The 70,080-nt window shown below is 42.2% G+C and overlaps 7 protein-coding genes across 20 annotated transcripts; 4 read left to right on the top strand and 3 right to left on the bottom strand.

The window, feature by feature from the left end:
• Nucleotides 1-2,725: 2,725 nt before the first annotated feature.
• Nucleotides 2,726-7,183, top strand: cabp5a (calcium binding protein 5a). Of its 2 annotated transcripts, none has more exons than XM_079492706.1 (7): nt 2,726-2,797; nt 3,348-3,397; nt 3,962-3,992; nt 4,717-4,860; nt 5,044-5,153; nt 6,117-6,264; nt 6,944-7,183. In XM_079492706.1, exons 1-7 carry the CDS (start codon nt 2,782-2,784, stop codon nt 6,967-6,969), a joined length of 525 nt encoding a protein of 174 aa, XP_079348832.1. In that variant the 5' UTR covers nt 2,726-2,781; the 3' UTR covers nt 6,970-7,183. The 2 variants fall into 2 exon arrangements, with proteins under 2 accessions (XP_079348832.1, XP_079348833.1); XM_079492707.1 differs by lacking the exons at nt 2,726-2,797; nt 3,348-3,397 and adding exons at nt 3,524-3,587; nt 3,688-3,752 and having other exon boundaries at nt 3,965-3,992.
• Nucleotides 7,184-14,894: 7,711 nt separating this feature from the next.
• nif3l1 (NIF3 NGG1 interacting factor 3-like 1) lies at nt 14,895-18,989 on the top strand. Of its 2 annotated transcripts, none has more exons than XM_079492705.1 (7): nt 14,895-15,028; nt 16,395-16,753; nt 16,957-17,113; nt 17,243-17,366; nt 17,667-17,805; nt 18,150-18,230; nt 18,387-18,988. In XM_079492705.1, the coding sequence occupies exons 2-7, from the start codon at nt 16,399-16,401 to the stop codon at nt 18,569-18,571; spliced, it is 1,041 nt and encodes a 346-aa protein (XP_079348831.1). In that variant the 5' UTR covers nt 14,895-15,028; nt 16,395-16,398; the 3' UTR covers nt 18,572-18,988. The 2 variants fall into 2 exon arrangements, with proteins under 2 accessions (XP_079348831.1, XP_079348830.1); XM_079492704.1 differs by having other exon boundaries at nt 14,899-15,028; nt 16,152-16,753; nt 18,387-18,989.
• A 3,298-nt stretch (nt 18,990-22,287) lies between these two features.
• Nucleotides 22,288-26,600, top strand: tbx6 (T-box transcription factor 6; the record flags this gene model as incomplete). Its single annotated transcript, XM_079492244.1, has 8 exons — nt 22,288-22,357; nt 22,962-23,172; nt 23,553-23,820; nt 23,951-24,094; nt 24,204-24,274; nt 24,523-24,581; nt 24,846-25,128; nt 25,253-26,600. 8 exons carry the CDS (start codon nt 22,288-22,290, stop codon nt 26,598-26,600), a joined length of 2,454 nt encoding a protein of 817 aa, XP_079348370.1.
• A 2,086-nt stretch (nt 26,601-28,686) lies between these two features.
• On the top strand, nt 28,687-33,372 carry prodh2 (proline dehydrogenase 2; the record flags this gene model as incomplete). Its single annotated transcript, XM_079492242.1, has 10 exons — nt 28,687-28,953; nt 29,899-30,089; nt 30,570-30,696; nt 30,998-31,069; nt 31,210-31,290; nt 31,426-31,569; nt 31,785-31,951; nt 32,514-32,624; nt 32,915-33,003; nt 33,191-33,372. 10 exons carry the CDS (start codon nt 28,687-28,689, stop codon nt 33,370-33,372), a joined length of 1,431 nt encoding a protein of 476 aa, XP_079348368.1.
• A 1,982-nt stretch (nt 33,373-35,354) lies between these two features.
• On the bottom strand, nt 35,355-53,459 carry eif3c (eukaryotic translation initiation factor 3, subunit C). Of its 4 annotated transcripts, XM_079493284.1 has the most exons (26): nt 53,260-53,458; nt 51,955-52,072; nt 51,809-51,874; nt 50,798-50,987; nt 49,960-50,085; nt 49,710-49,761; nt 48,967-49,094; nt 48,720-48,847; nt 48,031-48,175; nt 46,403-46,506; nt 46,051-46,192; nt 45,546-45,671; nt 45,367-45,460; nt 44,420-44,607; nt 43,488-43,712; nt 42,792-42,983; nt 41,885-42,056; nt 41,187-41,346; nt 39,182-39,247; nt 38,709-38,796; nt 38,359-38,524; nt 37,002-37,061; nt 36,583-36,627; nt 36,247-36,291; nt 35,882-35,967; nt 35,355-35,773 (listed from the first exon to the last, which is right to left on the bottom strand). In XM_079493284.1, exons 2-26 carry the CDS (start codon nt 52,050-52,052, stop codon nt 35,717-35,719), a joined length of 2,949 nt encoding a protein of 982 aa, XP_079349410.1. In that variant the 5' UTR covers nt 52,053-52,072; nt 53,260-53,458; the 3' UTR covers nt 35,355-35,716. The 4 variants fall into 4 exon arrangements, with proteins under 4 accessions (XP_079349410.1, XP_079349407.1, XP_079349408.1 ...); XM_079493281.1 differs by having other exon boundaries at nt 35,355-35,967; nt 36,217-36,291; nt 53,260-53,459; XM_079493282.1 differs by having other exon boundaries at nt 35,355-35,967; nt 53,260-53,459.
• Nucleotides 53,460-54,691: 1,232 nt separating this feature from the next.
• On the bottom strand, nt 54,692-59,529 carry LOC306914955 (uncharacterized protein). 7 transcript variants are annotated; one of them, XR_013788766.1, is made up of 7 exons: nt 59,421-59,529; nt 56,892-58,909; nt 56,730-56,784; nt 56,137-56,269; nt 55,927-56,013; nt 55,555-55,694; nt 54,692-54,867 (listed from the first exon to the last, which is right to left on the bottom strand). XR_013788766.1 is itself a non-coding variant. In XM_079492195.1 (7 exons), the coding sequence occupies exons 2-7, from the start codon at nt 58,713-58,715 to the stop codon at nt 54,818-54,820; spliced, it is 2,286 nt and encodes a 761-aa protein (XP_079348321.1). In that variant the 5' UTR covers nt 58,716-58,909; nt 59,421-59,529; the 3' UTR covers nt 54,692-54,817. The 7 variants fall into 7 exon arrangements, 5 of the variants coding, with proteins under 5 accessions (XP_079348321.1, XP_079348322.1, XP_079348320.1 ...); XR_013788767.1 differs by having other exon boundaries at nt 55,555-55,668; XM_079492195.1 differs by having other exon boundaries at nt 55,555-55,668; nt 56,114-56,269.
• Nucleotides 59,530-60,034: 505 nt separating this feature from the next.
• Nucleotides 60,035-69,001, bottom strand: LOC306915422 (uncharacterized protein). Of its 3 annotated transcripts, none has more exons than XM_079492746.1 (8): nt 62,083-69,001; nt 61,798-61,987; nt 61,588-61,664; nt 61,362-61,517; nt 61,076-61,274; nt 60,784-60,863; nt 60,598-60,692; nt 60,035-60,493 (listed from the first exon to the last, which is right to left on the bottom strand). In XM_079492746.1, the coding sequence occupies exons 1-8, from the start codon at nt 68,788-68,790 to the stop codon at nt 60,433-60,435; spliced, it is 7,566 nt and encodes a 2,521-aa protein (XP_079348872.1). In that variant the 5' UTR covers nt 68,791-69,001; the 3' UTR covers nt 60,035-60,432. The 3 variants fall into 3 exon arrangements, with proteins under 3 accessions (XP_079348872.1, XP_079348873.1, XP_079348874.1); XM_079492747.1 differs by having other exon boundaries at nt 61,362-61,493; XM_079492748.1 differs by lacking the exons at nt 61,362-61,517; nt 61,588-61,664; nt 61,798-61,987.
• Nucleotides 69,002-70,080: the final 1,079 nt, after the last annotated feature.

The raw sequence follows: 70,080 nt of genomic DNA, 5'->3' as shown, positions 1-70,080 counted from the left end.
TCCAACTTGTCCAATGTAATGCAGCTATAGGTTTCTATCAAGAACCATACAAAATTGCCACATTTCCCCTGTCCTTTCTTATTGTTTGTTTTTAAATCACTTAAACAGCCTTGCATCTGCTTACATTTCTGACCCTCTGACCCCTAACAAGCCTTCCTGTAATCTTAGATCTGCAGACAAGCTGTTACTCCTGGTCCCCAGCACAAGGCATGTAACTGAAGGAAATAGGGCATTTGCCATAAAGGCTCCACACTTGTGGAAGTAACTTCCACCGGAAATTAGACAGGCTATACCTCAGTGTTTAAACTCTTTAAAAAACATTTAATAAAATTGCTAAAAAAAAAATGGCTTTTAACTATAGAGGAATGGACAGCTAGACTTTGCTTTTATCCCTCTTTTTTGTATTATTGTCCCCACCCAATCACCTTTATCTGTAGCAATCTAACACATTGCTTTTGCCCTGTAGTCAACATCCTTTTATGACATGGACCTTACATAATGCTTCCCCCAGTGGAATCACGAAAAAAAAAATGTTTAATGAAAATTGGTATAAATTCCTGATGTTGGAGCAAAGCCCCTAGAGGATTATACTACTTATGCAAACAGATTTCTGGTCAATTTACATAACAGGGAGACTGGCAGAGGTGAAAGGGTCAAACGGGACGGAAATATTCTATCCAAACCTTGGCTTGATGTACTTTAGCTTAGCCAGTTAACACAAAACCTATAGTTATTATACCATGGTTTTAAGAAGGAAAGACTGACCGCATGAACCATAATCCCGGATGACATTGGCATATTTTAGAGAAGAATTAAGCCAGCAAATGTCATCAATACCCCATAGATTATTACACGTTAACTGTAATTGGTCACAGTCTGCCTACATCTAATTCTTTTTAATTGTCATTTGAATGAAAGAAATGGGTAGATAATCCAAATGGGCTTCTAATAAAGACGTTCAATGTCAAATTTATGATTCAAACAAAATGGTTGGAAGATGTCCTTCTAATCCTTTCTTTATTATTGTTTACACTGACTGTGATGCGTGACTGTTGGAGCAACATATTCCATTGATTGATTGATTGATTGAAAAATGTATTAACAGTTTGCAGAATTACAGTACATTTCAAGTACAAACTCAATACAAAGACTGTTAACTGTGAGTGGACGACCCAATTAAGCATTACACTTGGCAGAGGCAAGGAGGCAACCAGGTGCTCAGGAGGTGTGTAGGTATAAAAAATGTATAAAAATGGTAAAAAGGTGCTCCTGGGATCCATCGGGATAACAACACGATATAGAGAAAAGAGGAGATCCGGGCACACTTGATGTCAAAAGGAGGAAATATTTTATTGAACCGACATGTTTCGACCTATACGGTCTTCATCAGGGCTGCAAAGCATTACACTTGTTTCCAATAGGGTCCACCATGTTCAAATCATCATTTACATCTGTATGCTGAATAGACAACTAACAGTTTTCTTAGTTTTGGCTTAAAATTAAAGTGCATTGCATAGCATGTGATTAAAGTTTTAGCTATTTTAATACAGAACAGAGCAAAGGTGTGCAGATCAGCTTAAAAAAGAGGCTTATCAAAATGACCTGAAAATTGGAACACAAAACAAGCTCAAATATAATGCCTTTTTTGTGAGCGAGATCAAATTGACCGACCATGTTGGTCGTTGATTCGATCTCGCCTCTCCTATATATATTGTATATAAAGAAGGAAACATTTAAAGTCAAGCTTTCACTGTCATAAAAAGGGGTTAGGTTGGGTAAGGGTAATTGTGCAGATCTGACCTGAAAACCACAGAACTGAAAAAGAATACAAAAACAAAGCAAACAAGCAATTCTACCCTCCAAACTGTAAGTTGAGATCTGTAAGTATTCCGTTAATTTTCCTAGCAGGGGTATCGCGTGTACCTTCAAAAGAACCCCAGGCCCTCTCCCTTTAAATCATGCATGACCTGCGTCCTCACCTCCTGTCCCAGGGATTTACTCCTGATGTGGAAAAGGTAATCACATTTTGTACACAAGTAAAAGTATCAATACTGCAATGTAGAACTACTTCGTTACAAGTAAAAGTCCGGGAATGTACTTGAGTAAAAGTACAAAAGTATTGGCATCAAAATGTACTTGAAGTACCAAAGTACTCATCTTGCAGAATGTCCCATATTTCAAGTTTTCAAATGTATAAAAATCTTTTGAAAATAGCAGATCTACAAGCTCACAATGTGTCGCGATGTGACGCATTGTGAGCTTGTAGATCGGCTATTTTCAAATGGCCAAAATGTATAGGCCTAATAGGGCTGAAATGGTATGAAGTAGTAAAGTAAAAGTACAATATTTGCCCCTGAGATGTAGTGGAGTAGAAGTAAAACTGGAAATTGGAAATACTCAAGTAAAGTACTTAACTCGACATTGTACTTAAGTACAGAACTTAAGTAAATGTACTTACGGTAATTACTTTACACCACTGCCCAGGGATAACTCCTCCCTCCAGCAGCATACAGTACAACTCCACACACAGCCACCACACACCTCGCTCCATTCATTCAGCATCAGTGCATGCCAACAGGTCGGCCAGGCTGGCTCGCTACACACGCACAGGCAGGGCTGTCCTGTAGTGTAGAGGAGGCGCTCAACTGATACGGAGCAAGAAGAGGACTACCTCGCTCCACGGACAAAACCACCGGCCGCAGGACGTCATCCTCTACTTTTACACTACACTGCTGGGAAATAAATTAAGATAAGACTTTAAGCCTTTAGCAGCTGCAATATATGAACAGAGAGGACGGTGAGTGGAATACTTTTATTTCTATGAATTGTGTCTTGAAACGTTGGTAAAAATGTATAATTCATTCATTGTCATGTGTATGTAATGTGATATCATGTCATGACAGATTCAGGTTCAGTCAAAATCAAGTATCATTAAAATTATCAGAAGCACTGTGTGTTAAAGGTATATTTTTGGTTAAAACAAAATGCATTTTTTCTTTTTGTTAAAAAGTTAAAGTTAAAGTTCTAATAGTAACCATTGGTATAGACTCTATAACAATGGTTACTATTAGAACTCCAGCTTATAAATAAATAAATACAATTCCAGATGGGTTGCCAATTTCAGCCAGCCTGGAGAGAGTACCCATAGTGTATAGTAAAAATAATAATAATAAACACTCTACAGCAACGATTACTATCATAATATTGTTATTTAGCACTTAATCACTTACTTCACCTTTAAAACATAGTGCAAGGTCAAAGTCACCTATTTTGTCATTTTAAAGAGTGCCTAATTAATTGTAGCTTTTTATTCATAACTTACACTTGTTTATTATTACCTTGTACAGGTATGAGCCACGGAGCAGCATGCATTTTCCTGCGAGGAGGAAAGAATGTTGTAAGTATAAATAATAATACAAATAATTGTTTTTTGTATGTGAGGGAACTTGTAAAGTACTTGTATTTGTAACAGCTGCATAACAACAGGACAAAAGCCAGAGGTAAAGCTTATCATTTTATCATTCAGTTGAAGAGATAATGACAAAGGAGCATCCTGGGCAATCTGCTACGAACGTTTTTAAGTTAAGGTAACTGCACGCGTGTCACAGAACAACATGCATCTTCCAAACAATAAATGAAATAAAACAAATACATCAGCTAGTCAGTATTGTTGGGCGTGCTTTTCAGGTTCTCCACAGTTGAACAGCTCCATACAAAACATGGGTGTAATCTGCCCCGGATGCAAGAAGAAGGTGCTAATCTCTTCACAACAATGGCATTTCATTTTAAATGAAATGAAAAGTGTACAAAAGTACACTATGTGCAGTGTGGTGTATGCTAGATGCGTAGCTATCTCGCATGGAAGATTTTGAATTAACTATAACTACTGTACTTTTTCTTACCAACAGCTATTTGCTTTTAACTAAATGTAAATTGGCCAAATGTTTTTTCTTGTTTGCAGCAGAGAGAATTGGCTGAAGAAGAGATTGAGGGTAAATAAAACAACTATTCTCATTGTTTCCTCTTGTGTATAGTCATTGTTAAAAAATCACACCCATGTGAGGTGAGGGCAAGTGGGGAACTATCATCATACATCATATACATCACATTCCATGCTCAGCCAATCAAATCATCACAAATGCGATTCCGGGCCAATCACAATTTGCGTCTTCACCTCACTTTTGTCTTCAATGTTTCTGTTTACACACACACAGAAAGCTAGCACCCCTCAAACCTTCCATCTTTACATTGTGTTAATATATGACCTATTATATTATTTGCCCATTAATCGTGATCAATTGCTTTACATCAATTCTCAGTTAGATTTCAAGCTTCAATTAAAATGTATAGTTTCATCCGAAACGACATTAATTTCAATTGACATTCCATTTAAGGAAACGTTCTCTCACCAATAACCACGTGAACCAAATTCAGCGGGAAGTAGTTGATCTACAATGCAACTCGTTGTGAGCTCGTATCTGCAATTTTCTGTGAAGAGATTTAGTGTAGAAGAGAAAAAAGCCTGCTATAGACTCCTTGGTATTTGGGTATATAGGATATAACACTTAAATCTTATACCAGAATGTCCCAGGGGTCTACGTGGTTAATTAATGTGTTAATATTAATGAACCACTTAAACTTTAAGTGGTTAATGAATATTGCTATGTTAATTTGCTAGAAGATGCTATGCAACCTTTTTCTTTGTTGTAACTGCAGAACTAAGGGATGCGTTCAATGAGTTCGACAAGGACAAAGATGGGTTGATCTCCTGTAAGGACCTTGGTAACCTGATGAGGACCATGGGATACATGCCCACAGAGATGGAGTTAATTGAATTGAGCCAAAACATCAACATGAACCGTAAGTGGTAATGTATACGCCATTGTTCGGCAGACAGTGTCATTTGCCCAGAATAACTGATTTTGAAATCAGATGTCGTATTGCGGACAGTAAATTTGTCTTAACGAGTAGACACTGACCGATCATGATATATGGCTGTTTCCATGCAATGTGTCGTTCCTGACGGTCTCATCTTCTCTCCAGTTGGTGGCATGGTCGACTTTGAGGACTTCGCGGAGCTGATGACCCCCAAACTCCTGGCAGAAACTGCAGGAATGATTGGCATGAAAGAGCTGAAAGATGCATTCAAAGAGGTGAGAGAGAAATATCCGTCATTAATAAATACAAACCTTTTATAGTAGGATATTCACATACAGTATATTTGTATGTGAATTTATCCATTTGTAACTATGAGAGTTACAGGTCCATTTGCTACTCCATTTGTAGCAAAACTGTTGGACGGTCATTGTCAAATGACATTTTCCACAGCTGGACAGCTCATTACAAAACATGGTTGCGTTATTTAGAAGCCCCTCAATGTGTGATTCGAATTTGGGGCAGATTTCTTGCTTAAAAGGCTCCCTCCGGCATGTTTTGGAAGCAAATCGTAGCCAATCTGAATGAATATGAAGAATCTGACTGATAAATCTTGATCACATGATGACTCCAGAAATAATATTTACAGATGTGTGTGAGTTTTGGACAAAATCTATAGGGAGTAGTAGCAAAAAGTGAGTTTTTAAGAAAATGCTAAAGGGTGAAAAACAATCTGTGGCGTTCTGTGATGATCCAAGGAATACTGGGAACAGGTTTAACAATCTGTGGCGTTCTGTGATGATCCAAGGAATACTGGGAACAGGTTAAAACAATCTGTGGAGTGATGATCCAAGGAATACTGGGAACAGGTGTTTCGATTGTACGTACAGCCTATGGTTAAAACATGAAGCGGCCTGTTATAGCATCACCATGAGGCCGATTTGAAAAATCTGAGGTAGAGGTTCTTCCTTGGTCTACTGGAAGTACACACACACACACACACACACACACACACACACACACACACACACACACACACACACACACACACACACACACACACACACACACACACACACACACACACACACACACACACACACACACACACACACACACACACACACACACACACACGGATGGATGGACAGGGGCAAAAACATAATGTCCCACCCTCGGCCGTTCAGTGGAGATAATAATCAAACAATTGTGTTTGATATTAAACTGTTCCCCCTGGTTAGTTTGATGTAGATGGAGACGGATCAATCACAACAGAAGAGCTGCGGTCAGCCATGACTAAGCTGCTGGGAAAACAAGTTAACCACCAAGAGATTGAAGCCATAGTAAAAGAAGCAGATAACGATGGTGATGGCAGTGTAGACTTTGAAGGTAAGCATTCTAACTGTTTACCAAACATTAGCAACTGTCTAACAAATGTAAATAACTGTACAAGCAGGGTTTGATTTGTTGGGGGGAGGGTGGTCGTGGGGATATGATTTTATGGCCGATGGGGATATGTTTTATCCCTGCTTCTGGGCAGACTGAATTACATACATGCATTTCTAGTGTAGACTGTCTGATATGTTTGACATACCGGTAATTATTGTGATATATAATATCACAATTTAACCCCTTAAACCCTGCATACATAGAGTCCACACTCTCAACCAGAAATGACAAAATGGCGACGGGAGTACACTATACAGTTAAATCATGTTTATTTATCAATTTGTCATGCAGAGTGTACAAATGTAACCAAATGCCAAATGGAGTATAGTCTTGACTCCTTCCATGAGAACCAAAACCAATTAAGAACTCCATTTCTAAGATGGCTGATCATGTGGGGACATTATCAAAGTTGTTATTCATGTTCTTGACAACTTCCGGTCACTTGCAGACCATGAACTCTCTGCGTCTATACTGGTCAATAAGGTCATATATTTATACCCAGTCTCACTCATATATTCCATACGCTTGCGAGATATAAAAAGGAGGCAAACTAGGTCTATTACAATGTCATATTATCAAGCTGATTATACTGTTCTTTTCCTCGTTTCTCCTCCTACAGAGTTTGTCAAAATGATGTCCATCTGAGCCAAGGAAGATTTCACATCAGAAAATATAATATTCCTCTGCTGACAGTGTCACTTTCACTCAAATAGCGTACCGAGACAGACACACATGGACAACATATTTATGGTCACATCCAACAAATGTAATATAAATGGACACTCAAAACATATCAATTCACTCTCAACAAGAATATCAACAACTATGAAAAGACAATATTGTCCCCCTCTTCTTGCGAAATGTAAACATATTGTTTTGTTTTATTATATGATTTGTATGTTTGTAAAATGGGACATTTTGGAATGTTTTATTTTGAAAATGCATTTCTTGATGAATGTGTTTATTCTTCATTAAATGATTCTAAAAAAAATGCTGTTATTATAAATGGAAAATAATTATTACAACAAAAGTGAATGAGTCTGCAATAGACATTTAATATTTATATGAATGGAACAAAAAAATGTAACACAGATTATAGAAATGTTCAAACAAAAAACAGTTGTTTTCATTCAACAGATGGGCAGAGTAGATAACCCAGCAGTCTTCCAGAAGGGTTCTATGGAATAATGATAGGATTTTGTGCAATTGTTATTGCTAGGCTAGGCTAGGCTAGGTTGTGCGGAAGGAATTTACTGAAAATTAATCACTTTGGGTTTCAAATATTCCGCTGTGTTACTAACTAACAAGTAACAATATGACATCATTTAATCAAAGTCCTATAAACTACAACATGCAAACCTTTCATCCCAACACAAAAAACAACAATATAAATATATGCAGCAAATTCTGCACATCTTTATATAGTGCGATATAGTTTGCATAATAAATCTGCAATTAAGCCCTAGGATCTTTATTAGACATCTGGCGACAGGCGGACTTGGTTGATGGGGGAATTGTGTGACAGTGAGATTTGAATGAAGGATTGAGCAACAATATCTCCTAATGGAAGACAGTAACATTAAAAAGCAAATCTGTGACCAAAAATGGATGTGGGCCAGTGATTTAACAGAACTGCTCTCAGACAAGGTCATCTGAAAAAAGTTGACATAGAAACACAAGATTAAGAGCTATTTAATGCATTTATAAATGAGATAAAATTCCATCCCCTCTGCAACAAAGACTAGGCCTACCGCTGGGAACATTAAGGTGGTACCCCTTTCTGAATTTAGCATCTATTTTGTCTAAACACCATGGGAATGTGTTAACTATTTCTGCAAGGAGCTTTGGTCTCCCCTCATTTTGTTTGTCACACTCCACCAACACTAGACATACCAAACTTTAACAGTATACAATTTCACATGAAACGACATCACAAAAGGTCCAGAACAAGATCAGTGTGGGTTACTTTATACAAGTAAGACAAAATTGTGTCAGATGTTGAATAGTACTGTACCCACTATTACATCACATTATTATCCAGCCTTCATTGTCATCATTGTCTACCCTCATTGACAACAGGAACTTTGGTGCAAAGCAAGTACACTGGAAATGAAACTGGATTTGAGTCTAGCCACGCGAGGCTAACAAAGCATGTATTCTGCAGAGGTCACAGTCATGGCCAGGCAATCATTCGTTACTTCATGACAAAAAGCAGCCAGGAACTATTTCAAATAGACAGACAGCTGGCCAGTACACCAAGGCTTATAGTAGTACCATCAATTACCAAACATGAACCCAACCATACCCTAAACCCAGTAGCAGACCCAATAACTCACAGCTGTCAGATGGCACACTATGGATTGGATACGGCTGTTGCAAAGTGCACAGATGTAGTCAATACAACACCACATTTGAGCGTTATGTAACACATTGCATTGGTCTTTTTCCATACACAAAATATCTACATTGTTTGTCTCCTGGCCAATTAAAAAGCAGGAGGAATGAGCGAGAGGGACATAACAAGTAAAAAGAGATTTAACATTTTCTCTCTGCTTCTTGACTACACTGTCAATAAAAGGACAAACAATTATGAATGTGCCAGGACAACAATAATTCTTAAAAGAAACAGAGTGTGTGTGTGTGTGTGTGTGTGTGTGTGTGTGTGTGTGTGGTGTTAATTTAACTCTGGGAGTGTACTAATCTAGGGTCTATTTGGTTACATGTGTACACTGACTCTCTGAGTTACAAATTGATAAATTGGAGACAAAGGACACGTTTAAAATGATGTAATACTCTGCTCTGGCATGACCTTAGACACGAATCAGCCCTGATCCTTCTAATGTCCGGTGCATGCTTACTGTTCATTAATCCAAAATAATCTCTCTCTCTCCCTCTCTATCCCTTTGCACCACAGTGTAAAGCAGCTCATTGCAGTGCACTTTCGGGTGACTGCATGACGCATTAACAGTTTGCATATTCAACGCCCTGGCCTCTCCCTCTCGTTGTGCTTGTGTCCGGACCGGATTTCCCTGAAGTCTTCCTATTGTATTAAAGAGAAAATCCGTACTAATCCTTCTGGGAAGAGGACCATATATATCTGGGGCCGGTTGCATACTGGGTTAATGCTCATTAACCTTTCTATCGTTTCCTGTTCATCTCAACTCAGCACAACGTTATTTGTTTACACTTGTATAATGATGTGAGCATCCACACTTCTGAACGATAATGTTATGTGCATGTTGAGCAATATTGAACAAGATACCGTGTAGATTAGATTCTAATGGATTTTGATTGCCCGTCAGTGTTTCTATTGTTCATCAAACTGCGCTAAAATAAATGGTTTATCAATGTCATTGTGGTGTAGATTCCGCCATCCACTTAAAGATGGAATACCGTGATTTCTTCCCCCTAAAGCAAGATCCTCAGGTGCTACACCCAAGTATGCCTGGTTTTGCCTGGCCTTGGTCCCAGCCTTACTCATCTGCGAAGAGAAAAGCCTGGTCACAACCTAAGGCATAGAGTGCATAGCCATAGTGTCAGGGCCCTCGAACATCCGTCAGATGGATTTCCCCCGGATACGATATTTTTCGACCAATCACAACACTTGTTTCATACACGCACAATGTAAACAGATTTGTAAAGTGTCAACGTAATTTCCTTGATCGGTACTTCCACCAAAATCCCGCTACTTCCGCCAAATTCCAGCAATGCACTTAACTCTACAGCGTGGTCTTGCCCAGCGTGGGTTTTGCCAGGTGTCATGTGGGCGGTAGTCTCGCCTAGCCAGATAACTATTCCACAATCTCCGAACGCTATATAGTCTGGAACTACACCTCCGATCCAAGTAATCTGTTAAAAATATATTTTAAAATAACTTTAGAGCTTATTTTTTAATTTCCATTTCTGCAGCAAGCAGCAAGCTATATGCTTATTGCTTAGATGATTTCTATTCATATTGGAATAAATTTGCACGACTGTAAAGTACATATTATTTATAAAGCACCTTTCAAAACAAAGTTACAAAGTGGTGCAATTGAACAACAATACAAAACAATCAAGTTAAAACAAGGCACACAGGAGCAATAACACAACGAGAAATAAAAGCAAAACCATTGACAACATAGAAAAGGGTCAGATAAAAGTTTACAAGACAAAATGTATCCTAAATAAAAATGTTTTTAACAAGATCTTAAAACCGTCAACAGACTCAGCATTTTTAATTGACAAGGGTAGGGCATTCCACAGTGTGGGAGCAACCACTGCAAAGTAGGACCGGTCCAGCTTGGTTACGAGTTTGTTCGCAGGAATCTTCAGAAGGCCTTTGTCAGAGGACCTGAGAGATCTCACATTTGGCTTTGCCTCCAGTAAGTCCGAGATATAAAGTGGGGCTAGGCCATGTAATGCCTTAAACTTAAAGTCTGTTAAAATAATTTTAAAATCGATTCTAGATTTGATAGGCAGCCAGTGAAGTGCAGCCAGTACGGGCCCTTAAGTCAGACCTCCCGTTATTCCGACATGTGCTGCAGGTTACAAATCACCCGTGCTGCGGGTTATAAATCACCCGTGCAAATCACCCGTGGCTTCCTGTGAGGTTAGGGTTAGGGATAGTGTTAGTAATGGTTAGTAATGGTCGGACTAACTGGAGGTCGGACCAATGCCACAGTACCAGTCTTATATGTGCTCTGCGGTTTGTGTTGGTGAGAATTCTAGCAGCTGTATTCTGTACTAATTATAGTTTGAATAGAGGAAGAGCTAATGGGTAGTGTAGAGTCCATTGCAGTAGTCAAGACGGGACGAGACGAAAGCAGGAATGATTTTATCCAGGTCTTGGGAAGTGAAGATTGGTTTGATTTTTGCTATATTCTATAAGTGATAGAAACATGATTGGGAAACCTTCTTTACGTGGAACTCGAAGTTCATATGTTTATATCAAAAAAGCCGCCCAGAGTTTTTGCAGTGTCTGTTATGTTGGATGCCAGTGGGCCCAGGGAGAGCCGCATTGCGTTTGTGATACTTTCGCAAACCCAGAAGTAGAGGAGGCTCCACTTCAGCTTTATATTTTAATCATGATAGAGCTTCCGTTGCAACAGACTGTATGATGGAAGCATTTGAAAATTGCGAGAGGCAACAGTCTGGCAACGCTAGACTAGGTGGGCGGTGATCCACCTGCACTGAAGCTGCACCTACAGCCAGGCCTGGAATTTCATCCTTTTAGGGGCAAGGCCACTTGGCCTTTAGTGTGGTCAACTTTTTAAGGGCACAAGGCCAAGTGCCAGGGCATGAAGGCCATCAATTAAAAAATGATTTTCCGATGAACATTGGTTCAGAACAGTGCTTCTTAAATAAATAATCACAGCTTTAAATAACAAAATATAAGTAGCTACTGTTGTAAAATATTGTAAACATGTTTTGGGGACCCAGTCCAGAGATGAAAATCATAATGAAATGGCCTAGGACCCTGTCAGGCTGTCACCCTAGGCTAATTAATATAAATTTAATTTGGGGGTCCTTGAAATTTAAATGGCTGAGGATCATTGGGTTAAACTGAGTTAATTCACATAAAATACAATGACAGCCTACATAACTTTTGAATAAGGGCTTGGTTTAGAAAAGCCTATATTTTGTGCTAAACTAATATATTGAATAACATGGCATTGTAGAGAGGTTAGTGACAGATAAGATAATTTCTCCATTGTGGGGCTGCACCGCTGCAGGACTGAGGACTCTGCAGTAAGTCAACACAAAGTGAAAGTGCAGCTTCAAATCAGTTTTTTGTTCTTACCTGGAGACAGTGTGTGCTGTGCACAGGGGAACAATTGTTTAATTATATCCATGGTGTCTTTCTGTCGCTATCCATAATGCGACGCAAAAGTACATTTATGTTTGTTTTGGTGGGCTAGATAGATTCGGTAGATCTCCTCCTTGTATGGACAGCCACGCTGTTTCGCATTAGACAAAAGGAAATCAGCTGGACCATGTCCGACCAACGTTAATACATGTGACGTAGGACCGCCACACTGTCGCAACTGTAGGAAACATTGTTTTGTTTTGAGTGATAGTTGCAGTTTGACCGGATAGCTAGATTAGCTACACTAGTAGGCAGCGTGTGGGCTAAATGCCCTCTGTTTACTCTGTCAGTGCGTGTATGTGTGGCGCGGAGGAGGAGGCGTGCGGGTGTGTGTGTGTGTGTGTGTGTGTGTGTGTATGCGCGCGTCATGACGACCAGCGGCAGCGGGGGTAGTTATTAAGGCAAAGTACCGCAAAATAATCAAACCACTTTGCAAATGGCAACACAACTACAACACAAATTTGTTCTGCGCGGGACGTGAGGGGAACATTGGTTACCGTAATGACTGGAAAATTGCGATAAACGGTAAAATGAACTTCTGTGGGCGCCGGTCGGGGCACCACGGCCACTGTGGCCGTATGGGCATATACTTTTTCGAGGGGCACACGGCCAAAGAGAGGGGCAACGACGGCCATGGCCGCCGTGGCCGCCGTGAAATTCCTGCCCTGCCTACAGCTGTTGTTGTATGATTAGGGGATGGGATGATATAATGAATTGCATTTTTATAGCGCTTTTCCAAGAAGTGCTCAAAGCGCTTTACAATGGGTCATTCATTCACATTGGGAGGTGAAGCGGCGAACAGTCGACGCCAGCGTCCTCACTTCCCACACCAATGGTGGTAAGCTCACACCGACCGACTCATTGGAGGCAATGTAGGGTTCAGTGCCCAAGGAAAGGACACTTCGACATGTGGACAGGAGGAGCCGGGATTCGAACCGCCGACCCAGGGATCATTGGACGACCTGCTCTACCTCCTGAGCCACAGCCGCCCATATATATTATATAGATATAATTTGTGTTGTCAGTGTCACTATATCTGGTGTATCTGGTGTATTTCGATTGGGCCTTTTTTTTAAACAGATGTTTATTGATTTTTCTTTACGTATTCACATATATGTTCATACTCGATTGGGCCTTTTGACTCAAAGGCTTTCAGCTTTCAGGAAGAAACCAAAAATACACAGGGAAGACATTTGAATATTCTAACCACACCTGGGGGTCTATAGTAATGTAACCCCTTAGACACATTAGAGCTTTTGTTCTATTAGACCTTCATCAGAGCATCAAATACTGTGCAACAGCTGATAAAGTGCACTTTCCCTAGATTGCCCAGGTAGAGTTTCAGCATGACTATACTGACTACACTTAATCTGATGGTGCACTGGAAGTTAACCTCAGATGACAAACTCTGAAAACAGCTAACTGCAAGAAGCAGCAAACAGACCCACCCGACCCATCATGAGACATACATGTCCCACCCCACCCGGAAAACATTGTTAAAATTAACGACACGACCCTGACCCCTGCCCAGTTGACTGATCCATTCCAACCCGGTTGACACAACCACCCAAACTGCAATAATTGCATCAGAAGGTTAACTGGACCCGCCCGACCTGCAGGTCAAGCCGCACATCATTAACACTCAGGGAATCCAAATTCTACTAAAAGGTCCATACAATAACTATCCACCATCATGTTACTTATGCATTGCCTTTGTTGGAACTTGACATTTCAGTTTAAGGTTGAGAACATTACTGAACCACAATTAGATCATGAGAATTTAACAGAAGAGAAAAGGAAGCCCCTGGGCCAGTTATCTTTTAGGGTCCCCCCACACTACCCAGAACGAGCAATTGGGTGGGCACACAAAAACACTACTCAAGTTGTAAGGCACAAGGGGATTAAGACTTGTACACATTATATGATATCAGTATTTAAAGTTTGTTCACATATTTTTTGCAATAAATAAAACGTATTCAAAACACTTACCAGGTCTGTTAGTGTTAGTCAGATGGCTATATACGGTACTGTAGGAGGGGACTTATAATTGTACAAAAATTATAATAAAATAACAAATCAACAACAACAACAGATTGAGTTACAGTTGTTGTTGAGTAGAGGCTGCATACATTGACATACATTGAGTGAGCAGCTTGACATGTCTTCTGCCCTACTCTACTCCCTGGCAGATCTGAGTAGGACGCAACATGATCCCAATTAATGTAGGCTGTGTTAAACTATTGTCATCAATTATTACTTACCTGCTGCAACTTGCAGGCTAACAGCATTTTACAGAGCGTGCCCCAGCAATGCAGAATGCACCAGCAATTTGGTAAATCTGATGGAAAATAGAAAATGATCTCAGTTGAGTATGCAAATCGAGCTCATTAAGTACAAAATAAATCAGTTGTATACTGTATAAACATTGCCTATATAGATATTTAAACATACAAATTGAGATACAAATAGGCAACACACTGATCAAGTCTGAGCACAGACATTGCATCACATTTTAGAGATAATAGTTAGGCAAAAAAGTAGCCAAAAATGAATCAGGGTTCGTTTTTATTCACTCGAGTTAAAAAAAGAAGAAAAAACAAGGTATTCAATAACTTTATGCAGTAACTACACTGCTGCAGTCCTTTCACAGTAGGCTAAATTACTGGAAATAAATTATTTAAAATATAACAGAGTCCACTCCCAAATATCAAATCAAATAGGTGACGTAGAATTCTGAATCGGAACACGGAAGTGTTCTGACTGTGGTCCTTAGACAGCAGCACACAGCGTGCACTGCTTGCTTGATTCACACGGAGACATTCTTTTTTACAACGTAAAAGTCCTTGAAAGTTAAAGGTATGGTGACATATAATAACCCTATGACGTTGTTGTGTAACAGAAAAGTGTATGACTCACTGTATGCTTTGTATGCGTGCAGTCATGTAGCGTTAGCATGTAGCTCTGCTCTGTCTGCAGCATACCTACCTCTGCAGCTGCCAGAGCCTGTTATTAATCTGAGAACCCATCGTCAAAAAATAAAGGAAAACAGCGCCCTCTTTTCCTTTGAATTTGACAGTCAGACAGTCAACAGCCTGTTATTGACAGACAGCACAGCTGGCGTCCTCCTAGCCCTGAAACATGACTGTGAAGTCTGATGACGCAACTGAAGCCAGTTTTACGCGATCGCTACATTTACAGTAAAAACGTGTACATAAACATTCAGATTTCAAATATAAAGTACTCACCACGTGTGCCACGGGTGTTAGAAATTTGCGGGGACAGCGATTAGCATTGCTGCATTCCTCGTTGTTTAATAAAGGGCATTTTTATCCGAGCGACCCAGCTATTTTTCTCTAACGGGGTGCGTTCGGAAAACTCAAACTTTCACACCGGGAGCGCACTCGCCTATTAGTTTGTATTGGCAGTGCGGTCAGCGTGCCTGTATCGAACACACCCGGTGTTTCAGAGTGCAACACTCCTTCCGACCGATAGGGGCGCGTAATTGAAAGCCTATGGCAAAATAACAGCTCGGATAAAAATGCCTTTTATTAAACAACGCGGTACCAGCACATTTCTAACACCCGTGGTATTTATGGCTTTATATTTGAAATGTGAATGTTCAACACAGTTGAGTCATGACCAAATTGAGAACTTCATAGAAGTTATACAAAATCTAAAAGGCTAAGATAGCACAAAATAAAATATAAATTATTAAACTGATTGTAAAACAATATATTTATCATCTACTGCGTGGATGATGAGGTTTGTTGTTACGGCTTTTCTGCGCAATTATCAAGGTCGGAGTTGTGCGTCAACCACACTCATTAATAATGAGTGTGCTAGTGCTTGTCATTTTCACTAACATCTGAGGTCTTGTTAACTTAAGTGAAATCCACATAAATACTCCTCCCATTGTTTAGTTTAAAAATATCTTGGTTGTCGCTTAACTAATTCTGAATGTTTGCTTTTGTGTGCGCAGGTTTACACAAATGTTGACTGGATGTAAAAATATATCCTGGAGATTATTGTCATTGGTTCCTAGAAGAGTTTGTAACAGAAGGAATTTGGCATCTGGTTCTCTTCGCTCTCTCTCGGCTACTTCTCTAACTCCCACTCACGACTGCTTCAGAATCAGGAGTAAACATATTTCTATTGCTCTCCGCCCTTCTCTTCACCTCGCTTATCTCACTCGCTCCCTATCTCATTCTGCTCATCTTACCAGCACAATGGACCTAAAGGAAGTTCTAGAGGTGCTGGAGCAGCTTGCTCCACTGTCACTGGCCGAGTCGTGGGACAATGTCGGCCTATTGGTGGAGCCGAGCAAAGCTCGCCCCATTAAAACCATCCTGCTGACCAATGATCTCACAGAGTCTGTCATGGAGGAGGCAGAGACCATGGGCTGTGACCTCATCATCTCATATCACCCTCCGTTGTTCCGGTCAATCAAGCGGTTGGTTCAGAAAGACTGGAAGCAGCGATTGGCCGTCCGTGCTGTGGAGGCGGGCATGGCGGTCTTCTCCCCTCACACTTCCTGGGACAGCGTTAAAGGGGGGGTGAATGATTGGCTTGTCGGGGGACTCGGTAAGAGGTCACCTTCAAGTGGAAAATGTGTCATGCATGCCAACAGTATCTGCAATCTGCATATTTAATGAAGCTACAGACTAGTAATCACCTTTGACACCGGACACTGGCTCAAGTAGTTTGTACAAGTGCCTTCCATATGATCCGCTGTATCTATTTTTCCATCACTGGTGTCTCTCTCATTCTCATTGTTTCTCTCTCAGGTAGTGGCAGGGTGTCAGTGCTGAGTCAAGCCTTTTGTAGTGCCCCACAGAGTCACAAGCTGGAATTCACTCTCAGGAGTGCAGTGGAGTTGAATACTATCACTCAAGAACTAAAGGCTGTTGACAGTGGGACCCTGATACAGCATTCAGTAACAAGGTGGATTAAGAGCGTCTGCTAAATGCCTAAATTGTAAATTGTAAGGTGCGTGTTTGCACTTCAGACATCATCAGGTTTTGATTATTTTGGTGTTTAATGGTATTTCATGTCTTCTCCATTGAACCCTAGTTCAGACAGCAGCAGTGTCCATGTCAGTGCTACATGCTGTGACTCAGCATTGACTCCCAGTGTACAGACTCTGCTACGACACAATGGCCCCAGCCAGTCTCTCAGCATTCTACAAATACAGAAGGTAATAATTACTGCAAGAAATAAACAAACTTCTGCATCCACTTTTGGGGATTCTTTCCCTCTAGGTCTTTTGAATAACACTGGGTTTTTTAAATCATCCCCATGGTCATTAAAAAGACCCCTTAAGGGCCATATAAACTTTAAATCCACATTAGGGGTGAGACATTTTTACACGACTGCTGCCAAATGGAGCTAGGAGCAGGTTTCCCCAGACATGGAATGTTTAGATTGTATTTCTGGAATTAGATGGCCTTTCACCATTATCTGTGTGGATCCTCATGTACATTGTCACGTCCCACAGACCCCTCTGCCAGGCCATGGACAAGGACGACTCAGCATTTTGGACAAGCCAGTAACAGTGGCAACGGCCATTGAGAAAATGAAGTCCCATTTGGGGATGAAACATCTCCGCCTGGCTCTCGGTGTGAGACAGACTCTAGGTAATAGGAAGATGAAGCACACAAGATGTTTAAACATACTTGAACATTATGGAGGCTGGTTGAAATAGGAAATGGGTTAGAAACATCACATGAAATCATCCAAAATTGCCAATTGTTTTGACCTGATGATCTCAAGCTTTCTGCACATTTTTGTTTGCAGATGGGCAGCACACAATGCAATCTCCAGTGTTAATTTATAAAATTCACTTAAAGTGAAAATAGAACCATTTAGTTCCATTTCTATACTCTTGAGTTGATTTAACACCAACAATTTACAGTGTAGGCAACCAGGGTCATGTGAGCCAAGTGTGTTTGTCACTGTCTGTGAACATTCTGTTGTACAGAGTCCATTGTGTCAACCGTGGCTGTGTGCGCTGGGTCAGGGGCCTCAGTGCTAAACGTCAGAGCAGACCTCTACGTCACAGGTAGGCAATAGTCAGCTGCCCACATTCTTTTATTGACTTTGGAAGTGATGAATCGTAATCTCCTGCATGTAGTATCTTCTGCATGCTGTACATTCTTCTGCATTAACTACGCAGGCATCGGTGGCATGAATCCTTAACAGCACGTCTTTCTGTCAGGTGAGATGTCCCACCACGAAGTGCTGGATGCCGTTGCTAAAGGAACCAGTGTCATCCTCAGTGACCATAGCAACAGCGAGCGGGGATTCCTGGCTGTGTTCCGGGAGAGGCTCGCAGTGCGCCTGCCCGACTCTGTGACCGTGGCTGTGTCACAAACTGACAGAGACCCACTGCAGGTGGTGTGACTGGAGCTCCAAGATGAAGATTTGAGGGATGTGCAGCTGACCCCAGATTAGTGTCGTGGGCAACTGCCAAGGCTGTGCAAAGTGATACTGATGGACACCCATGTCATTGATGATTTGGTGCAGGGCAACGCTGTTATGCAACAGTATCAATCAGCAATTATGGGACAATAAGTGTTTCTCAAAATGTCAAATCCTAGTACATAATTTCAATGTAAAGTGCTTCCTTACTACTGCTTTCCATGGGTTTCTGTCAAGTCTTTAATAAACTACATACATAAGATTGATTTTTGGTATTTTAGACAACATGCTCTCTGAACCCACAAATGCACAACAATGGCCTAAACCAAAGCATGTAATCTGCATTCCTAAACATGCGGTTCATGTATGCCGGGGTTTTATTCATTGCTAACACACTATTTTTTTAAATCCTGATATCTGGTGACATTAAGTGAGCCCTCAGCCTTATCCTCGGTGTGTACTTTGATGCAACATTTAAATTATTTAAAATAATGGGACACTTAAGCTGTCATGCACCAACTGTGTATCTTAACACTCAGCCATTCTCCTCAATGAAATTTGTTCAATTGGTACATTCTGTAGCATGGTCACACTCACTTTATTACTGCTGCAAAGTAGTTTTTTCTTGTATTATACTTTTTATATATATATATATATTTCACTTAAAGATAATTGGTCATTTCATTGTCTACTTAGGCTTTTTAAGCTGCTTGATTCAGTATTTTGATATTTGATATTCATTTTAGCTACCCCTTCCTATACAAACCCACTTCGACCTCCTTTTTAACCATGTTGGATTCATTGAAAACACCCGTCCTTTTCTCTGGTAACATACTGCCCTCCTAATACGTGAGGTGTCCGTGTTATTTGAATTACTTTTTTCATGCATTTCTTTCATGGAGCCTTATTCTTTCCCTGATGCTTTTGCTTTATTTAAAAACAAAACAAAAAAAACTACGGGCACCTCACACTTTTCACACTGGCTCCACATGCAGTGATTTTAATGACCATCATTCGGCCACCTTCAGAAGCAATAAAATGTCAAAGTAATTTCAAGACTTGCTACAACACTTGAAACAGCATTCCTATTCTATCTGGGGTGAACATTAACCGACTATAGTATACGCTCGCAACTTTGTAGAGCTGCTATTTTCAGCAGAGTTTGTGTCCCTTCAAAAACCAATAAAAGGCGTAAGCCGCAAAAAAATATCTTAAAAAAAAAAGACAAAAAAAGCAGAGGACTGCAGCGAACTAAGTATACACCATTTAAGTGGTTAAAAACGTAAGATGTAAGTGTGGTTTACAATCATAAGACCTGATATATCAGGTTTTGGTATACCAAAACAATGCATAAACATACATCAGTCAATAAGACCAGACAGGGAAATTTCTAAAGTTCAATAAAGCAGCCTTTCATGGCAAAATACAAAATGTCATAGAGCTCTGCAACCAAACCACATGTAAACACAAACAATTAGCAAAGAGAGAACCTGTGGTAATACATTATAATGATTATATACACACACACACACACCGTGCCAGCACACAATGCCTGTCCCTCCCTGTTCTACCAATAAATAAATAAAATCTATCAAGAGAAATGGCCTCAATCACCAGTCATAATGGAGTCTGGCAGCCATAGTGCCTACAACACACCTGTCAACCCATAAAAGCGTTAAGACACATCACACCCGCTGCATGCTGCTCCCCTGCAGCATCATGGAGGTAATGACCTCTCCCCTCCTCCTCCCTCTCCCTTCTCTACTGGGAAAGACCGGTGTGACGTTCACACCTCCACTTCCCCTCTGTCCCACCGGCTGCCTTTCATCCCTCATTCCAACCACACACAAATGGGGAAGGAAAACAACAACTACCACAACATTAGACTTTCCTACACTCATCTGAACTCGCACCAGCTGTCACTGAGATGTCAGGAATGACTAGGTAGATTTGCTTCTTCAGGCCTTGTTTGTCACAGACAGGATATTATTTCTCATTCCGTTTATATTCTGAGGCCAAGATGTTTTCTTTACCATGCCACATTAACATTCATTATGTACATGAAACCGTGATTTCATACACGGCCACTATTTGATCTGATTTTACAGCCGATGCTCTGTTTTTCATTTCTTTCACTTTATTCATTCATGCACATGAAACTCTGATTTTGCATACCCGCTATTTTTATATGCTGCACAAGAATAATGTTTGCCTTCTGTACGTATCCATTGCACATTTGTAATCGTGCAACTTATTATTGGACTTTGCATCTAACTCATGACTGTACCTTAACTCTTCTCTATTCTCCTTTCCCTATTCTAACTCGTCCTGTAACCACAATGTTGCAAACTCGGCAAATAAAATAATCTCACCCACTCTTTTACACCTGTAATTCTGTGATGTGACAAATATGATTCTGGTGAATTGATATGAAGATGAGAACATTTTTCAGTATACCTATATTTGTTGGTTCATCTGGAAAATAGCCAATCCATAAACTGCCGTTTTCTGTTGTGACATGTGAGCTTGTAGATCTGCTACTTTCACCGAAGGGTTCATAGGGTTAAAATACCTCCTGCGTCCTGACCCATGGGATAACCAGTTTTGCAAATCAAAGAACCAATGTTTGTGTTCAAAATGTTTGGGGAAACCTGTCCCACCTCTAAACTGAAAACCAAACAAACGTCAAAAGTAAAACACTTGATGTCCTCTAATGCAAAGCTCCGGCCTAGAACTACATGTTTGTGTAGTGACCAAATTGCAGCCACAATGGCCAAACTGTCTCCCTCTTCCACCTGCATAAGAGTCAGGGTTCCCTGCTGAGAGGCAGCGCCAAGAGAGGAAGACACATGCTATCAAATAGCCACAGGGGACCTACCAGTAGCCCCCTATTATCTAGGATTGTGTGTGTGTGTGTGTGTGTGTGTGTGTGTGTGTGTGTGTGTGTGTGTGTGTGTGTGTGTGTGTGTGTGTGTGTGTGTGTGTGTGTGTGTGGGGTTTCTGATGCACTGGTTCCTTACAATTATTCGGTTGAAAAGCATAAAGATGGCACATCTACTATCAAATGTAAGATATTCTCTGTCTAAGCAAATCCACAAAATGAAAATGATTGCAGTAGCAGGTAAATGATTAATAAAAATAACTGATAGGATTATTTGAGGATGTATGTCCATGTCCTAACATGAAACAACATTAATGACAAACTGCTTGGGACTGGGGATGTGGAGGGGTTGGACGGTCAACATTTCATCACTCTATATGTCCCCAGAAAGACCTTGATATGCTTGATGTTGTTTATGTTTGTTTGTCATGTATTTTGATTCCAGGCAGGGGAGAGGGGGCTACAGAAAGAGGAGAGAACATTGTAATAAGACTGTAGGTTGGAGAAAGAGGCTAATAAAGGAACGTGTGAAAATGAAGCCATTTGGCCCTATGTGTGAAGCCCTACACACCTATATAACAGCACAAGCCAGCAAGTGTAAGCATTTGATCAGAGGAGCAACAGAGGGATAGCAAGACAACATCCCAGTGCAGCACTGGGCAGGAATCACTGGATTACAAGCAGACGGAAAGGACATACACCGAAATGTAAAAGACATTTGATGGAAACAATCAAAAACAAGACGTGATACAGGGGACAAAAAGGTTACTGGGCAGGAGGTGGAGTCAAGAAAGTAGACGGAAGAAAAAGGAAAATAATGTTGAGCGTGGATATGTACCCCAGTCTGGCCTTGGGGCCACAAAGAATAGGAGACTGTTTCTACAGAGGTGAGTACCACACAAAGAAAGAGAGAGAGAGAGAGAGAGTTTGTGTGTGTCCCACCTAGAAATGACTGTCATTGCATGTGATGTTTTGAAATAGTATCAGTTTCTGTAGGGACACAACCAACAATTATTATCTCATTGTACGGATCAACTGGCCACGGTTGCTAGTTGGATTTCACAAGGTCACTTAAACATCCAAGACTGTTTTAGTGATTTGTTTTCCAGTTAAAAAGGTCAGAGGGGTAAAAACATGGCAGGACAATATGCAACGCCGCTGCAGCTAACCAAATTAATGATAGATTTAGGCGTACACAGAGCCATAAATTTGCCACTGATCAATGCTTGCACATTCACACATCCATTATGAATATTATTAGCTGCAGCTGCGTTGCTTTCAACACCAGGTACAATAAGGTCAGCCATATGCATCCTACCGTGTTTTTAATCTGCTGTCGTTTTTAACCTAAACCGGAAAAACAAGGCACAATACATTTTATTCCGCCATTAATGTCTGCTAACAGATTTAACCATTTGCAATTCATGATGGATTATAACTGTTCAATCCAAGAACTCTACTTAGATTATGGTGATTTCTCTCACTCCACAGAGCGTGATGCCCCTACCCACATGCCCATGTACCCATCTTCATGTGACATGGCCGCCAGGGCCCTGCCCCCAAGGCTGCTGGCCCCGCCCCCGGTCCCCAGTGAGCCGACCGCCAAGCCCCAGGACAATGTCAAGATGGAGCTGGAGAACTCATCTCTGTGGAAACAGTTCAGCACAGTTGGCACAGAGATGATCATCACAAAAAAGGGCAGGTGAGTTAAGGCCACACATAGATAGTCACCAATCACTTTTCGCTCGCCAAATACAAGCATTATTAACTGAAAGGTGTCATTCGTCCTTTTTTCATCAGTTCATCAAACTTGTAGAGTTTCACCGAATGTTCACCCCAACAAAATAGGGACGCTACTAGAGTTCATTAATCACTTGAACCCCAGTATCCATATTCTGGGGAAAACATTCACAGAAGAGAGATCTACAAGATCTACAAGCTTGCAGATCTTGTAGATCGGCTATTTTCAGCGAAGATATTTAGTGTAGAACGAAAACAGAAAAGTCACTAGTATAGACCTCTAGGGACTCTGTCCAACCAAGACAAATCTTGAGCATCTTCTTCTCCCTCCACTCTCTCCAGACGCATGTTCCCCGGGCTGAGCGTCAAAGTGTCGGGCCTGAACCCGGCTCTTCGCTACATCCTCCTGCTGGACATCGTCCCGCAGGACAACTCCCGCTACCGCTTCCAGGGGGACGCCTGGCAGGCGGTGGGCAGCGCCGAGGCGCGGCTGCCGGACAGGGTGTTCATCCACCCGGATTCCCCCGCCACCGGGGCTCACTGGCAGAGCCGCAGCATCTCGTTCCACCGCGCCAAGCTCACCAACAACACGCTGGACATGCAGGGATATGTGAGTGCTATAAAATATGAATACAAATCTAAATTGAAATATCTCATAGAAATGATTTATTATTATTACACAAAACTCTGACTAACACTTCTTATCTTGCCATTGCTGATGTCCTCTTTGTCTTGTGCAGATAATTCTCCACTCACTGCACCGCTACCAGCCCAGGGTCCATGTGATCGAGGCCAGGGACGTGCTGAGGTGGGGAGGGGGCCAATATTCATTTGTCTTTCCTGAGACTCAGTTTCTCACCGTCACTGCCTACCAGAACGGCAAAGTAAGTATACATTAGTCTCCGAGGGAGAGAGAATATTGTTTCTTGCATTTTATATCACAGTAAGGTCCCTTTACAACCTGTTTTAATTTGTGTTGCCAATTCTTTATAGATCACAGAATTGAAGATCAATGCCAATCCCTTTGCTAAGGGCTTCAGAGAGGATGGCAGGAACAACAAAAAGTAAGTCGCGCACACACACACACACACACACACACACACACACACACACACACACACACACACACACACACACACACACACACACACACACACACACACACACACACACACACACACACACACACACACACACACACACACACACACACACACACACACACACACACACACACACACACACACACACACACACACACACACACACACACGTGTAGATCACACAGTAATGTCTTTTTTTTGCCCTGCAGACAGAGAAATGCAAGACAGAAGCGGAAGATTACAGACGTTACAGAAACCTTGGATATCGGTAAATAGACGCAAAATAATCTACTACTCTCAAATACACAGTAAAATCCTATGTTAATTTACTTGAGTGTACAAGTGGAGGTTCCGTCAGGTTCTATTTCTAGTCTGAGTTAAATTAACATGGAGGATTTTACTGTGTACCAACCAACAGGAGCATCAATTCAAATCCTTATTTTAGGCAATTTCTTTAAATATTGCCGGTAAAGTTTTGGTCATTGCATCTCAAACATTGAATGTTCCCTTTCTCTGTCTCTCTCTCTCTCAGAAGGATGTGATCCATGTGACTCCAGTGAGGTTATGGTCCAGTCCACCACCAGCACCACAGACCTCCATGCCCTGGCTCTGGCCTCCCTGCCCCAGCTCCCTGACCCCTCCTGTGGGTACACAGGCGAGGGGCCTCCCTACCAGGAGACCCCTGTCCCGGAGCAGCAGCTTGATCTGGTGGGCCAAGCATTCATGGCCTCCCAGATACCCGACATCGCTGTCAATTTGGCCAATGGGTTGCAGCACACACCAGGAAGTGAGGTGACAAGCGCTATGATTGACAGGTGGGTGTTCTCTTTTGTGCCTATAATGCGTGATTTTTTTGTGGTAAATGTCAAATGTGTTAAAATGTACACAATGTCGCTGTTGTGCCAGTAAACTGATACATGTCACTTTTGTCCTCCACAGATCTGACAACATGGATCTCCCCCCTTACTCCTCCACCTACCCTGCCGCTCCACTCGGCTCCTCCTCCTTCCCCTCTGCTCCTCTTCCTCAGCCTTCATCGTGTTATCCTTCCCTCCCTGTTCCCGACTGCTCGGACACCTCCGTCGCCCAGATGGCTGGCGACACGCAGCTGTCTCCTGCTCCTGGCTACGCCCCCGCGACAGACTACTCCACCATTCTCTCCTCCTCCCCGACCCTCCCGTCCTCCACCACATCCCCGTTGATGCAGCACACCTCCTTCACCTATCCCACACTGACTCCACCCTCTTCCACCGCGTCCTCGCCACTGCCCCTCCTCTCCTCAGACTCCGCCTATCACTCCATCTCTCCGTCCGGGCTGGAGCTGATCAGCCCCCACACACCCGGGGAAACCTCCTTTCCCTCCGCGCCGACTTCTGCTTGTCCGCCAGGCCTGGGGGCCCAAATGTCTGCAGACGGTATGACACCGGACCAGCCTGTTGCCAGCCAGGATAATTCACCACACATGCAGCAAAGCTCCTCCGTGTTCACCTTCCCAGTTATGCCGTACACAAACCCCGAGCCTGGTCCAGTGCACACCCCTCAATCCTTTCCCAGTCAAACCCAAATGTATGCGATGTCGCAACCCCCTCCCTCTGTGCAGTACTCCTCCTTACCCAACCACGGCGCTGCCGCCCCCTTTCCCGTCCTCCCTCTGCCTCCATCCATTCAGAATCGTTCGTTCCAAAACATGGCCCCAGGTTCCGCCCACCACCACACTCTACCCTACCCGAATCTCAGTCAAACCCAAGCCCTTGCTCCGCCTTATGCACACTCCTTCACTCACGCGCCATCCGCCCTTCCTCATCCCTCGTACCAAGCATCGTCTTGCTCAACTGGCCACTCTGGGTCCTTCCCCTCTTTCCAGTCCGGTGTACCTTCTCATATGCCTCCTTCCTCTCTACCTAACCACTCCATCCCTCATCACCAGAACCCCTCTGCCTACCCCTCCATCCCTCATCACCAGAACCCCTCTGCCTACCCCCAGGTGGCTCCAGCAGAAATGGGCACCTACGCTCAGTTCAACCCTGGTGGCCCCTACCGGCCGGACATGGTACTGCACCACCCTCCTCTTATTCCTCAACTGGACCCGTCTCTTCAGTCCTGCCTTCCCTCCGCCGCTGCCTCCCCGGCGCTCTACCACACCTTCCAGTCTTACCCTCTGCATCTGCGCCAGGACCCACGGTCCTCCCTCTCCATTCCACTCAGGCATCTGTACAGGCAACACCCGCATAGCCATACACACCCCCAGGGTCACTACTTCGACATGAATGCAAGAAGTGTGTTATGAGCATTGGGAGAGCCAATGATGGAGGCTAACAAAGGCTAACAAAAATAGTCGATCTACAAGGTCACAATGTGTCACAGCGTGACGCGTTGTTATACAGCCATGTGCAACTATTATAACTCAGGCTATAGTTTAGTGAGATTAGGCTGAGTGATAATGACAATGGATGTCATTGGTGACTTCGTTTTGAATTGGAAATGAGGGATGGTTTATTCAGTAATGATCGCAAAATGAAATGTTTTGATAGCGCTTTTAGAGGTTTTCACAATTTGTAGCTTCATGTAGCCTAATGCATGCTTTAATAAATATTTTTAAATGAATTTGATGTTATTCTTAAGAAAGGGACTGATGCATTTGATCCAGATGTGTAAATAGTTGTTTAAGCGTGTTCTTTGCAAGTCCATTCCAGTGTGAAAATAAAACTTTGTTGCATTTGGAACTCAATTGTTATCAATTTTTATATTTACAAATAATATTTGGGTAAATTATGTTGCCATTTGATTTGGAAATGACACAGGAATGAACCACAATCTGGCTAGTTGAATAAGCAGCTATAGGGACATAATGCCTTGTCCATAGAACTAGTAGAAAAACAACTAGTATACAAGGGTTGTGTGATGTTGATGACCCTGGAGTTCAGCTCAGAGGTTAATAATTCCCCTTTTTGAATACCTCACCTCTCACCCCTCAAAAGCCCTGTAATCCTGTCAAATACTTGCTAAATGTCTCGTATCAATCCGATTATAATGGACCAGTATATATGTGTACATATAGTGTGTGTTTACAATGTTAGTGCATCAATCATCGATATTCTTCTGCACTATACATATTTGTGTAATATTCACCTGAATTCTTGAATGAATTGGGATTTCTTTTGCAACTTTTCTAATGCACCTTCATTTAAATGAATAATAAATAATGAATAATAATAAATGCAGGTCAATTTACAGATTATGTTTTGGTTTGTGTACAATAATCAAGCCTTTTACAGCCAAAGTTTATCCTCAAACTGATGTTTTTCGTGTGTGCAATACACCAAGTTTATCCCAAATTCACCCCATGCTTGTGTGGTGAAGCCAAGGGTCAATTTGATGTTTACTCAAAATGTGAACCGGTTACATATTAAGCAGATATCCATTCAAAAGATGACCAATTTGATACGCCCACACATAGCTCGTAGTTGTCGTAGACTGTTCACAAGTACTATTGTTACTTGGGACACAAGGTAAGAACATTATTCTTATTATTACATTGTAATCCTCAGTGTGGTTTTGCAGTATTTCACTGCTGTAGTGTTGCATGAATAGCATTGTGTAATCATTATGTCAAAATGTTTACAAAGGAAGACACATCCAAGCGATAAAGTCCCAGGCGCTGAACAGAAGAACACGGTAAAAGTCTGCACACTGGATCATGCCCTAGATGGAACATAGACCCTAGATTCTACAAATGTCTTCTAAATCAGTAGTTCTCAAACTTTTTCGTGCCAAGAACCCTCAAAATGATATGTATTTGGCCACGGACCCCCCCACCTGAAAATGTTTAGCGCCTGGGACCCCCAGAAGAAAAGATTTGTTTAAAAGAATGCTAAATTATACGGTTTCAAGATTTTTCTAAAAAAAAACAAAAAAAGCAAATGTGCAAGCTTGCAGTGTATCACAGTGACCGCTGTGAGCGTATATATATATATGTTATTATGTAGCCTATATATTATGAGTGTATATCTGCTATTGATTAAATATGCCATACTACTTAATATTAAAATGTCAAAAATGATAATTATGGCATTATAACTACCATTCCATTTCCCTTTTAGCTTCACTTGCAACTTTGGGAAAACAGTATGTGCAATGTCCATGTAACATTGAAAAAGAAGCCTCAACATCCGGTAAATGACTGGATTGTTACACACAGCCATGATCTAATGAGCAGCCTCCTCTCCAGACAAAGCGCATAGCCCAAAGTCTGTCTACTTTGAGTACAAACAAAAAGAAGGCAAGACATAACGAGTTGGACAACAGTGGAATATACTTAAGGGTGGGAGAAACACACACACAACTGTAGCCTTCTAAAAAGCATTTCAGCTGTCATGATGCTATCCCTTCGCCTTCGACCCTGGCTGCATCACTACCTGTCATTGAGGCTGCTGGGTACTGCTGCCCCGAGGACTCTAGCTGAAAATAGAGAAGGGATGGCAACACCTCTCACCCAGGACGGCGCGGTCTATTCTCTCCCAGTGGCTTTAACATTTGAGGACCCCAGTGCCTTCCGGGTCAAGAGTCTTGCGGAGCTCCTCCGTGCCTTGGGGGTCTTTCAACTATGCTCTATCCCTGTACTGGTTAACAACTGTGGGAAGGTGAGATTGATTGTCACCCTTAATATGGTAGATACTACAGTCACATGGTGGGCTAGTGAGCCATGTACACACAGGTTCCCAGCAGAGCAGCTGTGTAAGACTACTGAGCTCCCTACCTGCACATTCATTCTCTCACACTGGATGGCATTGACATCTTTATTGATAACGAAACGTATGCAAAATAAAATTATATACATTGTGACACCATTATCAAAAGGATGTCCGCAAAAAAGCCAGCGGCTTATTTCCAATGCGGTTATGTCCACGCACCCAAAGGTGCCAAACGTTTCCTACCTAGTGCTTTGAGAGTGTCAATGTATGGGTAGAATTTACCCCAAGTACTTAAATCACAAACACTGACATCTCTATTCTGGGGGCGAAAATCTGTCAAAAATAGCAGATGCACAAGATCAGCTATTTTTGGCGAAGAGATTTTGGGCTATATCTTGCACCACCCCTTATCCCTAAACTAATTAGCCATTTTTTACTATTTTGAAAAACCTTTTACAATAGTTCAAATAGCCGATCTACAAGATCACAATGTCTCGATGTAGATCGGCAAGTTGAACTATTTAAAAATGTTTTTCAAAATAGTGAAAAAATGGCAAATACGTTTAGGGATAAGGGTGGCGCAAGATGGAGCCCTTGGTGTAGAGGGAAAAAAAGAGGGGACGGGGGACGCCAGTCAACTAAGCATTATAGGGTTGAATTGGTTAAGGAGATCTTACAGGTGGAGAATTACATTTAAATGAGATGGGAAGCATTGACAGTAGGGGCGGGAACTGAAACCTAGGGAAAAACAGGGACGCAGTAGAGACAGAGAAACAAAACTAGTAAGAATAGACTATGAAGGTTCTTCTCCTTATCACTGCTCCACACTGACTGCCTCTCTCCTTCACCTGCATCACCCTTTATTTTCCCCCTCCATTATATCCCAACTCTTAGCTGATGGCCGTGGCACGGAGCCTTCTAGGAAGGAGAGGCTTCTCCTTCTTCCTGCGTCCGTCTGTGTACGCCCAGTTTGTGGCCGGGGAGAACGAGAGTGAGATTGGCCAGTCCATGGAGAAGATGAGCTCTCTGGGACTGAGGCCAATGTTGGCGGTACCAATAGAGGAAGACCTGGGAGAGAGCACTGGGTAATGACATCATCACCATGACTGAAATCATTCTCTCGTTAATTTGCGCCCGCTCAGTTCTTTCATGCATCTTCGTAATCTAGTGTAATCCGAGGCAATATCTTATACTGGTCTTATCATTACTTGTTTATTTTTGGCATTTTATGTAAGACAGGCCAGTGTAGAGAGACTGGAAACCAAGGGCAGGCAGAGAGAGAGAGAGAGACAAGATGGGGCTTGGATTTAAACCCAGATCCTCATGCTCACTCGGAACATACAGTCTACGTGGCTGAGCCACCAGCCAAAATGTACTTACAGTATAAGTACTCATTGTGCAGAATTGCCCCAAATCATATCATTGTATTGTAATTAGTAATGCATGAATGTGTTCTTTTTTTAATGTCGCAGCAAGTAAAGATCTCTAAAAACAAATCATTGTTCTGAATCTAAAGAAGCAATGTAGGTAATCATGTATTTATTTATTTTTGCTCTGGCCACCAGCGAGCAGAGATACGATGAGAACATGGAGGCCATGTTGGAATGTGTACGAATGTCCCACAGCAACGCTTGGAGCAAAGACCCCATGATGCAGCTGAAGATCACCGCTCTGCTCAACCCAGAGCTGTGTGTGAGTCACTGTTCACTACAGTGGTTCTCAAACATTTCAGGCCACGACCCCCCAAAACAGACAACAGATTGTGAAAATAGACGATCTACAAGCACCTTGCGATGTGAGGCGTTGTGAGCTTGTAATGTAGATCAACCGTTTATTTTTTTTGCCTGTTTCTTACAGTATATTAATTGACAATTTGGCCAGTTTGTGTAATAGTATAGTTGATTACTTAGATTATTTTCCTTTTTTTTTTTTTTGCCTGTTCCACTTTGCTTTCTTTGAATGGACTGTTTGTATTTGTTGTCATTGCATTAAGGTAAAACTCACCACGCTACTCTCACAACAACCCTATGACCTGGATCTCCTGGTCAAAGCTCTGAATGGAGAGGTAAGTTCCAATTATACTGTATAATAATGATTACAAAAAGCAAATTGACTTTTAAGACTATTTATGTACATGGATCTCATCTGACAGTGATGCTGTTGAGATACTACCCCTGACCTTTTACCCAAATCCTCATCCCTCAGCCAATCACCATCCCTGGCTTGGAGGAGAGCGAGAATGCCCATTTACTTTGTGGTCTACAGAGACTAAACAAAATCGCAGAGGTATGGGTGTGAAGGACTGTGGGAAATTTGGATCACGTGGGAAATTTGAATCAACATCATACAATTTTGTTATACTGGAATGTGCTAATTGCATAGAGTGCACATAATCATTTCTTAATGGTTCATGGTTCTAAGGCCAGTGTAAACAAGGTCAGAGTTCTGGTGGATGCAGAGTACACCTACATGAACCCTGCTCTCTCCCTCGTCACCATGGCAATGATGAAGAAGTTTAACCAAGATGGCGCTTGGATCTGGAATACATACCAGTGCTATCTAAAGGTAGATGACGTCTTTTATTTCTTTTGTGAGGTTGCTGGTCTGAGGTCTGTCTTTAGCTTCCTCTGTGTCTCTAATTGATTCATAATAATTGCCAGTCCAAAGGCAGATTTATGAACCTAATACCATTACCCAATCATGTCTTAAATTTTACAGTATAATTAGGCTGGGTTTGTAGCTAAAAGGATAGAGCAAGTTCCTTTGTTTGTGTCTCTCAGGAGTCAAGGTCTCTCCTACTAGAGGCCCTGCGTTTGTCTATCAGTGAGTCTTTCTGTCTGGGGGTCAAGCTGGTAAGAGGGGCCTACATGGATAAAGAGAGCAAGCTGGCTAATAAAGAAGGCCGTCTGGATCCCATCCATCAGTCCTGGGAGGACACCAACGACAGGTGAGTAAAGCCTCATTTTAGATTTTGTCACATGATGGAGATCCAGCATGTTTTCCTCTTGTGAATGTTCGCTGAGCAACACCGCCAGCTAACAAAGCATATAAGAGGCTTAATAGGGAACGATAATAATATTCAATAATGATGATGATATTCACTATAGGGTAACTTCTCTGAATACAAAACAGATTCCTGATGATGAATGATCAATGAATGAATGTTGCTCAACAAGCAGATCTGGGGAAAATCTGTCCTGTACACTAAGAAAAAATGATTACGTTTATAATGTTGCCGGGGAATCAACATTTGTATGTTAATTGAAATGCTTCATTTCTAGAGCCATTACATGACCACTTAAACCCTAGACTCTGTAAACTGGAACAGAGTTGGCTTTGTACTTGTACCGCTTTTTTTCATCAAGGTCACAATGTGTCGTGTAATTGTTGCATTGTGAACTTGTACTTGAACTTGCTGATATTTTTGGCTAATGTCCCACCCCCAGTATATGGAAGCTGGGGTTCAAGTGGTTAGAACTTAAGTATTTTGCACTCTGTTGTATGTTCAGTTACAACGGCTCCCTGGATGTCATGCTGGCGGCCATCTCCCAGAACCCTCAGCGGTACCGGATCATAGTTGCCACACACAACGAGGAATCAGTCAGACGAGCTGCCAAACGGTTAGACCCCGTCTGTCAGTCGCCACTCGCCACTAAAGGACATGAAATCTGAGGCGGTCTAGATTGGACCACAGTATCAATAACCATTCCTGAGAGAAACAAAATACAAAGGTTTATGTATTGTTTAACTCTGGTCCTTTTAGCTCATGTTTTATAGTTTCAAAGTCCATCAATCTCAGAGCAAAGACCAGCAGGGACCTTGATGCTGCCATTACATGGTTTCAGCTTCAGTCATGTGATAAAGCTCAAATACTGAAAAAAGGTATTCTCGTCGTTTCTTTGAGCTACAGGATGGCAGAGTGGGGCGTAGACAAAGATGGTGGCTCGGTATGTTTTGGCCAGCTGCTGGGAATGTGTGACCATGTCTCGCTTACACTGGGTAAGAGCCCTCCTGCTGTCCACCTCTCTGATTATTAACCCATTAAAACCTGGAAAGCGCCCGTGTCATTTTAGATTTTATCGTTGGCTATTCAAAAATAGCAGATATACAAGCTCACAAACCATGCAATTTCCTCACCAAAGACCTATATTCTGATTTTCTCCCATGCTCCTCTATGCCTCTCTAGCCCAGCAGGGCTATGTGGTGTACAAGTCAGTGCCATACGGCTCACTGGATAACACACTTCCCTACCTGGTGCGTCGGGCCCAGGAGAATCGCACTGTGCTGCAGGGAATCCGCAAGGAGAGGGACCTGCTGAGGCAGGAGCTGCGTCGGAGGATGCACCTGGGGCCGAAGAGGGGAAGCTAACGACAATGAGGAGATACAAGAAAAGGGAGAATATATTGTACAGTGCATTTGGGGATGTGCTGTAACCGAGGATGCACATTATAAGCAGGCCTACATGTCGAAACATATGTGTTCGTACACGGTGTGGTCATCATCAGATTCATCAGCGTGACGATAGTATTTGAAAGTCAATTTGGTATGCTTTTTGATTGCTGACCTGGCATAACGTCCAAGAAATGTTTAACAGTTAGGATATACCTGTTGGGATATAACTATGTCTATGGGTATACGACTCATATGATTCTCTATGCAGTTTAAAACAAAGACTAATAACTATTTGAAATGTTTTTAGTCATACAAATCCCGGATGGACTAAGTCAGGATGATTCCGATTAAGATCCTACAGGCAGCAAGCACAAAAGCTATCACAAAGAACTGGTTGCAGAAAAAATGTCTATGTCAACTATGGTATGGTCAATATTGTGAGACAGTTAAATCTTCTAGGGCACGACCTAACACGATTTGGGTGAAAAAGATGGGTGGGGAAAGGGCTATTTAGGTTAACGAACCAGATCTCTTGTGAATATTGGTTACATTTTTTTTACTGTTATCTCAAATCCTGTAAACATTTGTTTCCGTTATTGATATTGAATATCCCATGACGACATCTTGTGTTTGTTTTTTGCTTCAGTTTGTGTTTTTTATTTCTTGTATTATGTAGTATGTCTTGCACATTTTTTTCCCAAATTTTAAAATAAAGTAAAAAAACAAAATAACTTTTGATTCAGGTCTGACTGAGGGATAGGCGGATTATAGTGCTCTGCATGACTGAAGGCCAGGATAATGTCCAAAGAGGAAGTGTTCATTGAGAAACCAACTTTATGTAAAAGGACTTTTGAAAAGTGGTTCAACATTTGAGAAAGATATTCAATATAGTTCTTTAGTACAGAACCTTGTGATCGATCAAAAATGGGTATTTATGGTGGTAATCTGCCTGGTAGTTGGGGATATTGGATATAGTATGTCATGCATGGAAGACATTCAGAGACTGTTCCAGATTAAGTTACAGTTATCATACAAGTAGAAAATTCTATAATATAATCTTGTTACTAAATAAAAAACTAGAATGTCAAAAGGTCATGTCTTAACATTTTAGACTTAAATTAATATAAATTGTGAAAAGAAGCAAAGGAATACAAAACTCATGACCGTAGCCATGGTACAAAACCTGGTATTCCACGATGGAAGATTGATCATATTAAAATCTATAGATAGGTTCCATTTTCATTTAGTCAAGATATAGAGAAGAAAACTGACAGGAGATTCCCTTCACTTCTTTTCATCAACAGTCAAACGCATAGACTATGTAGGTTTACACAATCCGTTTTGTAAAGTGAGCTAACCGACTACCACACAAATTCAAGCAATGGGCAAATAAGTAAGATATCATTGGTTATCTCTTTACCTTACACGTTCCATAACAAGGGGAGTGAAGACGCTCATGTGTTCATTCTTTCTGGATTGAAGAGGGCTCCCTGGCTTTTCTACAGGGCAAACCAAGGGAATCAGCTTCAGGTTTGCATTCTTTAATCATTACGAACATTATCAAAACAGAAATGAGGCGAGTATAGCGTCATCTTGTGTATTACTTTGTTACAGTACCTCTCAAGTGGGTGAGCTACTTGGAAGTTCTTCAGCAACATAACCATCGGACCGCCCAAAGTCCCAATATTAAATCAAATCTGTAAAACGTATGTAATGTCAGCTCACTTGACTTGAGGCTGTAGCTTGAATGAAATGTATTATTCGAAGTGAAAATGTATCAACGGTTCCAATACCACCCAATTACAGATTAGGGGATCGGGTTAGATTATGACAGGACGATGACACATTACAAACTCACAAGCCCTACAACGGTTAACTATGTGGTATAATGATTGTAACATTACAAAACAAACATTACATTCAAATTAAAATAAACAAAAAACTCCTCAGACATAAAATAGTAATTGAACAATGTTTTATTGAATAGGTTACCAGAAAAAAAACAATCTGCTTGACCGAACTTTTACCTTAATGTACGCCAGCCAGTACCATTGCAAATTAAATTAATAGCAATAATAACCTAGAAAGGTTATTTCCGGCTCAACAAATAGGAGTGGCCAGTAGTGAAATATCACACTATGCAGTTGAAGTAGAGGACCGGGATTTCAATGTGTTTCAGTATTTTGTTAAAATAGTTTAGCATCATTACCACTGAAAAGAGATACACAGTCATTGTCAAGCATGGTAATTCAAACACGCAGTTATGGAATGAGGGCTATAGACGAATCGTCAGGATCGAGCTCTGCACGCTTTCCCCAGCTCAATAGTTGCTTTGATTCTGGTTTCGGTAGCCTCCTTGGTAGCCTCCCTGGTAGCCGCCTCCCCCCTGGTAGCCGCCTCCCCCCTGGTAGCCGCCTCCCCCCTGGTAGCCTCCTCCACCCTGGTAGCCTCCTCCCCCCTGGTAGCCTCCTCCCCCCTGGTAGCCTCCTCCCCCCTGGTAGCCTCCTCGCTGGTAGCCGCCTCCCCCCTGGTAGCCTCCCCTGTTCTGTTGGTAGCCTCCTCTATGATCTCCTGTGGGTGCAGGATAAGAGAGTTATTGGTGGAGGTAAATATTAGTAAACACAAAAAACACACGAGTCGCATACATGCAAAACTCCTACATGAGAACAAGAAGTTTAAATATGCCACAACATGAAGCAGGATATATTATACACAAACACAACGTATGCAGTTTTAACGAAACAGAACAATTGAAGACATCTATTAGAAAAGAAGACAATGTTAAGTGGTGAATGAAGGAATTAAATAGTTCATAAGCACCTTTGTTCTGGTAACCACCTCGGTCCCCACCTCTGTTCTGGTAACCACCTCTGTTCTGGTAACCACCTCTACCCTCTGAAAACAGTTTAAACACCCAACCATCACACTTAATATTCAACATTCATGACAGACAACGTAACACATTCAATAATCTCCTTAGTAAGCTATCGATTGTTAGATTCATTGCTATCAATAGCAATGTTACAGTAACAACCGGCAAAACAAAAACACAATGTTGTCTCCGCTGTGGATAAAAGTCTAGACTGCTGGCTGGAGAGTGTATGATGTGATCAGACAAGAACATGCCAAAACAAAAACATTTCTGAAGTGTTCTAGGAGGTGAAATGCCCAGGTGGCCACACGAACCTCTCTGAAAGCCACCTTGTTTCTGCTGGTAGCCACCTTTGTTATCTGAAAGACAAAAGGTTCAAACATCAGCACTGTATAAACCAGCGACGATCAACATTTCTAATTTCAAGCACCCTCAGTTCGATATGAATTAGTTTGCACAAATGGAACCAAAATGGACCAGTACAGGACCACTGGTGCACTAGTTACAGACACACAAGGGTCCATTTGGTTCCAATTACAATCAATCATTTAGCTGGGGACCCCCAAGAGCGCCTGGTGGTTCCGGGACCCCACATTGAGAAGAGAACCAGTGATTTAAACATGTCTTCTTCAAAGTAGATGGGGCCATTAATATTTCTATGTAATCAGACTGGGATTATACAAAATACAATAGCAGTTATATAATGTGTGATAGGATTTTAGTTCATAAGCACCTCCTCGGTTGTAACCACCTTGGTAACCACCTTGCTTCTGTTGGTAACCGCCTCTCTGCTCTGAAAACCACACAACAGGAACAGTTTAAACACACAAGCACCACACTTGACATTAACGTTCATGCAGACAACATAACACATTTAATCATTTTCACCTCACAATTTGCCACACATAACAGATGACATCTACAATGTTCTGCCACTCCTCCGCACATTTTACAATACAACAATGTAAAAGCAGCCTTCTGCCTCACTTAACCCAGTCTAGACGGGAACCCCTTTGGGTGTTTTAACTAAGCATTATGTTATACTTTAGCTATTGAAAAATAGCAGATCTACAAGCTCATAGCGCGCCACCGAGTGGCGCGCTACGAGCTTGTAGGTCTGCTATTTTTGAAAAATCGTGAAAATGCGGCACAAATCTTTGAATATATATTCTTTCAGAAGACTTTTTTTTATATTTTGATGTCAGGTCAAAATGGGTTAAGTCAGCTACCAATTCAAATATCAATATCAGTTACAGTAACAACCAGCATCAAAAACACAATTGTATCTCAGCTGTAGATACAACTTCAATAGAAGTGTTCTAGGCGAAATGGGCTATTGCTTTGCTGTTCAAAGGAATCTTGGCTACCATATTTGGAAACCGTGAGATGAAAGATTTTGAAATGACGTATCCCTTCAACAACTAATATACATGTATTGGTATATTACAAAAGATATACAGGTAGACCAGTGCTTCTCAAACTTAGATTTCAAGTTTGATATTCATTACCCAGCAAGCACGGTCAGGACCTTGACTTATTAGTGACGTCTCTATTGGGGCCAAATCAAGTCAGACCAAGACTAGTCAGATCTGGCCCAGAATATAACCTGATTTCAAGCAACGTACATTCTGCCCACTAAGACAGAGGTCCCTGGATGAATCAGAGAGAGTCCGATAGAGGCCACATCAACTTAAGTCATATCATAACTAGTCAGATCTAGCCCAGAATAAGCTATATTATTTTAACTGGTGAAGACGTCCTGGAAATGACGTAAAGATCATCCCCATATGGGCTGTGATCTGGCCTAGTCCTGAACGTCACCGGAGTCACTGGAGGACGTCATCATAACGTCATCATGACGTCATTTGGCTTGCTGGGTAGGCCACGGACCCACCATTTGATAAAATGTTCTAATTATAAATGATAAAATGTTCTATGTGAGACACTATAAAATCCTAAGTCCAATAGTGGACCCTCAACTTAACTCCTCAAGGACCTTTGAGAACGACTGCAGTGATCTGTCCTGAGGTCAGTCGTTCAAAAAGAGGTTTGCGGTGCTGCTCTCAGGGGGTCTTGGGTTCTGGACTTACCTCTGTTGAAATAGCCGCCGTACACTCCCTGCTTGAGGTCAAAGACGCGCTCATTGTTCTCAACCAGGCCGCCCAGCTTCTCAGCCAACTGCAACGCCATGTTCTGCAGAGAGGTGGGCTCTGTGCGGTGCATCACCACCGTCTGGGTGGGCTGGTCCAGGGACGCCTGTGGGCGACCATCACATACACATGCGGGTGTCAATGCTTTCATTTGAAGCAACCGTCTCAATAACAGCACCAGAGAAGCTCATCATGTCAAATGTACATTCACCTCTTCCATAGTGTATATATATATATGTCACATAATATTAAAACATTCAGTGCAGTGGTAGAGCAACCATGTGGTTTACCATGAGCTCTTCATTAATGATCATCTTGCTGATGATGCTGTGGACCATGGGCAACTCCAGTTCAAACATCTCTGACAGAGTCCCCATGCTGGAGAACAGAAATAATGACATTATTTCACATCATTTACATAAACAGATAAACATTCAAGCCATAACTCACTGTACACCTCAATACATTTGAGACATTACAATTGTATTTATGTATTACCAACCAGTAAAAGATATGATTTTGTCTATATACTGAAGATACAAAGGTCAACGATCATCCAATGATGTGATATGTATAGATCTGGTGTTCATATCTGTTGACTGGTATACACTATAGTATACAGTAAATATGCCACCTGTCTGTATTCTTATGGGTGATGAAGACTTCAGTGGCCTGAAATGTTAATAAATATGGTACCATAACAGATCAAATCACTGACAGACATGCCCTGTAAGCAGTAGAGCTCTCTGGGAACCGTGCTCACCTGATAGAGTCATATACACTGCTGTATGTGAACAGGTAGGTCCTCAGGGATTCCTCTTGGATCTTTCTACAGAAGGAAACAAATTCAAATGTACTTATTTTTGAGTGGTGTAAACCACTCCAACAACTGGCTTTGTTAGTTTACGTGTCCACGTGTTTGTTCGTACCAAAGAAATGAGCATGGTTGCTATGGTCACTCAGTTCACACGGGTGTGATTTCATTATGTCAGACATTACGTCAGACCACAGCTGATCAGGCTATATAATACCTTACACCACTCAGTTCACACGGGTGTGATTTTTTAGTATTTGCTAGCATGCTACTGAAAGTAACAATTATATGGAGTGTGTGAACAGTTTGTCTTCATTTTATGTCCCATGCATGATGTCACAAAACACAACCTCCTCTGTCCATAGATGAATGCAGCATGACGAGTCTGCACAACCAGAAGTGGTAGAAGTTGGTTTGTAGTTCAAATTTGTGCATGTAAAAACATTTATTTCAGTTAATCTCATAAGGTAGCTCCAGATAGCAAAGGCGGTCGGCTGTCGGCCAGTTTGAAAGCGTCGCAAGCTTGTCGGCAGGAGACTCCTGAACTGGCGCTCCCGTCGCTTGCCATCCATATCGCATTGCCGACGCGCCGGAACCCGTTGATGAGGAACCGAACATATTCGGTCGGCTGGCGACCCTCGTTAGCCGACGCTATCCATGCTGTAGTGATGAGGGGGTAAATACTCCACTGTAGAGTAGATCTCTAGTCTGCTCGTCATGTTTCAGGACTGACTACTTGTGTAATATGAACTAGATACCATAATTATTCTCAACTCTCAATTCATAGAACAATTGATCAAACTCCAAAGCAAAGCTAGCGAAACAAATGCTGTGTGTTTTGTTGTGGGATGCATTGCAGAGGCGTAAATCTATTCTACGTCCGAGCATAGACATAGTAACACCCTGCCTCTGATTGGCCTACAGATACCGTCAGCCTTTACCAGACTTTCCTCTGAGGTGGATAGCATAGCTATATGCTGGATAGTATGCCGCGAGGTTACTCCGCGGTGGGAAATAAATAAATAATACAAGTACGATATAATACAAGAGAATGACAGCTTGGCATGCGCGACAGTAACTTTTATATATAATTAGTTTAATTTAGTTTGCCTCTATTACAAAAATAAAGCGTACAAGTTACTGTCGCACGTGCCAAGCTGTCATTCTCTTGTACATGTATTATTTCCCACCACGGAGTAACCTCGTGTCTCGGAGGACAGTCTGGTGAGACTGTGGTGGCAAGACGGGCAGTGTCGGTAGGCCAATCAGAGGCAGGCGGGGCGTTACCATGTCTATGCTCAGACAGAATAGATATACGCATTGCAGAGGCTCCGGGGTTGCCAGATTCTGCGACCACGTCTACGAAAACAAGCCTAAAAGAAGCAACCAGTTTCACCACTTGAGCTCTATTACATCCGCCATTTTCAAAAAGAATCATGAAAGCAAGCCCAAATAAGCAACTACACTTCAGAAATAAGCCCAAACTAAAGCAACGGGCAACTATGAATATTAAGCTATGTTACAGGAAAACTGGCAACACTGCAAACTGCGCTGCAGGCTGCTATTTGCATGGGGGGGAAAAAAATAGTGTTTTGTCGGGCGATTGGTTTTGTGACGATTAAAAAAAGTCTAGTCTGTTGCAATCTGACAGTTTTAAGTAGTCTTTGACTAGTCTGAACAAGTTTACTTGGTCTGGAGGCAACATTAGCTACACCAACATTGTTCTAGTGAAGGAGTTTTGTAATAGACTGTACCGTATATAAAAGTACCCAAAGACGCTTAGACCTTGCACATAAAATAGTAGACCATGCACATAAGCAGCCAGCCTGTATATTGTGGCTTCATCACTGAACACCGCATTGTGGCTTCGTTCATAAACTGCACACATAGTAACTTAAAACTAGGGGCACGAGAGAAACGGCAACGTGCATTGAGATTAAATGATGTCGCTCACCTGACGAGCATCTCGCGTACTCGCGATGTCTCTGGGAACAGGTCCCAAACCTTGCTGTTCATCTTTTCGTTGATGATGAAAGAATGGCATGTGCGCCAGTCGCCCATCTTCATGGCCTTACTGGCTGCGACCACATGCTCCCTCATACTCTCAGGTGGTCCTGGGGGGGGGACACAACGTTCAGTTCAACTGTGTACGGGCACTGCTTTATAACGTTGGACCTGAAAATAACTGAAAAATGGCTCTTGGGTACCGTTTTCCAGTAATGCTGCAAATCTTAGATTCCTCTCTTTTGACACAAACTTGGGTCAGATAAAACCAAGTTTGATAATGACATACCGTGCATGTTCACATCATACATACATTACATTACTTAAGACAATTTTATTTTCAAACATCTTGGACAAAATAAACAATTTTACATCGAGGTGCCCAGATTTCCAAAGTGCCCACCTATCCTGTATCCCATCAAACCATGTACCAACTAGGCATATGAAGACGCAAGGTGGATTTTAAAAACATGAGCGTCCCGTTTCTGGGCCGAATATTCGGCAGAAATAGCTCTAACAACATGCTCACAATGCGCCGTGTGATGAATCTGTAGATCTGTATTTTCAGCGAAGACATTTGGTGTAAAGGCGGAAAAGGAATATAGAGTTTAAGTGGATAAGAGGTTGCAGTGTGGTGCATTGGCGTACCCAGCAGTGGCTGCCTCTCTCCCACCCTCAGCTGGTGGTGAAACTGTTTGCTGATCATCCTACGGCGGGCATCAAACTCATGAGCAGCCATGTAGGGGATTTCCAGCAGCATGGCTGAGACCAGGTAGACGCACTCCAGCAGCTCCAGGTTGATGTGCATGTGGAATGGCACCTAATGGGGACGGACACAGTGTCACATTATGGCTACTGGGTAATACACAGCGTGCATGCCGTGTTTCAAGTACTGTACTTTCGATATTTCAGCATGCAATTTAGCAGGCAGCGTCTGCTAAATGCAATAACCGTAAAGGTGTTTGCACAATTTTGCACCAGAGTTACTGTCGAAGTGTCCTTGAGCAAGACACTGAACCCCAAATTGCTCCCGATGTGCTAGTTTGTGCCTTGCATGGTTTCCGCTGCCATCGGCGTATGAATGTGTGTATGAATGGGTCAATGTAATGCACAATCTCTGTAAAGCGCCTTGGATAAAGGCGCTATATAAATGCACCATTCACCATTTATTTACCACAATGGTTTTCGGCCGACTATCTGATGAAATTCCGGAGGACGTAAAAATATATATTGACCTCACTTTGTCATCACGCTTGCACGCTGCCACCGAATATTGTATAATGTTTTTTTCGGACCAGGGTCGATTTTATCAGTTTTCCGCAGCCATCTAGTGGGTTGTTGGTGCCAGGCTGACAGCTAGTGATAGGCCACTACTTTCGGATCCGCAAAACGCAGCGAAAAAATCCCCACACACACACACACACCCCTTAATTATAATATAGGACACACACACAGTTTCTTTGTGTAACAATTATAGGTGAGAGCGCTTCTGGGCACCATCGAGGAAAACCCGTCATGCAACACAAAGCCAGAAGCCTTGTGTCGAAGATCTCACCTGTCTCCTCTTTTCGATCTTCTCCTGCTCTGCGTTCCTCTCCTGCATGTTCCTCATCAACAAACCCTGGCCCAGAAGCTCCTTGGCGCGACCTGATGACTGGATGTCCAGCAAGGCATTGTGGGCGTCCTTGATCATGCCCTGACGGAAGGCGCAGATGCCCAGTTGCACCATGGTTCTGTTATACAGGATCTGAATATGTGTGTGAGAGAGAGAGAATTTAACAAACACTGTTGAAAATACAATTTTATGTGTGCAGCTAGTGCTACACACGTGTCCCTGAATGTAACGGATACCCAAGTATAACAATGAAAAGAAAATACAATAAAAACATAACACACACACACACACACACACACACACACACACACACACACACACACACACACACACACACACACACACACACACACACACACACACACACACACACACACACACACACACACACACACACACACACACACACACACACACACACACAGTGAAAGTAGCAGATCTACAAGCTCAAAAAGCATTGAAATGTGACTCGTGAGCTCAGATTTAAAAAAAACATTACACAACCATTGTACAACAAAGTATAATACAGGATTAAGTGGTTAAAAAAAGAAAACTAGACGAATTTATCTCCATTAGTTTTGTATTCATTTCCCAGCCCTAGTACATAACACGTTCTGGTGTCTGCTGCCTGCCTACCTGTACAGGTGGGTCGGCGTGCTGGATGTTATCCTGCAGGTGGCTCATGAGCATCAGGTCACGGGCCTGGTACCAGCGTGAGTGCAGGGCGTGGTGGTAGATGTGGCAGAGAATGGCGCAGGTTCGGATGCGGTCCGTGCGGTCCTTGGAGTAGATGAACTTGCAGAGTTTGTCCATGATCAAGGCGCTATCTTCGCCCTCGCTCTCCTCCTGGTCCTGCTCCGACTGAAATGTGTGTGTGCAGAGAAACCTGGCTCAATATATGACCTACCACAAGTCCTCAGAGTGACACAATCTGCAATTATACCAGTAATATAGTGATGAGCAAAGATTTTAAATTCCCATCTGAAACGGAAAGTAAGGAAACACTTGGCCAAGTTGGCCGAATACCGAAACTGTATCGGCAGTTTTTATTCAAATTCTTTGATTTTATTTTCCCAATTGTTTTCCCCAATTTGTACTGTTACCGCCATGGCTGAAACTCTTGTGCGCGTACTAACCTTGCATCCCACCACCTCTTGGCCTCCCTAGTGTCCCTCCCTCATATTCATAAATTTCATATTGCATAGAAAGTGATGCACTTGACTTAATGCAGGTGAAATAATGGTTCACTCAGTTGTCCAGTTTTAAGGTAAAAGACGTCTTCATTATGTGCAAATAAAGACGTCTTATACCTTTGCTCAGTGTGCTGATTCTACTATTCTAATTGTTGTTTACAATGTAGGGTTATCAGGGTAAACATACTGCTGGCCAATACTGCGTCATCCAAACATCCTGTTTCGGCATAATTCGTTTTTTTCAATCTTTCAGCTGAACACCAAAATCAAATAAAAATATTGATGCATTCCTACAGTAATTCATCGGAAAGGCCCTTAGTTGTATTGCTTTGCTTTTCATCAAGATTTGCTCTTCTATTAAGAAGTGTAGGTTACCTTGGTCTCTCCCTGGAGGCCGAGGCTGCGGCGATGAGCCTTGTAGTCGAACTTGTAGTAGGTGTGCATGATGCGACGCAGGTAGACGCGACACACCTCCTCTGTGCTTCCCTTGTTCTCCAGGTAGTCCAGCAAGCGGTCAATGATGCCACAAACATGGCCCTCGTCCTTCAGGTTGTCCACGTACTCTGAATTAGGATTAGATTAGATACGTTTTTATCCCACGATTTTGTAACCCATTTCTGGCTGGACGTAGCGCGTGGAAGGAGCACGTTATTCCAACCAGTTCCTTTCACCTCCAGAACATGCAAACGCCACACAGAAATGCCCTTTTGCCAACCCCACCTCAGGTATGGGCACTGATGACGGAGGAGAGAACACGCCACCAGCGCCCACAGCGTCCCCAGCGGGAATCAAACCCAGGACCTTCTAGCTGCGAGGCGACAGCACTACCGACTGTGCCACCGTGCCCCCCCCCTGCACACCAATTTCTGCACCATTTTCTGAGACATGAATTAATCACTAATGTCGAGGTCACATGACTGATGGTGGAAGGGCCACAGGTGTGGTGCGTCACACCATATATAAATGTATTGTATGTATTGATGTATTGTCTACTCATTTGTATGAAGGTCCTTTCCGGCTCTGGAGCGTATGTGCTAAAGGAGGGGAAACATTTTCCCGAGATTCCTTGCGAAGCACCGCGGAAGCATAAGCATGCGTCACAGAGCGCATGTTTGGTCTGATAAGTCCCGGAAAATATGCGCTGTGATTGGCCAGTAGTCACTTGAGTGGCAGCGTGACGTAACGTGCCTATCACTCTTCCGGTGTACTTCCTCCCCCAGTGTAAATTATTCCGCCCTTCCTTCAGCACACATCGGTCCAACGAACTGCAGCGGCCAATGAGGCATCTATTTTTTTAATATCAATGAGTGACAGGGCCTCACCTTGAGAGTGGGGGTCAGTATTCTGCATGATCTTGGTGAACTCCTCATCCATCCTCTCCACCAGGGTCAGAATACAGCCACGCACCCTGAAAGGCTGATGGACACAGACAGAGAATGATATCACAACTCACACAGGCTATGGAGTGCTACTGTGAGGAATGAAACAGAGGGTGAGCTACCTGTTCGCCGGCGGCCAGGTTCTCGCTATCCTCTGCGATGTTCTCCCCAATGAAGATGTTGCTGTTTGCGAACAGGATGTCCAGCAGCTCGTCTATGCACTCCAGACACTTCTTCCACATGTCCGGCTAGAGTGACACAGGGATATCTGAGCTACAAAACTGAGCAAAGGGCACCTCTCCTCATTGTTGTCGCTCAATTGCTGTTTTACGTTGTAGCAGAGCTTTAATCTACAAGGCCATTAGCGTAAGGTACTGAAAATGTACAGGGCTGCATGCTTTTCCAGACTCAACTTCAACTTCACACAGTCAGTTTATAAAGTGACAATCAATTGGGCCATATCGACATAGTGAGAAATTACTCCACATACTGATTTATATAAAAATCTCTATATAATATCTGTAACATGCAGTCATTAGGTGTATTGTGATTGAACAACATTTACATACTCAAGGATTTATATAAACACCCGTGTAAGAATGTTTACCAAATGTCAGCATGTCCTACCTTCATGAAGGCAGCTAGGTTGGGGTTGTAGTCATAAAGGGAGGCGACAATGTTGAACTTGATCTTGACGAGGATGCCCTCGCCCAGGTTGTGCTCATTGGAGATGCCTGCCAGGGCATGGAGCAGCTCTATCTGGGCAGCTCTGCCAGAGGAGGGGGTGGGATCAGAGATCATTTGGAACACCATATCACCTACTTGCAGCAGTAGACTAAAGCTGCCATTTACATCGTTTTCTTTTATTTTGCAGCCATACGCCGAGTGCTCCGTGTTGCTGTAGTCCTGCTTGTTAGCCGTCTGAACTTTACAGTCATATTTTATGAGTGCTCAGTGGAGCGGTAGTCCTGCCGTTTACCTGTCTGTGCCCTTCTTGCCTCTAGCTTGCAGGATCTCATTCAGCTTCTTCACCACCACAACTGTGTTGATCTCTGTGCCCTTAGCAAACATCTTGGGCTTCTCCTGTACAGTGAAAGATGATAATAAACGAACACCATTTGTCAATGTGACCGTTATTGTAGTCCACCATACTTCCATGGCAAAGAGTCAGTCTGGATTTATGAAATGATGCAGATCTGAAAATGCATGCTGTTACGATTAAGGCCCTCTACACACTGCACAATATTTGCTCCGATTATGCTGTCGGGGAGCTTTTCCCTAATCGGATGCAAGGTCAGGCTTTGATAGTGAGGTTTTGCTCGCTGTGTGTGAAAGGCTCTACGAGAAGATCCAGTGCCGATAAAAGCGCTCGCCGATGCCTTCCCGAGCGTCTCTGAATATCTAGCAGGTTTGATATTTGACTCAGCCAATGAGAGCACAGGACAGCTGTCTGTCTGTATCGACAGATGATAATATATAACCTTTATTCAGTGGGTAAATCCAGGTGTCATACATATTGGTAGCTATATTAGCCTAATATTGCTGTTAAATAGTCCGAATCTACACTGCAGCGCAAACATCTGGACCACGTGCGCTCTGTGTGTGCGCACGCACGCACGCACGCACATGCTGAGAACAGAGACGCAGAGTTATTATTTAATGAAAATCAAGATTTAGCTGTGTATTCTGTGTGTGCATGCGCAGAGAGAGAGAGGCATCCTGTGTCTGTATCGCGCATGTATCATGGGATTCTGCAGGTACGTGAGAATTCAAAATGAATTGAAATTAAAAAACAAATAGCCTATATGTATCTTGGTACTCTTGCAGTGTGCGATACCTAGCTGCCAATCAATAGTTTACTGAAAGCCATGATAAAAAAAGACTCCTGTAGTGTGAAATACATAATCTGATGACTTCCCGACAACTTTAAAGGTCCTACAGTCTGTAGGGGCCATAACAAACGTGTCACTTTCAGTAACAGGTAAGGATGCCCGATATATCGGTCATCATATCGATATATCGGTCATCATATCGATATATTGGTCATCATATCGATATAGCGGTCATCATATCGATATATCGGTCATCATATCGATATATCGGTCATCATATCGGTGTTGGATCGGCCGTCATAATGCAATATTCGGTATCGAATCAAAATACAATTTTAAACAAGATTTTAGTTTTATAATGTTTATGTTTGATTGTGAACATCCATAGTGTTGGAAACTTGCTTAACTTGCTTTTAGACCGATAAAGTTGGCATCAGTAAATATCAGTTATCGACCATAAAAGCAAGGTTGATTATATGTGATCGGTATCACATTGGAGCATCCCTAGTAACAGATAATTAACCCATTTAGACCCGAGGCCCATTCTAAAAACTCCTTCTAAAACCTAACCTAAGGTTTCTGAAAACCTTCAAAAATTCAAAACATAAATTATGTTGGTACATGTAAAGCTAATGAGCCAGAGGTAGCATCCGGATTCAAAGGTAAAACAACGTATGGATTGCACCAGGTCTAAATGTGTTAACACAAGACATGTGGTCGTTCTAAATGCTATAAATGCCTAAATTGGCATGGACACATGCGGACATGGCTTTACCTGAGGTACACCGCCCTTCACCTTCTCCCATCCTCCTTCTCCCTCTCCCTCTGGGCCCTCCTCCTCCGCCTCCTCCTCTAGCCTCTCCTTCTTCTTGTTCTTCTTCCTCACTTCTTTCTTCTTCTCAGACTTATCATTACCAGTGCTGCACAATTATGTGAAACATTGTCAAAAATCATTACTTTACGTTTCACAGTTATGCAATTTGTGAAACCCAAATCCAATCCAATCAGGCTAACAGAGGTCTTTGCATACAACTTGATCGAAGCTTTGACACCAATAAGCACAATGAGCAGAAAAGGCATTAAGAAAATTATAGGAACATCCTTTTCCACCAAAAGCCACAATCACCAGTAATTGTGATTCATAATCTTGATTAAAATTATAATCCTGAGTATTTTTGCTTAATGTTGTAACCATAATCATGCAGGCCTACTTCTTGCACTCCTGTGTCATGGGGGATGGAGAGTAGAGGATTTGAATGCCATCCAGGCTGCTTTTCTAACCACTTAATTAAGCCATTTTTAGTAAAAAGAAAAATAATTTGAAAATGTGCCCAAATTAGGGATGTCAGCCTTGTCAGGGTTAATGTGATGGGAAAAAAAACACAAACTACTGAGCAATACAATAAAGACTCATTCAATGGTTTTACTAATTTGCCAAACAGAGACATAGAAAGAGGGACTCACTTCTTGAGGAAGACCTGGGCTAAGGAAGCCGTCCCTCCCTCTCCGTCATCGGAGCTCTCACTGCCACTGCCTGCGCTGTCCGAGCCCCACTCTCCATCTTCATCATCACTGCTAGAAGATGACTCGTCCTGTCAGAGGGGAAACAATCACCATCGAATGTTACACAGTACAGTCTTGGTAGGGGCTAATGAAGGGAAAAGGATGCATGCGTTTTGACTGTTCAACATGAAGTGAGCCTTGAACATACCCCTGAGCCTTTGGCGGTCTTGAGGAACTGGCTGGCATCTGGGGTGGGCTCGGCTGGAGGCTTCTTCTTCAAGAACGATTTGGCATCATCTTTCTCGTCATCGTCATCGTCACTGTCTGAAGATGAACCTGAGGAAAATAATAAAATTTACATTTTACACCATGATTACAGCCACAATTTATTTACCATTAAAAGGAAAACACCAACATTGTTTTTAAACTTTTCTCCATGTCTTCTGTGTTTATCCGCATTAGTAACAATCAGTACATGGGCTGTGAGCAAAACACTCCCTACTCACACCATTTTGTAGTGGTGTCCGAATACATAGTGATAATTGTTATGCCCTATGAAATGGACAATAACCGCGGTTAAAAGAATCCCATACCGCCCCAGCCCTAACGTCACCCTGGCGTACTAGCGCCGAATGCATTTTCATATTTTGCAGATGAGTTCACTATAGCCCTCTACTTGGAACTCCCTATGTAGGGCATACGGAGTAGTGAAATGTCTCCCAGATAAATGTTATGGGTCTCCAAAAAAAAGGGGACAGAGATAAAGTGATGCACTCTGTGATGCACTCTGTACAGTGGGCCTGCAGCCCAAATCAATCATGAAATTAGTGTTCCCAAAAGAGAATTATGTTTTGCCTTCATAAACAAATAACCTAATATTCTGATGCACCCCTAATAGAAACAAAGACAACTAGAATCAACACGGACTTTAGACAAAAAAGGCAAGCTAACCAGACTCCTCTGGCTCCTTCTCTTCCTCCTCATCTGCAGACTCTTGTGGGTTCTGAGAAAGGGGGAGAATAATTTTGTAAGGACATTGACACACCGAAACGAAACTACTAGTGATTATGACCCTGTGATGAAGACCCCCAGTACCCCACACAGTTTGATCTTCAGTGTTAATTGATCCATTTGTAGATGGTAAACATTTAACTAAAATGGACCTGTAAGGGTCAATTTGGTTAAATTAGCTGTGCAGTACCTCCTTGTAAGAAGCAATCTCAGTCTCATAGTCCCTGTTGTACTTGCGAATCTTCTGGCGGAGCGTGCTGAGCGCTTTGGCGTTGTTCTTGTTCATCTTTTTCTTTCCTTCTTTGTCCTCCCAAATCTGGAAGAGAGGAATTATTCAATAACATATGAATTTGATAGTGTTTGTGATGCAGTAGTTACACTTTATAACAACATTTCTGGAGCTTCTATAGTATCTGCTTTTTAAGAACTTGTCTGAAAATGTTTTTCCCTCTCCCTCTCTAAAACAAAGGGTGTATTTGTTTTGATCACTTTCTTGCATTTCTGTTTACAACAAACTCAAACTCTACACACTCAGTCATTATGTTTATTATTACTCAAACATTAAACAGTCTTAAGTCCATTTGATGTCTCATTTTAGGATGCTTAAGTTGGCTAACCTAAACAAAACGCAGTTTCCACTTTCCTCATGTCTCCATGTAAACAGGCAAAACGGTGAATCCGCAAAACTTGTGACATCATGGCTCACATGGGCTCACAACGCATATGTTAATTACATTGATGCAGAGCCGTAGCCCGTAGGCAATATTTGGAGTTCCTAGAATGAGCAAGCGCTCACTCGCCACGCTCATCCTAAAAATACAAATGAAGTGACTAGAGACAGTGAAAGTAAAACTATGATGTAAACAAAACGCCTTGTGATAAGTAGAACGGATTTTTTTTCAAATACAGCATCTTCGTGTAAAAGGTGAATAAAAAATGAGAACACAACGGGACCTTGCCGTTGTCTCTGGTGCCCGGTCTCGTGTAAAAGTGGCCTGGAACGTAACGATGATGTAAGAGATTCTAACCTGGTTGAGATAGTCTTCCAAGTCGGCCAGAAGACGGATATAGAAGGGGGGCACCCCCTCTTTGTCCACTATAGTCTTGCTTTTGAGGAAGGCTCGACATAGCGACTCAAACTCCTCCAAACATTTGGCCATGTCCCGGATCTTCATGGCGTTGCGGATGGTCTTGATGGTGTTGGTGAGCTCCTCAAACCTGAGTTGATTAAATAAGGTAGTTGGACTCAAAAAGAGCTGAAGCTAGAAAGGCACACAGAGAGACGCTACACCTGTACACCACCTACAGTCATTCTAAACATGAACAATGTAAATATATGAGCATAGGGGTAAACATTGACCTCGCACACTAAAATACACGTGCAAATGTTCGTTTACATTTGGTGGAGCGGTAAGGTGGACCTCGCTACTCCTGAATATAAAGAGCATCAGCAGCCATCTCCTTTTTAAGATAAGGGTCAAAGCATGGCTTTTAGAAAATGTTGCAGAACGGTATCATGTATTAGCAATGACATCACATGTAGGTACATCCTATGTATGTAGGCAGTGTAGCTCTTGATTGTGTTATTTATTGATTTAATGTTTGCCTCTATGTATTTTGTTGCAATGTTGTTTGTCCCAGACCAAGGCCCACAATGACAATAAGTGGGAAGACTGTTTATCCTTGACGCTTAAGCGTTATTCATAGTCTGATTTATCGGTGGTGAGGTGACCACCGCAACTACAACATGATGTCACGGAGCCGCGGTGAAGAGCAAACGACCGCTCTCCCCAGCCCTTCTCTCTGTTTTTACTCACCACCACTCCACGTTATTACATCTCCGGTGGTCACCTCACCACCGGAGTGGTGGTCACCTCACCACCGAAAATCCACTTTGAATAGGCCTTTAGATGGACATGATGTAACTTGTTTTTCTTGCTTGACGTCTAATAAAATCACATCAAACGCATCTAATGACATATGTTGGGATCTACTTGATTTACTAACTAGTGTGTAAGCGTTTCTCCAGATACACTTACCTTTTATCTTTGGCGCTGCGTACGACCCTCTTTGTGTCCTCCTCATCGTCACTAAGCAGCAGCGACCTATGGAATACAATATGTTAATACAAAACAATGAATGTATTGTGAAGATGCTCTGTGCAAAACTGGCTGGTGCTTCTTACTGCTTGTAATTAGGTCCGGGTGCTTTTGCGGTGATCTCATCCGCGGACGAGGACTCCTCTGACTCGCTGTCAGACCCGGTGGCAAAGAAACGCGACATTGCCAAAGAAAGTTGTCAATCTGTGGAGAACGAACAACAACAACATGTGACAGTTTCCTAAAGAGGAAGGCAGGTTTTGATTTAATCATAAATAAATCACAATGTATGCAATTATCTTTCGGTGGTTACTGGTCACTTCTCTGGTGATGACAGTCAGACGGTATGTAATGGAACTGTAATGCCACTGTTTACTGAAGGCAATATGCTATTCCTGCTGCAATATGCTATTCTAAACTGTCAAGTTGTTCAACTCATTTCAGCTCAAAATGAGCATTTTTATGCCTACAACATTATGATAATGATCTTTACCTATTGAATTGAGGCCAACATATGTCTCAAATAACTTCAGATGACTAAATGCAAATGCTTGCCCATGATCAGCTAATAAAGGTGTATTCTATTTCTAATTTCCAGGTGAATGAGATTACAAATCGTATCATATGGGGTCTGTGAACTATTAAGGCATGTCAAACTGGGGGTCTATTAAATTAAAGAAAGTCTAGTTGAGAATCACTGTACCAGAGAACTGTGTGGTTCAAGCTGACATAGCTAAGCCTGCTGGCAACATGCACAATACAACAACATCAAGGATGAGTCAGTGACGTAACATAAATAATCGGAAGTGCGTGTAGCATGTCCAGAGCGCGATCTTTTCGACAAATCAAATGTCTGTCTGTCCTGCTACATGCACGTCAATGTGCAATTCAATTTCCATTTGAATGCATTTTTTTTTATCAAAAAGAAAGATACAACTGCGTGGTTTGGGGATTACCTGTCCTATATGTTTTAAGGATTTAACACATCGCTTAAATTTCTGGTTTTCGATTATGACGTGTCTAACTAATCCTGGTGGTATGAGGCATCTTATCAGCACCGCGCTAACGTTAGCCACTTTAGCCGTGATGATAACAGCTGGTTATCTAAGACAGACATTGACATTGGTTTTAAATAGTCGCCCTGTCGGAGCACACAACAGCAAAACAAACAAGACACCAGGCGTACAGAACTGGACACCGTTAACAGAACATCTTCTCCTTTATAACCTGCGACACTGATGTGGCGCGAGCGTTGCTCCTATGCTAACGAACACACACACACACGGCCTACTCGCGTCGCGTGGCTGGCTAGCAGCAAATAAAGACGGCCTCGTCGTCCGGGAACCGCAAACATGCTTATATCAAAGTGCCAACAGTTCCCACGAACTCACCTAAGTCCTTGTTACAGTGGTCTCGTGGTGTGTCGGTACAATTTGGGCTGTTTTATAATCCAGTTTGGCGACTTGGTTGGCCACAAGTAGAAACGTGCAGAATGCTACCGGTCGGACACTTCCGTCACGAAAGGAAGTAGGAGGGGAAACTCACAAAGCATGTGTGCACTGTGTGTGCAGCAGTGTCAGCAGCTTGTTGATCTCAGAGTACTCTGGTTGATCTGTATCATTCGGAGCAGAGCCGGTGGTTCCCAAACTTTTTCATGCCAAGGACCCCCAAATTGACACTAATTTAATATTCCGCGGACAACCATTAGAAAATATATGCCAGGAAGAGAATATTGTTACGGCTCTAGCAGTGATTCTCAACCCGTTTAATTTCAAGCACCCCGAGTTTGACATGCATTAGTCTACAGACCCCCGTTTAATACTAGCGTTACCCCAGTCGTTTACTGGCATTTCTATCTCAGGGACCCCAATTCAAATAGTAAAATCAATGTTAATTTAACTCTGAGAGTGTAGTTACAGACCCATAAGGGTCCATTTGGTTACAAACTATCATTTAGCTGGGGACCCCCTGGAACTCCCTCAAGTACCCCTGGGGGTCCCCGGACCGCACTTTGGGAACCACTGCCATAGAGAATATTAGATGGCTCCGATTCGGAGGTTCTAAAACACTTTCATGTTTTAACATTTTGCCACAGACCACCATCCCATCTGAAAATGTTTTGTCCTAGGGCCCCCACAAGAGATGTTAAAAATGGGAAAAAAAACATTCCAACTTTTTAAATTATTCAATATTTTTTCCAACGTTTTAAAAAAAAAATAGCCAAAGTTTAAAATAGGGTTAGCTCATTAAGCTGGGGACCCCCTTGAATCCCAAGGACCATTGAGGGTCCCGGTCTGGACCCTGGACCCCATGTTGAGAACCACTCGTCTACAGCAATGTGTCAAAAGCTCAGTGGTGGAAAGTAACTAAGTACTTTTACTTAAGTACTGTATTGAGGTATTTGTACTCATGGAAGGACCATCCCACTAAAGCTCAGATTTATGGAGGCACAAAAAAATCCCAAGACTGAAAACGTTTTTTTGCAAATCTGCACTGATCTCATTAAATGACCCCTATGAAATCCTCAGGACTGAAATCCGTCCCCAGGACTGAGAACTTTAAGCCCTGAATATACCAGGACACTTTGAATACATAAGTATAAACCCACATCACTCACAGTGAGGTGATTGGAATGAACCCGGCATGAGGCCTTTCCGTGTGGTTTGCCTGTTCGAACACAGGGAGGGACCCTGTGTTTGTATAGGTTTCCTTGTATTGAGGAACGCAGATTCTCACACTGGCAATATCATGGTGCAATAATTTTCAATTCAGCCTTGTTGATAAAATTATGCATCTGAATAACATGTATAGGACAAAAACATGGCTGGTCAATATTGACTTTATTAATTAAATAAATAAAACATGATCTTGTATCTAATGATCTTGTATCTAACAAGAGTCACAACAGACAAAATGCAACGCTCGGGGGACTGTACGTGTATGTTCTTCTTAATTTTGTCCTTTCCAGCTAGCCTTTTCCTCCCTCAACTTTTGCAGTTCTGAAAGAAAGAAAAAGCAATTCATCATGAATATATGAGAGATTGTATCACATGGGATCACATTGGGAACGCATATCAAACTGGGGGTCTGTTAAATTAAAAAAAAAAAAAAAAGGTTGAGAATCACTGTACAAGAGAACTGTGTGGTTCAAGCTAACATAGCTAAGATCAGTTTTAGCAAATATACTTTGCAATTGTTGATTTTTCCATTTTATGAAAAAGCCTTTTCTGATGAAGGCTGCAGATTCCATCAGTGTGTTCTGGGGAATCTTTCAAAAGGGTCAACAAGTTGGAACATTTAATAACACTACATTCAAGCTGTTTATGTTGGGATATGGGCCAAAATGTTGGCCCATATCCCAACATAAACCGTACTTTGAAGAGAAGAGGCATTGCTTTTTCAAATTCGATATACAGTATGCCTATACAGCATGGCTTTTTCAGAAAGGACAAAGTTATATTTTTAATACAGACTGAGATCATATGTTATCAGCCATATCAATTCATTATATCGGATATTGATATCAGCCAGAAATTTCATATCGCCCATCCCTAATTTAATTAACCCTTTATGACTGCGGCCTCCGCCCTTTTACAGTTTAGGGCTCCTAAACTTTACAACCCCTTGCCTATGATTATTATGGAAGCAAACTGACTATACCATTTTAATGATTGCAACAGTCTTACCCTCTTGTAGATGTTTGATTTTTTGTTGACTTGCGGCCAGTTTCATCTCTGTTTGGGCACTTTTCTGTTGGCATGCGACCAGTTGCATCTGTGTTTGGGCACAGTTGACACAGCCTGCAAAAACAAAACTTGGATGAATCCTGTATAAAAAACAAATACTAGATGTGAACAACAAAACAAGAGGTGGTCTGTGTGAAAGTATGAATATGGATGTTGGGGTTAAGCTCACATGGTCCACAAGAAGAATCTATGGTATGATGACCGTTTTGTATGCAAACTTCAAGTTAGCTTTAATAGAAGCACTAAGGTGCTTGAAGCATGAGATGGAAGGGTGTTCAATGCCATAACTAAACCTTTAAACATAACACTGACCTATCTTTTTCCTTTTTGCTCCTGGCAAAGGCTCCCTACTGGTCATTACGTGCCTCTTCGCCTGATCAAGTCCTCGGCCAGTCCTCACTGCAGGGACAGCAGAGGCTGTATGAGTTTGACCTGAATACACAGTCCGTCTCTCGGGGTAACTTGGAAAGCACCTGACTAAACAAAACGTGGCATGTACATCTCATATTAATTTGTTCAAACCAATAGTTGGTTCCAGTGGACTCATTTGATGCCATCGATCTTGTCAAAGGAGGTCTATAAGCTGCCACTGGTAGTCCGCTGGGGCATGGTCTTCTTAAACCAGCACCAGGGATCTTGGACCATGCAGACACAACTGGAAAGATGTAATATAGACAGATCATTTGACTGTGAGGCTGTGTGAAATTCCATACTGGCATACAAATTACTATACATTTTTTGCATGTCCAAAAGCTTAAGTTAGTACTATTCAATAGGACATGAAATGCCAACTAAATCTGGTGAATATTATAGCATGCATAATGCAATACTGGCACTAGACTGGTACTGAATGTCCCACAATGCAATGTGATACTTGACAACATACCAAAATTAAGCTAAAGTACATTAAACAACCATAGATGTGAGATTACAACACTGCACTTTCAGTTTGTCTTTTTGCTCTAAGTGCACATATTTAACCAAATGGACGAGAGATACCAAATGCCTCAGTTTGTTTCTCACATCACTAGTTTGGGTATGCTATGACACGAATAAAATCTCACATAGACACTAACATGCTACCTACTGCCACTGTCTTTTTAACTAATGCTTACCTGTATCTGCAGATTCTGCACTAGGTGTCAAGATATACCTGGAGATTCCTGTAGCCTGAGTCAAAAAACACAAAGTAAAAAAATAATGCAATAATCAGGCATTTATTATGTTACATACATGCATGAGGGACACTTTGTAAATATATATAATATTTTACTCACCCCTTTGGGGAGGTGACCAGCAGTATTTCTGGTGGCTTCCAGTCCTGCTTGGGCTCTCCTCCCACCAAAGTGAGGTGTCTTTGAAAGTCCAGGAATCGATGCTGCGCCACATTTCCATAACTTTGATGCAGCGCAATAAGCAGGCAGCAGATGCTTTGCACTGGGGATGGTCAGGAATGTCTTTCGGTCACCAACAATGTTTGTCGGTGGAGCCAACAGAGCGTCTGGTTCATTCAGCTTTCTCTGCACCACAGAGGACTTTCCCATCTCTTGTTTCATGATGAACTTGTTTACTTGGGGAAGTTGGGGTGTAGATGTTGAAGGCAAGAACTCCCTCAAATCTAAAGTTTCATTCAAATTACAAGCCAGGCTTTGAGAGAGGCCGTCACAGAATCCTTCTGGATTTAGTGTGCTTGAGTGTGTATCACCACTACAGTCGCTTCCAGATTCAGTAACTGTTACAGTAACAGTAGGCTCAGCAGCAAAAGCTGCCAGTGCCACTACATCAGCTCCGGCTTCAGAGACCATCCCTATATCAGATCCTTCTCTGGCTTCAGAGACCATCAATATATCAGATCCAGCTCTGGCTTCAGAAAACCTCACTATATTTGGTTCAGCTTCAGATACTGCCACTACAACAGGCTCAGCATCAAACATGTTATCCAGATTAGACATTTTAGCATCAGACTGCGCAGTTGTTGCTGTACACTTTGACGGGCAAGGTTGGTGTACATCAAATGTGTCGTTTTTACGGCTAGTGATCTGGTTAGTGAGCTCGTTTGGACTGACCATGTCAAACGTTTTCTGGAGGTTGACACTCGTGCTGCTTTCAGACAAAGTAATTGTACTACTGAGAGTAGTAAGAGATTTAGTTTGAAAGGCATTGCTGTGAGGCCCAGCTTCAGACACTTCCCCTACACCAGGCTCAGCATCAAACGTGTTATGCAGGAGAGACATTTTGGCATCAGGTTCTGCATCATTACACTTTGAGGGGCACGGTTGGTGGACATCAAACGTGTTGTTTTTACAGCTAGTGGTCTGGTTAATGATGTTAGATGAACTGTCCACGTCAAAGGTGTTTTGGTTAACATTACTCATAGGGCTTTCAAACAAAATATGTGTGCTGCCAAACACTGACTGAGATTTTGTTTCCAAGGTACTGCTGAGAGGGGAAGTAAAAGTTCTGTTCTGGAGATCATTGCATGAATCTTCTGAAGCAGACCCATCTTGGTCGACAACAGGGCCAACATCAGTCTCGGTTACACCGCTATAAGTTTGAAGAGTCGGTGTGGCACAAATTGAAGAAACCGAGGTCATGAAGGAACTATCAAATGTACATCCATGTGGCATAGTCTCATCCTCTATGAAACTCACAGGAAAACTTGAGGGCATGGTCTCATCCACTATGGATTGCACCGGAGAAGGCAGAGTCTCATCACCTATGAAACGCACAGGAGTAGGCGCAGTCTCATCCATTGTGGAACGCACAGGAGAAACGGTAGGAGTGCTACTGGAAGCCGTTCGCATCAGAAGAATTGCATCTATACCGTTTTCTGTCACCTGTGCTGGGTCTTCACCATATACAGGGGAGATGTGAACTTCTAAATTACTCAAAGACCCTGCAGATTGAGATCTTCTCCCTCTCCAAAATAAATATTTTGAAACTGGGGTGAAGTTGAGTGGCAAACCGCGAGCCTGTGACTTTGATTTGATTGCACCATTGTTATTTCGCGCTGGCGTGGCAAAGTTGCAGCCACCATTGAATGTGTTGGTCTCTAGACTTGGGATCCCAGCATCGCTGGAGGATGGGGTGGAGAGGGACATTCTGCAATATCTCTTCCTTGGCCTGTGAACTTAGGATGAACACTTTCACAGCCTTTATCCATATATGCATTGGCTAACACTTGTATAAGAGACCCTTTTGTATGGATGTTCCTGCTTCTTCTGGACGAGGGCCTTTAGCTTCTTCAACAGAAACAAACCTTCAGTCCTCACATTCTGCAGTCTTCATCTGCAGCCTGTAAATGTAGATTGAATTAGCAAAGACAACATTTTCTTCTTTATAGATACGCTCAAGATCATCAAGTGCTTATGTTGCCATGCAATACATTTCAACCACCCAATATTTAAGCTATATACTGTAGCCCGCCCTACATACTGCATGTATAACCTCAAGTTTGATTCTTGTCCACCTCTAAGTTGCAACTGTGTGTAGTTGTCATTGGGTTATGTTGGTTAAACCCATATACAAATGTGTATTTTTGGACAATTATAAATCTTCTGGTGGCATAATATGGTAAGGCCAAGGCCCATGGTTTTAAACATTTTAAGTAGGCGGCGGCCTATGTACCATTTAAGAAAGCTGAAACATGTTCTTTGCTGATCTATATGAACCTCATAAGACTACCAATATAGACGACAAGGCTTGTACAGTTCTGTTAAATCAGCTAGCTCAATCAGCTGTAAAGTAGGCAGAGACGAAATGTTTTTATAATCGTCGTTTATTTAAGTGTTTCGTACTTTCGTTACCTTTTGTCATTCATTTCATCGCTGCGCTGGTGAGGAGAAGGAGGGAGTTTGGAGAACGCTGACTTCATTGCTGGAAGGCGGCCAAAGAGGGGTTTTTGAAAGCGGCTAATCAGACGCAGGCGAGAGAGATTGATTGATTGATTGAAATCGAGAGAGAGAGAGAGAGAGAGAGAGAGAGAGAACCTCAGCATCACTTTTATGCAGGGTAATATCGCCATCTACTGATCTAATATGTGAACTGACAGTTTAAACATCAATTTCAGTAGCCTAGATAATAATAATAATAATAAAGCTTTATTTGTATAGCACCTTTTAAGAACCAGTCACAAAGTGCTTTAACAGAGAAACATATATAAAGACATAGCAAGGAGGCACACAATAGAATAAAATACATTGTCAATAATGCACAAAATCACAACAACAACAGAAGAAATCAATAAAAAAAATCACAAATCACAAGGGTAGGGGGTTGAATGCAGCTTTGTTGAAATTAGTCTTAAGGAGTGATTTAAAACGGGGCACAGACTCGGCAAGCCTGATCTCTAGGGGCAGGGCATTCCAGAGAGACGGTGCACAACGTCTCTCTCATAACGTTATATTATCTATATATTGTAACATTATTTGTGAATATTCCCTGTCCTGTGTAGAGTTCAAGTGACATTTACCCTCACTTGCAAATTAATCTTGTTCATACATTGGCAAGATGAAAGGAAGGCCATGCAAATGACTAAGAGAAAAACAGTTGAGTTCAAAGTCAAATGTATTGATTTCTTAAATTCCAGTACATGACAGGCTGAATTGATGGATTAAGGCTTACGTTCTTAAATAAAATGTAGGCCTACATTATACCCTGCGCAGAATTGTTTTTGTTTTAAGACTTTATTACATAAAATATTTATAGACAGAACTTCACATTTATAAGCATTTGGACATTAAACAAAGAATTGATTGAAAACTAAAAAATGAAACATAAAAACATAAGGTAGGCTATTGCAAATAAATAATTGTCTTCTCATTCTTTTGTTGTCTTCTTCAATTTATTCTTTAGCTCAGACATCAGTGGATTTCCAAACCTGTTGAAACATGTAAGAACCATAAAATACAAAATAAAATAATAATATAATTGTGATAAAGTATAAATAATTTGGAAAACAGTGTGTCAAATAATAAGTTATACCCTGGCTGTCTTGGGGGCATCCATTTAGGTTTGTGTTTGGCCACATCTTGCATAGGAGAGCCCTCATTTACTTCTGGTTTTGTCTCAGTCTCTTTCTGTTGAGCAATGGACAAGAACATCTATAATTCAATACAAAACATGCCATTGAAATGATTTCTTCTGGTCACATGGAACACAAAATGTTACCTGTCTCTCACAGTCTTTTTTCAGATTTTCCTCTCTCGACACATTTGTCTTTTTTAAAACGGGGAAACCAGCTCCAAATCCTGAAACACAAAGTGGCACTGGATCATTTATAGTATGATATAGTAGAATCAAAGAATACACGCACGCACGCACGCACGCACGCACGCACGCACGCACGCACGCACGCACGCACGCACGCACGCACGCACACACACACACACACACACACACACACACACACACACACACACACAGTTCATGATCCCTTTCCTGAATCCTACAACTGACTTACCAGGCAATTTTATTCCAATGCCCAAGCCTCCCATGGGCACACCTGCAAGGCGTTTCATTGGAAGACGTACAGAGGGTTTTAGAGGAGTGGGTTCCAGAGAGGGCCTCTGTAGAAGGGCACGGGGGTCCTTTGGTGGTCTTACATGAGGATTCTTAATGGCAATTCTTGTCTTTTGGGGAGTGAAGTCCAACGCATTAAACTGAAATGGCAACAGAAATAAAAACATTGTTTATTGTGAAATAATGTGTGTATGATTTAATACATCTGTTTAATAGAGTAATGATACCTCAAGCTGGTCTCCGGGTGTTGGTAGAAGCGTGGCCAGTTCCTCTGCATCGTCTGCTGTGCTCAACTTAAGATAATGTGCATCCAGAACATCACACACATCATTCACGTCTAGCTTTGTCTCAGTCTCTTTCTGTTGAGGAATGGACAAGGACATCTATTATTGAATAAAAACATGACATGAAAATGTTTTCTGCTCATACGAAAGACCAAAAGTTAATAAAAACCTGAGGGCAGTCTTCTGTGCGATTATCCTCTCCCGACTCATTTGTCTTTTTTTTACCAGGGAAACCAGCTCCAAATCCTGAAACACAAAGTGGCACTGGATTATTTATAGATCATAACAAAAAATGTGGCACAGAAGAATCAAAGAATTCAAACACAACAACAGGTATAGTTCAGGAGTCATCACCCATCCCCTACAACTGCTGACTTACCAGGCAGTTTTATTCCAATGCCCAAGCCTCCCATGGGCACAGCTACAAGGCCTTTCATTGGGAGATGTCCAGAAGATTTTTGAGGAGTGAGTTCCACAGAGGGCATCTGTATAATGGCACTGGGGTCCTTTGGTGGTCTTACATGAGGATTCTTAATGGCAATTCTTGTCTTTTGGGGAGTGAAATCCAACTGCAATGGCAACAGAAATAAACATAATGTTTTTATGTATTGTGGAATAATGAGTATGTATGATTGAATACATCTGTTTAATAGAGTAATAGTACCTCAAGCTGGTCACCGGGTGTTGGTAGAGGCGTGGCCAGTTCCTCTGCATCGTCTGCTGTGCTCAACTCAACAGGCGAAGATGCAGCTTTCCTCCCAGAATGTTCTAAATATGTCTTCTTGTGCAAATTAGATTCTGTCAAAGGCATTCCCTCTAACACCACCACTGGCTCACTTATTCGCCCAAGAACCTCAGACTCTGCTTCCTGTGATTTGTCGGGTTTTCCTGAATTAACCTCTTTCATTTCATTTGTAATGTTCAGTGCAATTGCCCCAAAATGTTTGTCTTCAGTGTTACTGTTCACAGCCTCACCTTGAAAAAGAGCACATGTCTGTGATTTCTCCTCCATCCCTTTAGATATCTCCCAGTTAGTTTTCTCTTGTAGGCCAGAGTCTGATATCTTGGGATAAATAACCTGTAATCCAGTTTCGGTCCCCATAAATTCGACAATGTCTGTCTCTCTGTTTTCTTGAGATTGATATGACAATTTATCCTCCCTGGCCTCAGTTGTTGCATCATGTGTATTCTTTAGAAATCCAGTCTGTGTGTATATTTCATGTGTAGACTGGTCCTCTTGAACACATGAGTCTTGTGTTCCCTTCATATCTCCATCCTCAATATCAGATGATTTGACAGAGATGACAATTTCTGACATGCTGTCTGCTGTCTCATGTATGGCTTGGAATACTTCAGCACCACTTAATTTCAGTACTGCAGTCTCATTTTCTGCTGAGGCCCCTTCACATGGGAATTGTCCACCAGCCGTATATCCCGACTGTAACAGTGGTGGTGAAGTCTCCAATATTTCTGTCTCACTCCCTAATGCAAGTTCAGTCTCAGGTTCCTCATTGTTTTTTGACAGCTGTTGTGGCTCTATTCCTCTCACATCACACCCCAGTAACTCTGTCACTGTGTCAGCCTTTCCATGTATTGTAATTTCTGTTTCCTTTGATGTTGTAAGTTCTGGTTCTGACTTTATGCCCAAAGATTCTTTATAGAATCCAACATCCATGGCTTTTTCTATGCGTGTGGAATGATGTTTGTTAAACATTTCATGGTCTATTTCTATTGACTCAAGCAGTTGGTCTGTGTTAATGTCTGCTTCAGATCCTGCAAAAAAAGCATTTTCCTCACCATCTGTAGTCTTGGATGTAGCTGTTTTCATTTTGTGCAGCTGTATGATTTCAGTGGAATTTTCTTTTTCTGATGTTGTCTTCTTAATGTCAGAGCCTGCAATGTCTTGCATGTTTAACCCTGCATCTTGTACACCCATTGCCATAAACTGTACCTCTTTTTCCTCATTTAATATAGGCCTAGTTGCACTTGGTTGTTCCATCATTCTAGTTTCAACAAGTAGATTAATGATCTGGCTGCAATTCTCCTCTAACACTGTGGGATCTATTGGTTCATATACAAATCCTGTCACTTTCACCTTGTGTAATTCAGCTTCAGGGTATTCCATGGTTTCCTCTGATAATTCATCCACATTCTCTTCTATTGTTGTATTATTTTGTGTATCCATGACCGTTCTGGTTTTTCTGTCCGGTTCATTGTTCATTTCATCCAGCAGCTCCTCAGTCTTGACCAACAGTTCTGTGTCTGTCCCCCAAGTCTCATCTTGTGAGCTGGCATCTGTCTGAGATACATGCTCCGAATGTTTGGCCCCGGTCTCCAGTGATGCATCATCCACTTGTTCGAACTCAGCTGTAGATATGTATGCTGATGCCTGAGCTGGTGTTTCATCCATTGGTTCAGTGGATGGTTCCTCCTTTTCCCTTGGCAGTTCAGCATCTGTGGGGCACCGTGTCCCACTATGCCCCTCTGCAACCATATCAAACATAATCTGAATGTGCAGAGCGCTTTCTAGTTTGGAGCTCTGTTCTTCTCCGTGAATAAATAAATGTCCAGCCTCACCGCTACCGACAGTTGTTATGAAGCTTTCTGACTCTTTGCTTCCCACCTCTTCTGGTAACTGGGTGGTCTGAATGTCTTCATAATCCCCTACTTCCAGGATCCTTTGTGTTGTATCCTCATACAGCTCATGCCTATTGTTGTCATACTCAGGAACTCCCTCTTGAGTTTCCTCACATACTACACTGTTTGGCTCCAGAGGCACAACAACAAGCCTGTCAGATATCTCTGGGGAGGTACTTCGGAGCACTCCCATTATTTCCCCTCCATTGTTGCTTTCAGGTTTTACCGCAATGGGTGTAAGTGCAGGTTCATTTTTATTTATTATGTCTTCCTCTGAAATTGAGACTTTTTCTTCAGGTCTGATCTTGGGAATATCTTGGTCTGTCAAGTGTGTTTTCCCGTCAGTCACTGTCAGGTGGCCAATTCCTAAAAGCTCTGTACTTTGGTTTTCCACAGCAACATATTCAGTTGTTTGAGTTATCGTTCCCAGCAGAGCTGTGATAGCGTTTTGGTTCCCACCTTCACATTGAGCTCTATTAACTTGTATTTCCATGTTCTCTGTCATGGGCTCACTGACTTGAATATGTTTAGTTCCCATGTCATCTTCCGCACGGCTCTCTACTTCAAAGTGCCAATCTAATTTAATGCCCTTTGACATTTCTTTCCCCTCGTCATCAATTTGTGCATCAATCTTCTCAACACATTGCTCCCTCTCTACTGCTGTGCTCCCGTCCTCTGCCGTGTTCATGTCATTTGCATCATTGTTTTCATTTTTTAGCAGCGTCTCACGCATCACTTGTGTGCCAACAGTTATGTCATGATGATGATCTGATGCAGCTGCTCTCTTGTTGTAGGTCATTTGTAGTTGAGTGTCTTGAACAAGCTCTGAAGCAGTAACATCGCTGTTCTCATCTAATATTTCTTCACGGAGGAGCACTGTTTTGTGGACGTCTGCCCCGCCGTGCTCCACCGATCCCTCATCAGATGTGAGGTTGTTTTCATCCTCAGAGTCTGACAAAGTGCTGGCCTGCTCTGACACGCTTGTATATCTCTCTATTTCTTTTCTTGTAGCCGCTTCATGTTCCATTCCTGTACCTTCCTCTTCCTGCTGTCTCAACAGTGCCATGTCCTCTCTGTAAATGTTACTGTCCTTCTCCAGACTCATTGACATGTACAACTGGCCTGAGTTTTCTTCTGACCCTGAGCGAAGGACAGTACATGCATCTTTCAAACTTTGTGTTTCGTCTTCAAAAAGCACTTCCTCACCATCATTCTCATCCTTCACCAGGATATTTACATTTTGCCTTTCATCGTGTGCCATTATCGTGCCAATCTCCTCCTCATGACCACTATTTCTGTTAGTTTCCTCCATGTTGTCACTCAATGTCATGTCTAAACTTGAAACCTTATCTTCATCTGGTCTGGTCTTCTCCTCATCAAGTGGAATGTTTATCTCTGTCAACTGGGCATCAGTCACTGTCAGGTGGTGCTCAGACATACCTGAAGGCTCCATGCTTTGTTTTTCCATAACAACATTATCAGTTGTTTGAGTTACCGTTCCCAGCTGAGCTGCGATATAGTCTTGATTTCCACCTCCATACTGAGCGCTATTAAGTTGTATTTCCATGGTCTCTGTAATGGGCCCACTGACTTGAATATGTTCAGTGCCCATGTCATCTTCTGCAATGACCTCTGCTTCAAAGCTAAAGTCTAATATATTGCTCTTTGTCATTTCTTTGTCATTGTCATGAATTTGTGCTTCAATCTCAAAATCCTGCTCCTTCTCTACTGATATGCTCCTATCCTCTGTTGCGTTCAGGTCATTTGCATCATTGTTTTCAGTTTTTTGAAGCCTCTCATCCACCATCTGCACTTGTGCACCAACAATTATGTCATGATCTGAAGTAGCTGCTCTTTTGCTGAAGGTCATCTTTAGTTGATTGTCTTGAGCAACATCTAAAGCAGTAACATCGCTGTTCTCATCTAATATTTCTTCACAGAGGAGCACTGCTTTCTGGACGTCTGCCCCATGGTTCTCCACCAATCCCTCATCAGATGTGAGGTCATTTTCATCCTCAGAGTCGGACAAAGCACTGGTCTGCTTTGACACGCTTGTATGTCTCTCTGTTTCTTTTCTGACAACTGCATCATGTTTCATTCCGTTACCTTCCTCTTCCTCCTGTCTCACCAATGCCACATCCTCCCTGTAAATGTTGTCATCCTCTGGACTCATTGACCTACACAACTGGCCAGAGATTTCTTCTGACTCTGAGCCAAGGACAGCACATGCATCTCTCAAGCTTTGTGCTTCGTCTTCAGTGAGAACTTCCTCTCCCACATTCCCATCCTTCACCTGGACGTTTCTGAACGTTTCCTCTACTCTGTGTCTTTCATCATGTGCCATTATCTCACCAATGTCCTTCTCAAGGCCACTATTTATTTGAGTTCCTTCCATGTTGTCACTCAATGTCATGTCTAAACTTGAAACCTTATCTTCATCTGGTCTGGTCTTCTCCTCATCAAGTGGAATGTTTATCTCTGTCAACTGGGCATCAGTCACTGTCAGGTGGTGCTCAGACATACCTGAAGGCTCCATGCTTTGTTTTTCCATAACAACATTATCAGTTGTTTGAGTTACCGTTCCCAGCTGAGCTGCAATATAGTCTTGATTTCCACCTCCATACTGAGCGCTATTAAGTTGTATTTCCATGGTCTCTGTAATGGGCCCACTGACTTGAATATGTTCAGTGCCCATGTCATCTTCTGCAATGACCTCTGCTTCAAAGCTAAAGTCTAATATATTGCTCTTTGTAATTTCTTTGTCATTGTCATGAATTTGTGCTTCAATCTCAAAATCCTGCTCCTTCTCTACTGATATGCTCCCATCCTCTGTTGCGTTCAGGTCATTTGCATCATTGTTTTCAGTTTTTTGAAGCCTCTCATCCACCATCTGCACTTGTGCACCAACAGTTATGTCATGATCTGAAGTAGCTGCTCTTTTGCTGAAGGTCATCTTTAGTTGATTGTCTTGAGCAACATCTAAAGCAGTAACATCGCTGTTCTCATCTAATATTTCTTCACAGAGGAGCACTGCTTTCTGGACGTCTGCCCCATGGTTCTCCACCAATCCCTCATCAGATGTGAGGTCATTTTCATCCTCAGAGTCGGACAAAGCGCTGGTCTGCTTTGACACACTTGTATGTCTCTCTGTTTCTTTTCTGACAACTGCATCATGTTTCATTCCGTTACCTTCCTCCTGTCTCACCAATGCCACATCCTCCCTGTAAATGTTGTCATCCTCTGGACTCATTGACCTACACAACTGGCCAGAAATTTCTTCTGACTCTGAGCCAAGGACAGCACATGCATCTCTCAAGCTTTGTGCTTCGTCTTCAGTGAGAACTTCCTCTCCCACATTCCCATCCTTCACCTGGACGTTTCTGAACGTTTCCTCTACTTTGTGTCTTTCATCATGTGCCATTATCTCACCAATGTCCTTCTCAAGGCCACTATTTATTTGAGTTCCTTCCATGTCATCACTCAATGTCACATGTGCAAGATTTCCAGGTTCTTTTTTATTTACTGTGTCTGCCTCTGAACTTGAGACATTTTCTTCATCTGGTCTGGTCTTTTCCTCATCAACTGGAATGTTTATCCCTGTCAACTGGGCTTTCCCATCAGTTAATGTCAGATGGTTGATGTGCTCAGATTCATCTGAAAGCTCTGTATTTTTGTTTTCTACAGCAACATTTTCAGTTTGAGTTAACGTTTGCAGCAGAGCTGCCATAGCGTCTTGGTTTCCACCTTCACATAGAGGTCTATTAAGTATTTCCGTGTTCTCTGTGATGGGTTTACTGACTTGAATATGTTCAGTCACCAAGTCATCTTCGGCACTATCCTGTGCTTCAAAGCCACAACCTAATATATTGTTCTTTGTAATGTTTTTCTCCTGGTCATCAATGTCAATCTCGACATCCTGCTCCCTCTCTTCTGCTATGCTCCCATCCTCTGTCACTTCCAGGTCATTTGCATCATTTTCAGTTTTCAGAAGAGTCTCGCCCATCGTGTGTGCAGCAACAGTTATGTAATGATCTGACGCAGCTGCTCTCTTGTCTCTGGTCATCTGTAGTTGAGCATCTTGAGCAGCCTCTGAAGCTGCAGTAACCTCGCTGTTCTCATCTAATATTTCTTGACAGAGGAGCACTGCTTCCTGGATGTCTGCCCCGCCATGCTCCACCAATCCCTCATCAGATGTGAGGTCGCTTTCATCCTCAGAGTCTGACAAAGTGCTGGCCTGCTCTGACACGCTTGTATGTCTCTCTGACTCGGTTTCTTTTGTCATAGCCGGTTCATGTTCCATTCCTCTTCCTTCCTCTTGTCTCGCCAATGCCAAGTCCTCTCTGTAAATGTTACTGTCCCTCTCCGGACTCACTGATGTACACAATTGGTCTGCGTAACGCTCGGACCCTGAGCAACGTACAGTATGTGCATCTTTCAAATGTTGCGCTGCGTTGTCTTCAGCGAGGACTTCCTCTCCCTCGTTCCAATCCTTCACCTGGACATTTCTCAAAGTTTCATCTACATTCTGCCTTTCGTCATGTGCCATTATCCCGCCAGTCTCCTCAAGACCGATTTTTCTGTTAGTTTCCTCCATGTTGTCACTCAGCGTCACATGTGTAAAATTGGACGATCCAAAATGATCAAGTTCTTCACTCTCATCAGTCAGAGTCCCGGTCACTTTTACAATCAAGTGCTGTTCACAACCATTCTCTACTTCCTCTTCATCTGTTGCCATCTCTTTGGCAACACGCAGTCCAGTGTCTGCAATCTGTTCCTCTATCTCACCCTCATCATTTTCTAATGTGTGTCCGCTCCCTCTGGTGAACTGCACTATGTATTGTATATTTTCTTTGGCTGGTCCTACACCATTGTTGCTGTCACACTCTTCCCAGGTAACAGTTGACTGAGGTATGTTCTCTGCAGAGATGCTTATAGGGACTGTCTGTGTATCCTCTGTTCCCTCAACTTTGACATTAATCTCTGCATTACTCTCTTCAGGCTCATGGCCATCATTATCAATAACTTCTGGCCTCAAGTACCTCCCCACAGCTTCTGTTACGTAGTACTGCATGTGTGTGTGTGTGTGTGTGTGTGTGTGTGTGTGTGTGTGTGTGTGTGTGTGTGTGTGTGTGTGTTGAGAGAGAGGGGGGGGGGGGGGGGGGGGGGGAGATGGAGAAATAGAACAGTTATTTTACATCCTGCAAAATTTAAAATGATCATCACACATGGCAGTAATACCGGATACAGGATAGGTGGACAATTAGTCTAGTAGCCAGCCCATAGAGCCCCATTGTGAACCCGGACATGTTGAGTACACCAAGGTTTTATGTTAGAAATGTTTAGCATCCGGCAGTAGAAACTGCCGGATGCTAACTTGCATATGTTGAGCAATTTTCATAATTGGCATAATATGTGACCATACCAATTACAACCTATAGAAGCATTAGTTTTGCAAAAAAAAACACTCATTGGGCTAAAAGCGGCCAATGCCGTCATCACAAATTGATGATGTCAGCACATTTGGGCATGGCCGTTTTAAGCCCAATTAGTGTTTTTTTTTGCAAAACTAATGCTTGGAATGGATTCAGCATCATGAAAACCCCCTAGTTTGACACATCACATACTAGATAAAGCATGATGAAATTTTGAATATTTTGCCTTCTATAGGTTGTTAATAGTATGGTCACATATTATGCCAATTATGAAAATTGCTCAACATATGCAAGTTAGCATCCGGCAGTTTCTACATGCTGGGGACCCATACTAAACATTTCTAACATAAAACCTTGGTGTACTCAACATGTCCGGGTTCACTTTTTGGCTACTATAGGCCTACTAAATAGGGACATCTGGGCACCTCAATATAAAATTGTTTATTTTGTCCGAAATGGCAAAAAAAAAAAAAAAAAAAAAAAAAAACGTTTGTAATGTAACGTCAACATGATGTGTACAGTAGGCTATAGAGTATAGAACATCATTATCAGACTTCATTTTATCCTCACTTTCTTGTTTATGGCCCAAAATT

The sequence above is a fragment of the Electrona antarctica genome, assembly GCF_951216825.1.
Source record: "Electrona antarctica genome assembly, chromosome: 22".
Taxonomy (NCBI): domain Eukaryota; kingdom Metazoa; phylum Chordata; class Actinopteri; order Myctophiformes; family Myctophidae; genus Electrona; species Electrona antarctica.
The sequence above is the reverse complement of the archived record's forward strand: the minus strand, read 5'-3'. Positions and strand labels throughout refer to the sequence as shown.

Coding starts and splice junctions, on each gene's coding strand:
- eif3c (XM_079493281.1), bottom strand. CDS start 52,052: ATGTCGCGTTTCTTTGCCACCGGGTCTGACAGCGAGTCAGAGGAGTCC. Junction 51,875..51,954: donor CCCGGACCTAATTACAAGCA/GTAAGAAGCACC, acceptor TGTATTCCATAG/GTCGCTGCTGCTTAGTGACG. Junction 36,628..37,001: donor AGGTGGTTACAACCGAGGAG/GTGCTTATGAAC, acceptor TTTGTCTTTCAG/ATAACAAAGGTGGCTACCAG.
- nif3l1 (XM_079492704.1), top strand. CDS start 16,162: ATGTTGACTGGATGTAAAAATATATCCTGGAGATTATTGTCATTGGTT. Junction 17,114..17,242: donor ATACAGCATTCAGTAACAAG/GTGGATTAAGAG, acceptor ATTGAACCCTAG/TTCAGACAGCAGCAGTGTCC. Junction 17,367..17,666: donor GCATTCTACAAATACAGAAG/GTAATAATTACT, acceptor CACGTCCCACAG/ACCCCTCTGCCAGGCCATGG.
- LOC306915422 (XM_079492746.1), bottom strand. CDS start 68,790: ATGGCAACAGATGAAGAGGAAGTAGAGAATGGTTGTGAACAGCACTTG. Junction 60,693..60,783: donor AAAAAGACTGTGAGAGACAG/GTAACATTTTGT, acceptor ATTGCTCAACAG/AAAGAGACTGAGACAAAACC. Junction 60,494..60,597: donor ATGCCCCCAAGACAGCCAGG/GTATAACTTATT, acceptor ATGTTTCAACAG/GTTTGGAAATCCACTGATGT.
- cabp5a (XM_079492706.1), top strand. Junction 3,993..4,716: donor GGCTGAAGAAGAGATTGAGG/GTAAATAAAACA, acceptor TTGTAACTGCAG/AACTAAGGGATGCGTTCAAT. Junction 4,861..5,043: donor CCAAAACATCAACATGAACC/GTAAGTGGTAAT, acceptor TCTTCTCTCCAG/TTGGTGGCATGGTCGACTTT.
- LOC306914955 (XM_079492194.1), bottom strand. CDS start 58,715: ATGTCCCTCTCCACCCCATCCTCCAGCGATGCTGGGATCCCAAGTCTA. Junction 55,669..55,926: donor AGCAAAAAGGAAAAAGATAG/GTCAGTGTTATG, acceptor TTGTTTTTGCAG/GCTGTGTCAACTGTGCCCAA. Junction 54,868..55,554: donor AATCAAACATCTACAAGAGG/GTAAGACTGTTG, acceptor TCTTTCTTTCAG/AACTGCAAAAGTTGAGGGAG.